This window comes from Seriola dumerili, unplaced genomic scaffold (genome assembly GCF_002260705.1).
Source record: "Seriola dumerili isolate Sdu_G_001 unplaced genomic scaffold, Sdu_1.0 BDQW01000120.1, whole genome shotgun sequence".
NCBI lineage: Eukaryota > Metazoa > Chordata > Actinopteri > Carangiformes > Carangidae > Seriola > Seriola dumerili.
Window position 1 is genome coordinate 552,759 of NW_019174375.1, and position 54,670 is coordinate 607,428.

General features: G+C 41.5%; 3 protein-coding genes across 3 annotated transcripts; 1 reads left to right on the top strand and 2 right to left on the bottom strand.

Annotated features, from left to right (window-relative positions):
- Window positions 1-9,357: 9,357 nt before the first annotated feature.
- LOC111223877 (zinc finger protein 883-like) lies at window positions 9,358-15,589 on the bottom strand. The gene is made up of 3 exons (XM_022748176.1): window positions 15,564-15,589; window positions 12,802-13,429; window positions 9,358-10,300 (listed from the first exon to the last, which is right to left on the bottom strand). The coding sequence occupies exons 2-3, from the start codon at window positions 13,377-13,379 to the stop codon at window positions 9,358-9,360; spliced, it is 1,521 nt and encodes a 506-aa protein (XP_022603897.1). The 5' UTR covers window positions 13,380-13,429; window positions 15,564-15,589.
- A 3,295-nt stretch (window positions 15,590-18,884) lies between these two features.
- Window positions 18,885-38,057, bottom strand: ncoa4 (nuclear receptor coactivator 4). Its single transcript, XM_022748177.1, has 14 exons — window positions 37,837-38,057; window positions 33,096-33,225; window positions 31,403-31,543; window positions 30,949-31,040; window positions 30,089-30,197; window positions 29,922-30,002; window positions 29,707-29,829; window positions 28,840-29,592; window positions 28,113-28,424; window positions 27,896-27,988; window positions 25,332-25,425; window positions 23,387-23,509; window positions 23,146-23,285; window positions 18,885-19,109 (listed from the first exon to the last, which is right to left on the bottom strand). The coding sequence occupies exons 1-14, from the start codon at window positions 37,839-37,841 to the stop codon at window positions 18,885-18,887; spliced, it is 2,421 nt and encodes an 806-aa protein (XP_022603898.1). The 5' UTR covers window positions 37,842-38,057.
- Window positions 38,058-41,118: 3,061 nt separating this feature from the next.
- On the top strand, window positions 41,119-47,326 carry LOC111223896 (high-affinity choline transporter 1-like). The gene is made up of 8 exons (XM_022748193.1): window positions 41,119-41,377; window positions 42,171-42,284; window positions 42,404-42,559; window positions 43,238-43,386; window positions 44,233-44,376; window positions 45,599-45,752; window positions 46,317-46,534; window positions 46,628-47,326. The coding sequence occupies exons 1-8, from the start codon at window positions 41,194-41,196 to the stop codon at window positions 47,174-47,176; spliced, it is 1,668 nt and encodes a 555-aa protein (XP_022603914.1). The 5' UTR covers window positions 41,119-41,193; the 3' UTR covers window positions 47,177-47,326.
- The last annotated feature ends 7,344 nt before the right edge of the window (window positions 47,327-54,670 follow it).

Consider the following 54,670-nt stretch of genomic DNA (forward strand, 5'->3'; position numbering starts at 1 on the left):
TTTTTTATGCCTTACTATACTATGACTTTTTTATGACTTTTTTATGCCTTACTATACTATGATTTTTTTTATGACTTATTTATGCCTGACTATACTATGACTTTTTATGCCTTACTATACTATGACTTTTTTATGCCTTACTATACTATGACTTTTTCTATGACTTTTTTATGCCTTACTATACGATGACTTTTTTTTATGACTTTTTTATGCCTTACTATATGATGACTTTTTAATGACTTTTTATGCCTCACTATACTGACTTTTTTATGCCTTACTATACTATGACTTTTTTATGACTTTTTTATGCCTTACTATACTATGACTTTTTTATGACTTTTTTGTGCCTTACTGCACTATGACTTTTTAAAAAAAACTTTTTTATGCCTTACTATACTATGACTTTTTAAAAAGTTTTTTATGCCTTACTATACTATGACTTTTTTATGACTTTTTATGCCTTACTATACTATGACTTTTTTATGACTTTTTATGCCTTACTATACTATGACTTTTTTATGACTTTTTATGCCTTACTATACTATGACTTTTTTATGACTTTTTATGCCTTACTATACTATGACTTTTTTATGACTTTTTATGCCTTACTATACTATGACTTTTTTATGACTTTTTATGCCTTACTATACTATGACTTTTTTATGACTTTTTATGCCTTACTATACTATGACTTTTTTATGACTTTTTATGCCTTACTATACTATGACTTTTTTATGACTTTTTATGCCTTACTATACTATGACTTTTTTATGACTTTTTATGCCTTACTATACTATGACTTTTTTATGACTTTTTATGCCTTACTATACTATGACTTTTTTATGACTTTTTATGCCTTACTATACTATGACTTTTTTATGACTTTTTATGCCTTACTATACTATGACTTTTTTATGACTTTTTATGCCTTACTATACTATGACTTTTTTATGACTTTTTATGCCTTACTATACTATGACTTTTTTATGACTTTTTATGCCTTACTATACTATGACTTTTTTATGACTTTTTATGCCTTACTATACTATGACTTTTTTATGACTTTTTATGCCTTACTATACTATGACTTTTTTATGACTTTTTATGCCTTACTATACTATGACTTTTTTATGACTTTTTATGCCTTACTATACTATGACTTTTTTATGACTTTTTATGCCTTACTATACTATGACTTTTTTATGACTTTTTATGCCTTACTATACTATGACTTTTTTATGACTTTTTATGCCTTACTATACTATGACTTTTTTATGACTTTTTATGCCTTACTATACTATGACTTTTTTATGACTTTTTATGCCTTACTATACTATGACTTTTTTATGACTTTTTATGCCTTACTATACTATGACTTTTTTATGACTTTTTATGCCTTACTATACTATGACTTTTTTATGACTTTTTATGCCTTACTATACTATGACTTTTTTATGACTTTTTATGCCTTACTATACTATGACTTTTTTATGACTTTTTATGCCTTACTATACTATGACTTTTTTATGACTTTTTATGCCTTACTATACTATGACTTTTTTATGACTTTTTATGCCTTACTATACTATGACTTTTTTATGACTTTTTATGCCTTACTATACTATGACTTTTTTATGACTTTTTATGCCTTACTATACTATGACTTTTTTATGACTTTTTATGCCTTACTATACTATGACTTTTTTATGACTTTTTTGTGCCTTACTACACTATGACTTTTCAAAAAAAACTTTTTTATGCCTTACTATACAATGACTTTTTAAAAAGTTTTTTATGCCTTACTATACTATGACTTTTTTAAGCCTTACTATACTATGACGTTTTTAAAAAGTTTTTTATGCCTTACTATACTATGACTTTTTAAAAAGTTTTTTATGCCTTACTATACTATGACTTTTTTATGCCTTACTATACTATGACTTTGATTCAACTTTTTTATGCCTTACTAAACTATGACTTTTTTATGACTTTTTTATGCCTTATTATACTATGACTTTTTTTATGACTTTTTTATGTCTTACTAAACTATGACTTTTTTATGACTTTTTTATGCCTTACTATACGATGACTTTTTTATGACTTTTTTATGCCTTACTATGACTTTTTTTTTAAACTTTTTTATGCCTCACTATACTATGATGTTTTTACGTGTTGTTACAGTGCCTTATTTTATTATGAGTCTTTTGTCTTATTATAATATGACGATTTCATGCCTTACGTATGTATATGATTTTGTAAATAATTTTTTATGAAATTTAATCATACATGTCTATATTTTATCTGTAAGAATATTATGAACATATACTGACAGGCTTTTGGATCGATATATATTGTATAACATATATCTATAATATAAATGTTTAAAATAGACGTACTAAAATCTATGTTTTTATTAGCAAGACATATGTCAATACGTGCTATTGTTCCAATTTCTAATAGATTTCATATGCAATTTTTACACATATAGGTCATACTATATACACATATATAAATTCATTTCATATGTAAATATATTTCACATATGGAAATTCAACACATGCACATGTAATAAGTTTGCATATGGGCATTTCTGAATTCAAATTCAGATCTACAATGTTAATAATTTGTTTGGTTAATGGCATTCAAAAGTCAATCATTTTTTTTTGGAGGGGTGGCAGGGTTGTTTCCTCTGTACCAATGTTGAGACCAAACCTACACCCTTGCAGAGAAGAAAGGTTCAAGTATGAGTAGATTGGACATGATGTAAAACTCTCCATGAACTGTCGACTTGTGACCACAGAGACCCTGCAGCTGCTCAACGGACCAATCACAGCCTGTTGCTGGGCAGAGTTCAGATTAGATCAGATTATCAGGTCACTGAGACGATCAAGTTAAACCTCTGAGCCAGAGAAAAACAGTGAGTCTGTTAGAGAAACACACTCAGAAACCCAGCTAACACTCCAACAGTCCTTTGATGAATCCTCCTACATCAAGATCCTCATGTTCAGTTTGGGTTTCACAATATTAATGTTTTAATTTATATTAATTAAGTATAGAAAAATAACACAGATCAATCACACTCTATGACATTGTTCACTGTGTTTCTGCAGAAAAAATGTCAGCAGATGAATTTTATCTTAGTTACCTCTAAAACAAAAGAGAAACTCATGCAGGTTAAACCAAAGTCACTGAAGTCTGGAAATTCACCATTTAGTATGATGGTAATTGAATGCATCACCTGCAGCCTGTCACTGTGCTTAAAACAGTGTCAATAAAGTTTTGTGTGTGTGAAAAATTAGATGGAGGCACCTGAGGATCTGGGGTCGGAGGTCAGAAGTGTAAGTGTGTATGTGTGTGTGTGTGGGTGTGTGTGCGTGTGCATGTTTTCTTAGCAGCAGCTGTGATGAGATTAAACTGAACCTGAGGAGCAGATTAACACTGATCCTTTTAACAAAGCACGCAACGCACGCACACACACACGAGCGCGCACACACACACACACACACACACACACACACACACACACACACACACACACACACACACACACACACACACACAAGCGCACACACAAGAAACAAAAAAGTAAAAAAGAAAGAAAGAAAAAAATCTGAGAATAAAAACATAAAACGATGGAAACAGATCAAAAATTTGAAAATAAAATTTGAAAAGACAAAACAAAAACAAAAAATACTAGTGTGGCTCATTTCCTTCAAGTTGTAAACCTTACATACATTCAAAAGGTTCCATTAATTACATTTAAAGCAAAAACATGACCCTGAGTCCTTTGTTACCTTAACCCGACTCAGGGACCAGGAAACTTCAGTTGTACTATAGAGAACTAGTGTCTACTGAGATTGGGATTAGTGGAAAGAGGTTGTCTCATTATTTATGAATTGACAAACTAAAGTAAACATGTTATTCTTTATATGAGGAAAAAGTGGAAATGTTCTTTTTTTCTTTAAGTGAGTTAACTTTGTGTCTGTCAACGCCTGGAGAAGTAGGTGTGTCAGTGCTGCGGTCAAGTGTGCAGGTGACACCATGGTGATAGGATCAGAGCGGCATCTGGGAATCCAAATCTCCAGGACCAGGACCAGGACCAGGACCTCCACCAAGGTCAACACCAGCTCTGCATCCTGAGGCCCACCTGCCCTCCAGACCTGCAGCTGTAATATTTTACATGTAATACTGTTAATTTTTGTTTCATGACAGTGTTGATTAAAAATAAACTTAAAAATAAACAACAGTTTCACTGCATTGATTTTTTCATGTTTCATCATCTAAGAAAATGTTAAGGTTGCTCATCTTGGAAACTCAAATCAACATTAACTTTACAAAAGTTATAAATCAGGACAAAACTATTCACACCATCATTAATGTTACTGCTTCAGAGAGTTTGGTTTTTGCAGCAAAGCTCCACCTACCTGGTTAATTACCCAGACACCTGAGTGATGAGCCGTAACATGCAAGTAAGAGGTTATACCATGACATATGATATTGTTGTGTTGTTATTACTGATTAATTAACATGTGAGCATCATTGTTTTGAGATGATGAGAATCCAGAGCTGGTTGATTTAACAAATATATAACGAATATATAATATAATATATAATATAACAAAGAATCTGAAAAGTAACTCAGGTTATTCATCAAGTGAATGTGGTCGAGTAAAGAGAACAATATTACAAAGCACCATAAAAGGGAAATAGTGAAGTAAATTATCACAAACTTTTAAATACTGTGTCCACCACTGATTAAGAGGAAGATGAAGATGAAGGAGAGGAAGATGAACCTTAACCAGAACTGAGGCTGTTGCTCTAAATCAGGTGAAAGTTTCCTGACAACAGGATCCAAATCAGGCCTGAGATCAGCAAGGCTTTTATCAGATCACTGATCAGACACACACAGACCTACTTTACCACTCACTTACTTCCTGAAACAGGAGCGATTAAACTGCTGTTTAACCCTGAAGACAACATCTGATGTCTGAACTATGGCGTGAAGAGTGACAGTGAAATCCAAAGATATTTTCATGTTTTTTGGCGACACCTTGTGGCCACTGTGTTTATCCAGATCTTGTGTAGGAGAAAAATGCAAAGAAATTCTCTATGTATTCTGATGTTTTCATTGTATTCCGTATTGATTGTAACTATTTAACCTCATTCTCAATGTGTCATATCATGTGCGTTTCTAAATACTAGGCCAGGAAAACTGTAGAAACCCAACAATGCAGGAGGGACAGTAAATCTAAGCTCATAGAACAGGGTTAGACAATGTGCATCCAGTCACTTTCAACACACTCTGACATCCTCAGCTGGCAGGTGGCAGGTGGGAATATGTTATCACTCATAGCTAAGGTATTGTTAACAAAACTGGGAGGTTTGGCTCATCGCTCATCCTGGTTCGCTTCAGGTCTCTCAGGGGAGCCACTTGCTTGCTACATAGCTCAGTTTTAAAGCTCCTCCAGTGTAAAGGTCTCTGTCCATGTGTAGTGTGATTATAGATCAGGTCTAGCTTCTATATTAATACTGTGAAAGTATCAAAGCCTCAGTCCACAGAGAAATGCACACAGCCTGTATTCAGAAACTGAGCCTTAAAACCAGCCGTCAGGACTTCTGGAACTTTGTGATGTCACAACAAAGCAGTCACCGCCCCCTCTCTCACCCTCTTCTGATCTTATGGATCAACACTTCAAATAAAACACAAGAGAAGTGTAAACTATGGAAACTTAGGTTGCAAGGTGCAGATATAATGGGAAATTGTAATTTTTAAACAGGAGTGCTGAAAATCAAATTACATTGAATCCTATTTAAAAATTCAAAATCAACATCCGAATGTTGATTAAACTAAGGACGTTTCTCTGTTGCGTTTCATGTCGCATGTGTCACGTTCAAGATGATGTCACAACTTTGTGCACTGTCGCTGTAGTAACAACGCTGCATTGAAGGGGTCCTAGCTGCAGAGGAAAAAAAGAACCTTGTCGAGTCGAGTCCATGAAACACCTTACGTCTCACTTCAGCCCCTCCTGGTCCAGCGGACTCGCAGACTTGATCCAAGGACTCTGCGGGTGGAGGTCTGGATCTGAACCCGGTTTACGGAGTGAAGACACACAGAGGAAACTACTTTTAAAGGTTTATTACAAAACGCAAGACAAAACATGTCAACTGGGTTTATTCTATTCAAACACGATACAATGACGAACAACCTTCTATCTGCAGGTGAAGCTGAGAAACCACCAACCAAACGAAAACAAGCAACACAACATGGATCTAAATGCAAAACTCTGCTGTGGACAGGAGGAGAACGGCAGCTTCAAGGCCCGAAACGAGGAGAGAGAACCCGGAGCGTGGCGTGGGAGGGAGGGGGTGGAGCGTGGGGCACCGAGTGCTTCTTTTTCGTTTCTATGGGAAGTTGTAGTGCGACTCCGACAACCTGCCGCCTACACACATTTATAAATAGGTCACCGTTAAATTAAGTCCAATCCAATTCACACAGGGAATCGTTATTCACAAACTCAGTGTCTGCCGCCGTCAGACGGCTCCACACGCAGGAAGCAAAAAGTTGGGGGGGGGGGGGGTTCAGGGTCCGCTGACGTCCAAAGATGATGCTTTTATTTTGGTGAAAGCTGGTCCGTCTGTCAGGGAGGAAAAACTCTGAGACTCTGACTCGATGTTCCTTCATGTTTTGGTCCGAGACGTCCGAATCTGTAAAGAACCTCCAACAGTTTAAAGCTGACACCAGCCTTGACAGATGTTCTGTCACGTCCGCTTGAGTCCACATCTGTCATCAAATCACCAAAAACATTAACTTTGTGGAAACTCCTTTGTTAATACTTGTACCTTTGTCTTTTCAATGAACCAATAAAACAAAACAAATTCCCGTTTTGTTCCAATGTTTTTGTCCAAACGTCAGATTCAGACGTCGAAGTGTTTCCCCTGTTTCAGTCACAATTTCACTTTTGACTTTTTAACTCAAGCAATTTGTTTGGTCATTTTTGGTCCAGATGTTGTCTCAGACAGACGTGCAAACACCTGTCACCAAATCTCACATTAACAGCTGGTTCACAGAATTCACTAAACTTGACTTTGTCATTAATAAATGAGCTTTTGAAACATTTTGTCCAGACGTCGTCTCAGATGTGACGTCCACCTCGTTTACACCCGTACCTTCTTCTCTTCAATCAACTAATAAAAGCAACATTTTAATTTTTGTGTTATTTGACTGCTTGAGTCCAGAGGTCGTCTCAGACAGACGTCAACGTTTGATTCCAGATTTTCCCAAATCCCATCTGTACTTCCTGAAAACTAAATGTAATTAATGAAACCAGTGTTTGCTCAGAAAATCTATGATTAAGTCGATGTTTGAAATCGTTTTTGTCTGAATGTCGTCTCAGATTGTCGTCTCTGTTCGAGTCCAAATAAAATCTCACACGTTCTTTATGGAAACGGCTGCTTTTTGTCAGACTGGGTTTAACTGAACTCTCGTTTGAGCTCTTGTTTTGCTGAAGTCCAGATGTTGCCTCAGACAAACATCTGTTACAGTATTTTGTTAATGAACTGATTTGAAAGCTTTAACTTTGAAAAACGAGACGTCTGCTGAGGCTTTTCCTGTCTGCTGCTGATGATGATGATGATGATGATGACGATGCTAAACAATGAAGGTGACGGTGATGTTGCTACGGTAATGAGGGCAGCTAGGCCAGGCCTAGACACTCTCTTGATTTTTTTTTTTTGTTTTTTTTTTTTTAAACTTGTGAATCACATTTAAATACCATTTATATTTATATATTACAACATTGTTCCAAATTCATAAATAAGTAGTGCAGTTTCCCCGTCGACCTCCACCAACACCACCACTCTGCTGCTAAAACGAGAAACCCAAACATCAGACGCTGCGGATCGGTCATCAAACACACCCAGCTGAAAAACTACGAATATGGCCGACTAGCTGCAAGTAATAGTCTTCATGCATACATTAATGTGGAGGAACGCCAGCTCCGACCGATCGGCTCGTCTGCTCGGATTTCACATTTTAACCTTTTATAAAATGTCAAATACCAAAGCTATAACACAGTTAACCAATCAGAACGTTGTGCCAATAAGAACTTCAGCCAATCAAAATCACTCAGGGAGGAACTGGGCGGTGACGTCCTAGAGGGAAAAAAAAAAAAAAAAAAAAAAAAAAAAGAGGAGAAAGAAAACAAACATGGAGACGAGTAAAGGAGCCGCTGCTCTGACGGGAACAAGATCAGACCTGTACGGAGGTTTATCAACGACAAAAATCAGCTGATTGTTGTTACTCTTCAGAAACATGGAGAAAAAAAAAATTCTGGTTCGGTTGGAAAATTATTTTGCGCCGAAACAAAAAGTTGATCAACAGAAAAATGATCAATTAAGAATTAAATTCTAGAAAATCTTCAGATTCTGACTCTAAACTCTTCGTAAGAGATCGAGGGCAAAGGGGACAAAAATAAATAAATAAATAACAATAAAAAAAAAAAAAAAAAAACACAAAAAAAACAAATCCAAATTCTGAGAACCAAAAAAAAAATGTTTGAAAGTCTTTTTTCACGGTCCGCACTGATGAATCACTAAACTTTGAGAAAACCATAAACACAGAAACACAGAACTCTGGATTTCTCTCAAATAATAAAAATACTTTGTCGTTAATAAACTTCCATCAAACCAAACTGGCCTGATGTCGTCTGATCTCAGCTCTTTGATTATTAATCAGAAACATCAAACACAAACTGAATCTACAGGTTTCACTGTTGTTGTAAATCTTTTCTGTAGAAACTCAGTTTCCCGTAATACTCTGCATGATGAACAGAGGTCCTGGGGCTGATGGGAAATGTGGTGGCAGGTGGGCGTGGCCTGAAACAGATGGACAAGCAGCTGACTGTGATTCCCAGCAGCTCTCCTCAGGTGGCTGATGGGAAATGGGGTGTGGACAGGGCAAAACGAAAGTGACCAGCGGTTCCTAACAGACAGGTGGAGTGAGGGGGCGGGGCTGGGGGCGGGGCGGGTGGGGTTACACTTTAAATCTAATCCCATCCTGAAGAGCAATTAGCTAACGGTCAGTTATGACATGCCATACGACCATATATGGATGTCCTGCTGCTATCTACACCAGAGAAGAATCAACGTGTTCCAGTTCCCAAAACCTGGACGACCACGAGCGGCCCAGAATCTGTCCCCAACTGGTCCAGAACTGGTGGAGAGCTGGTCCAGAACTTTTCCAAATTAGAACTTTTCCAGAACTGGTCCCAAACCAGTCCAGAACCAGTCAATGCTGATTCAGAACCAACCCAGAACAGGTCCAGAACCGGTCCAAACCCTGTCCAGAGCCGGGCGACGTCACTCGGAGTCGGACTCCAGCGGGGCGGTCTCGTCTAAGATAGGTCTCTTCCGGCGTTTGGCGGCAGCGGCGCGAGCCCGCTGCTCCTCCTCCATGTGCGCCTTCTTGTGGCGAGAGAAGCTGGATGAGTGCATGAAGGTCTTGTTGCAGGCCGCACAGGTGTAGGTCTTGGTCTTGGCGGCGGGGAGTCCGGTCTTGGCGAGAAGCTGCTTCTGGTGCTGCTGCACCTTTCCCCGCCCGCCACCGTCCCCCACCCTATGGGTCTGCTGGTGCCGCGCCAGGCTGGAGGCGTGGCTAAACCGCTTCCCACACTGGCTGCAGCCGTGGCGACCGGCTCCTACTCCACCTACTCCTCCCACTCCTCCGTCTCCTCCTCCCCCCTCCTCCTCCTCAGAGGTGGCAGGGCCTCGTTTACCGGCCCGGCCCCCCCGGCGGCGACGGTTCTTCTTACAGAGGGTGTAGAAGTTGGGCTTGTCGCGGGAGCAGAGCTTGAGGCGGATCTTGAGGTCGGACGAGGTCTCGCCCAGGTTCTCCTTGCCAGGCGTGTAGTTGTCCAGCAGCTCCTTGACATGGGTCACCTGGTGTTTAGACAGCTGTGTGGACGTCCTGAAGCTCATGTCGCACTGCGGACAGGCGTAGAACTTATCGCCGCCCTGACTCTGAATGATGGCGGCCGCCATATGCTGCTGCTGCTGCTGCTGCTGCTGCTGCTGCTGCCTCTGCTGCTGCCTCTTGGTCTTCTTGTTCTTGCCGCTCGCCTTCAGCGAGTGGCGCAGAGCGGCCACGTTGGGGCCGAGGGCGACGTCCTTGGGGATTCCTTTTCCTTTCTTGTGGATGAGGCGGTGGCGCGACAGGCTGGAGCTGTGGTTGAACTCCTTCCCGCAGATGTTGCAGGGGTGGATCCGCCGCTTCCCGTGCAGCCGCAGGTGACTCCCCAGCATCCTGACAGGTAAAACAAACAAACAGACATTACATCAGTTAGCTGTAACGAATCATTATTGATTAATCTACAGAGTAATCAACGAATCGTTTCATCTATGAACCGTTGGAAAATTGTGAAAAATTGTAGTAGAGTAAAGTTGACTGAAGCACCAAATCACTTTCATTTTTGTTTGAAACTGATTAATTATCAAAATAGTTTCAGATTTATTTTCTGTCGACCGACTGATTAATCATCACAGCTCCACTGATTTAAACCCCAAAGAACCAAGACGCAACGAAGAACATTATTCTGCTTATTAAAACACACCGTGATGCGTCAGAAGCTGCAGTAATAGAGGGAACAGAGTCGAGGCTGCGGTTATCGTTCCAGATGTAAATGTAATGTCAAACAAAAGAGTCAGTAACAACCTGCTAATATTTACAGAGGAACTGTTTTAACTCTAAACTGGTTTTAATAATGTTCAGGTTCTAGTGGAACTAGAAGAATTAGAAGCAGAGCAGGAAATATCTCAGAGTATCTTCAGGAATCATTATGAAATTCATCTGGTTTCAAGAACATATGGGGTGGAGGGAAACAACCCGACAGAAAAAGATGCAACTAAATAGTCAGAAATAATATGACAGTAAATTATAGTGAAGCTGAAGTTTAAAGTAAAATCAGATCAGAAATGGAAAAGAAGCGACAGGAGGAATGGACCTGTGAAACTCAAGAGAAGAAGACGTCATCTACAGGATGAGATATGAGCAACACTCGTCTCAACGTTCATCAACACGTGTGATAACTGGTAACAATACAACATGTAATCATTCTGATCCACACTCAGTTTGTTAGGTGGCGGGAAATAACGACAACAACAATACTAACAAGGACATGTAAGAAACTTTGTTTCTATCATACACACTGTTTAAAGTTTAACCGATGTGTATGATTTTAACCATTAAACTACCTAAAAAATATGTTTTCCCGTCATAGGAAATAAAAAAAAAGGAGAATGACATTTTCAAAGAGCCAAATAAAGGAATAAATAAATAAAGGAACATTTCTTCAGTTGGAGTGACTGAGGAATACAAAGTCATTTACCTCTGAAACTGTTTTCAACTTCACTATGAAGTAATATGAACCTTCAGTCTGACCATGAGGAAGCAAAAGAAAATGCAAATGCACCATCTACTGGTGACCGACAGTCATGTCATACAATCAGTAACGACAGTTACTATTAACATTCAAAAACCAAAAGTAGATGCCATTACAAAGATGCCTGTGTAAATCAGGTACAAGAGCAGAAGTGGGAAAGTTTGCAGTGGCAAAAATATTGGTATATATTGTCATTATGTTATGGAGGCTTTAATTTTGAAATTCAACAGACTGTCCTGAGGTGGTCTGCTATTATTCTGAAGGGAAACTGGTCTAATGTATTATTTATTATTCAGTTTGATTAATTATTCACACAATTTAAATCATTAAGCCTTGATTTTATTTATTTAATATCTATGAATTTTGTTTTATTTTGTTATTTATATATTTTTATTTATCTATTTATTTTTTTATCCACTTCTAACTTCGATTCAATTCAGTTTTATTTATGGCACCAAATCACAACAGATATTTTACATTTTATTCATATAAATCTGAGACGAAAATTATCAATGAAGATTTTAATTAAATTTATATGATAGATTTTCAAAATAAAAGTCAGAAGAAAATAAATGGATAGTAATCATTTCCTGTTCGACCCGACCATCTTTAGACTCGACAGATTGACATGGATGGACATGAACCTACATCCAAACCATCTTTAAAACTTCCTCTTTCTTCAGTCAGCTCATGATCTTCACTGTGACCAGAGCTCACCTGAGCGTCTGCAGCTCGCCTGTAGCAGCAGCCAACCAGGATCCTCCTAAATATAATATGAGCTGGCTGATGTACGTTTTTTTTTTATTCTGTTACGTTTGAAATATTTAAACTATAAGTACTAACTTCATACAGATGTTCTTTCATCACTGTCCAGACTCTGATCTGATCTGATTCTCAGACTGAATGTAAACGTAGATTAAATCTTTAAACAACAGCTGCAGAACCTAAATCTGACACAACTGATTTTACATGATGATTGATCAGTTTAAATGATTGATCTGATATGAATGAAAGTTTAACTGCTCCTGAAACTGACCTGAGATCAGCTGATGGTTTATTAGAGAGGATGTCTCACTCTGTTGAAGTTGTTGAAATACAGAAACACTCTGGTTGTACAGCGGTGTCACAGAGTGGAGCTTCTTCCCTCACAGAAGGTCTTTGGTTGAGTTCAGACAAGTTTCATTCTCCAGTTAAACTTTGATTCATATCAGATCAATAACTTTATAGATTAGAATCTGCAGCTGTTCTGTAACAGGTGCAGATTTAATCTACATCAGATCAGACTGGACCAGCAGATATTAAAGGACTCGGATCTGGATCAGGACTATGTACTCCACCGTGCAGAGGTGGAACAGAGAGTACGGACCTGCTGCCTTTGAAGCTCATCCCGCAGTGGGGGCAGGTGTAACGTGCATCCTGATGCGTCGGCTCCAGTGCCCGTTTGGCGGGCGGCGGCGCCCCGGTGCTCTTCCCGGTGTGCGTCTGCTGGTGGCGGTACAGGCTGGAGGCGTGGCTGTAACACTTCCCGCAGTAGCTGCAGCGGTACTGCCGCTCGTCCGGCTCGAAGTCAGCCTGGTCCGAGTCGGCCTCGCCGTCCAGCTGGCTGCTCCCTGCCTCCACCAGCACCTCGTGCTCCTCCTCGGTGTCTTCCTCATCCTCGTCAGAGTCTGTCTTTATCTCCACGCTCTGCTCCGTCACCTCGCAGGGGTAAACCTCCTCGTACGGAGCGAAGAAGGCCTCGTCCGTCTCGATCTTCAGCTGGTCGGCAGTCAGGTCCGACGGGTCGTCTGAGTCCTTCTTCACACAGGAGATGGTGAACTTGGAGCCGACCTCGGCCCACTTCACCACGTACTCAATGGGCTGCGTGTCCAGCTCCACTGTGATGAAGTCGGCTCCCAGGGCGTCCGACTCCGACACCGTCAGCTCCGTCTCCGTGTCCTCCATCCTGTACCGAGGTGGAGGAGAGGAAGAGCTTCAGAGGAGCAGCCACAGGCCTGAGGAAGAGGAGAGGGGGGTGGGGAGAAAGGAGAAAGAGGAGAGAAGAGGAGGAAAGAAAAGGGGAGAGGTCAGCATGTACTGTCACCGTCCCTCTCTCAGATACAGCAGTTATATCACTGATCAGCTGATCAGTACCCAGAGTAGCGCTGTCAAAATGTTTGATTATTCCCTGTAAAGAAACACACAGGTTCCAACCATCCACTACAACAATTAACATTCACCAGCACATATGATAACACCATTACCTCTGGGTATAACTGTTATTATACAGCTGTTCATGGTCCCTCTCTCTCCTGCCCCTTTCTCGCAGATGGAACGGTTGCTAAGCTAACTGTAGCTTATATTGTTTTCTTTATCTTGAGGTTCTACAGTTTTGTGTCTAATGACCAAAATCCTACAGGTCTTTTTAGATTGTTTTTTTGTGGTTGAGTTTGGGTGTGAGCTCTCTGCCGTCATAACCACACTGTTGTTGTGAAATCATTCGCTTGTTTCAGCTTGAGTTAAATTTCATTTTAAAATAAGGACAGTGGCGTTGTGTGACTCCTGTCCGTCCTGCATTCAGTGCAGCGGACCAATCACAATCGAATGTTTGAATTTTTTTTTTTTTTTTTTTTCCATTCGATTTTATACAGTCATTCTGTTCAGCAAAGATATCCGTGAAGGACTGAAACAAGTTATTCTCCAAGAAAGACATTTTTATATGAGCTTCATTTTCATATTAACAGTGGTGGAAAGTAACTGAGTACAATTATTGAAATACTGTACCTAACTACAGTTTTAAGGTGCTTGTACTTTACTGGAGTATTTCCTTTTTCTGCTACTTGATGTTTGCACTGCAGCACATTTCAGCCTCCTAACACACTGAAGAAGCAACTGGTGTTTTTGATTGATAAATGAATTAAGTTAATTGATCGACTGATCGTTTCAGCTCTGATGCTATGACTGTCCCTCGATGAGTTAATTCACAAGATATTAAATCAATGACGATGTTGGATTCTGCAACGTGAGGCTTTAATTCTTTCTCGGTTTTACCTCAGAGTTATCTGAACATCTGTCAGCCTGAGTCTAATCTAATGAACCCACACGTATGACATCACTGTGACAGTAAAAGATGAAGGAATGTTAAAATAATCGATCAGTATCTGCATCTCTGGTTACTGCAGCAACTACAGTAATCTGTCATAAGGCATCATTAATGATCCAGAGAACAAACACGTCACTGTCATTACCGCGGACTGACACCAACATCCATATAAGGTCACCACTCTGACGTCACTGCACATCATAAACACAGATGACCTGTGACCTCTGTCAGACACAACAGCCGCCAAAAGGAAATGTAACGTTTATATAAATCTTTAATATGAGATTCATCAGAAGCAGCAAAGACGTTTCTGCAGAAAACTGATCAAATAAATAAATAAATCAGATTAATAAAAACAAAACAAAAAAAACCCTCCGGCTCCTCTGCTACACATTCATTCTTTCTTTTAACCAAGACAAACCGTCTCACCGAACTCCGTTCACAAATCAGTAATTTTTAATGTCTCCAAGCCTGCCGGGAGCCCGACATACGTGACAGGCAGACCTTTCCTTTAAACCCGATTGTTCCCCCAATATTGAGTCTTTGGCGCATTAAATAAAACAAGCTGCATTTATTCGACACTGAATATCAACATAGATGAAAGATTTCTTCATTATTCCCGCGATTATTTCCCACTAAATATTCCCGCGGAGGGCGGTTGCTAGCAGGGCATCCATTATTAAAGATGCCCTTTCTTCCACATTTTCCGCTTTTCAGTGTCTTATCTGAGCGCCGAAATTATTACATGAGTCTTTGATTACGCAAAACGTTTTAAATTTTCTTAAAAATTATTTTATCTTTGATTTAAAAAGAGGAGGTTTTAAATGATGAATTTTCTGAGCGGAGTTCCGGGGCTCGGCCGAGCTCAGTCTCAGTGATGAGGAAGCAGAGGAGGGATTTTCTCTTCCTTCAACCTTAACTGTCAAAGTAAAAGATCAAACCGCGTAATTAACGGCGATAAACGGATTTGGCGGTGAAACGTTTCGAGATTCGGTTACTCACCGATCTTTAACGGCGGCACAGCGGAGAAAACGTTAAATTTTTACCGGTGGAGACGGTCACAATAAACAGGAAGCAGGGGACGTGGACACAAAGCATTGTGGGAAAGGATTAAATGGTTGCGAAGAACGGAAGTACGGTAGATTGGCTTTCACAATAAAGTATCGTAAGATAAAATAAAATGAAAAAATATCTATAAAATTAAATAAAGTAATGTTTAACAAGTTAAGCATAAAATAAAAACTAAAACACAAAATTAAATATAAAATACAATAAAAATAAAGTTAAATGAAAAGAATCTTCAATTTCTTTCTCTCATTTGATCTAAAGACTATTAGAATTATTAATGACTTATTGCTGTCACTCCCGGATAAAAATGAAAAAAAAAAATTGTTTATACAAGCTTCAGTGTAATGACAATTTATAGTCTATCTATTTATTAATTTTTAAAATCAGTGAGTAATTATTACTCAGAGGAAATATTGCAGTTAAAACTCAGAAATCTAGTGTTTTTAATGGGATTTTATTTTGAATTTTGCAAACAAAAGAAGCTCTTTACTTATTCTGCTCAGCTTGACAGATTGTCCTCTGTCTAGCTGTCCGTAACTGTCTCTCTATAACTGTCTGTCTCTCTGTAACAGTCTGTAACCATCTGTAACTGTCTGTCTCTCTGTAACTGTTTGTCTCTAACTGTAACTGTCTGTCTCTCTGTAACAGTCTGTAACCATCTGTAACTGTAACTGTCTGTCTCTCTGTAGCTGTTTGTCTCTAACTGTAACTGTCTGTCTCTGTATAACTGTCTGTCTCTCTGTAACTGTCTGTAACCATCTGTAACTGTCTCTCTGTAACTGTCCGTCTCTCCGTAACAGTCTGTCTCTCTATAACCATCTGTAACTGGCTGTAACTGTACCTGTCTGTCTCTAACTGTAAATGTCTGTCTCTCTATAACTGTCTCCCTGTAACCGTCTGCAACTGTCTATCTCTCTATAAGCGTCTGTAACTGTCTGTCTCTCTATAACTGTCTGTCTCTCTATAACCGTCTGTAACTGTCACTCCCTGTAACAGTCTGTAAGGGTCTGTCTCTCTGTAACCGTCTGTAACTGTCTGTAACTGTCTGTCTCTCTATAACTGTCAGTAACTGTCACGCTCTCTGTGACCGTCGGTTACTGTCTGTCTCTCTATAACTGTCTCCCTGTAACCGTCTGTAACTGTCTATCTCTCTATAACAGTCTGTAACTGTTACTCCCTGTAACCGTCTGTAACTGTCTATCTCTCTATAACAGTCTGTAACTGTTACTCCCTGTAACCGTCTGTAACGGTCTGTCTCTCTGTAACCGTCTGTAACTGTCTATCTCTCTATAACAGTCTGTAACTGTCACTCCCTGTAACTGTCTGTAACGGTCTGTAACTATCTATCTCTTTATAACCGTCTGTAACTGTCTGTCTCTCTATAAGTGTCTCTCTGTAACCGTCTGTAACTGTCTATCTCTCTATAACCGTCTGTAACTGTCTGTCTCTCTATAACTGTCGGTTACTGTCTGTCTCTCTATAACTGTCTCTCTGTAACTGTCTGTCTCTCTGTAACCGTTGGTTACTGTCTGTCTCTCTATCACCGTCTGTAACTGTCTGTCTCTCTATCACCGTCTGTAACTGTCCCTCTCTCTGTAGCCGTCGGTTACTGTCTGTTACTGTCACTCTCTCTGCAACCGTCAGTTACTGTCTGTCTCTCTATAACTGTCTCTCTGTAACCGTCTGGAACTGTCTGTCTCTCTGTAACCGTCGGTTACTGTCTGTTTCTCTATAACTGTCTCTCTGTAACCATCTGTTACTGTCTGTCTCTCTATAACCTTCTGTAACTGTCTGTCTCTCTATAACCGTCGGTTACTGTCTGTTACTGTCTGTAACCATCGGTTACTGTCTGTCTCTCAATAACTGTCTCTCTGTAACTGTCACTCTCTCTGTAACTATCTGTCTCTCTATAATTGTCTGTAACTGTCTCTCTATCTGTCTCTCTGTAACCGTCTGTTACTGTCTGTCTCTCTGTAACTGTCTCTCTATAACTGTCTATAACTGTCTCTCTGTAACAGTCTGTAACTGTCAGTCTTATATATATATATATATATATATATATATATATGTATATGTATATATATATATATATATACATATATATGTAGTCTTACAATAACTGTATATAAAGATGGACATCACCCCTGGTGGCTGGCTGCAGTATAGGTCATAAAATAAACCCCGCCCCCTCCATTCAAGCGGATGGGACATGGGCCAAACTAAAAATTCAAAGTACACGTCAAATTCATTTTTCCCAAAGATGAGTTTCTGTCATTTTAGGTACAGTTGGAGGAAACAGGAAGTGAAATGATCTCCATTTATGGCAATAATATGTTTGACTGTTTTACTGTTTTACTGACTGACACAGGATTTGGGAGGTAAATTTGAGAATTGAATATATATATTTGAAGACAATCAAATCTATTCATTTTCCTTATCTGTAACACAACATGTTACATCAGTTTAACTCATCGTTTATCAGCTGACATACACACAGCTGATATTGATCGATATCTATCAGCCCTGTGGATCAATTCTGTATCTGTTTATATCTTTAATCTCATTTTTAGTGACAGTGTTATTAAAATATTACAGATCAGACACTTTACAGCTGGACATGTCTGCATAGCCGGCATCTTCATCATCTTCATCATCTTCATCTAATCATATGGACTCTGTGGGTCAGATTATAATTTATTGTCTCAGTAGATTTGTCTTTATCACATTAAATATGAATATTTGTAGGTGATGGAAGTAGGCTTCAATACAGGAGGAGGAGGAGGAGGAGGAGGAGGAGGAGGAGACGAGAGGATGAAGAGGAGGAGATGAGGATGAAGAGGGTGAAGAGGAGGAGGAGAAGAGGAGGAGAGGATGAAAAGGAGGAGGAAAGAAGGAGGAGAGGAGGAGGATGAAGCGGAGGAAGATGTAGAGGAGGAGGGCGGTAAACCCTCGGGCCTCTGGTGTGTTGTCCGCTGCAGCGTCACCGTTTTTCTCTTAAATCGACATTTTGTGAACGGAGCGTTAACCGGGTTTGTCCCAATATTTCTCCACAGGATAATCATGTACCTCCGCGCGCGCGCGCCCCACACACACACACACACACACACACACACACACACACACACACACACACACACACACACACACATACACACCGCCGCTTTACCAGACACGCGCTGCGTTTCAGCCTTTCACCGCTTAAACCACCGAGATAATGTCCAACATAAGCACTTACGATTCAACCCGGAACGGTCCCCCTTCTCCCGGTTCGTCCTGGATGAGGTCTGGGTCTGGATAGTCTACCGCACCTCTGTCACATCCCAACCGGAGAGCAGCGGCAGCCTGTCGACTAGCAACCGCTGCTGCGGCACGGAGCGGCAGGTCGCTGGGCAGAGTGGATCAGTCGCTGCGGGAGAGAGGCGGCGGGCGGCAGACCGCGCGGATCCTCTCTGATCTGTGATTGGCTGTGCTCCTGCGCAGCCTGCTCGGTGCATCCAATCTGATTGGACGGCCGCAAACTCTGCCTGCAAATGTCGCGAGGTGTCGTGAAGTTTCAGAACCGAAACCGGACGATTTCAAACTTAGAAAAGTTCATTTTTCCGGGTTAATTTCTTTTTAAAGTTGAACCTTTCACATCAGGGTTTTTATTTCTGCATTTCTGCCTCTCAGATTATATTGTGTCTTCTCATTTAAGAATAACTGGAATAAACACCCTTGTCTCATAGGCGGAGCCAGGGGGGCGGTTTGTGGGGCTCCAGCCCCGGATGTTTTCCCAAAAGCGTTTAAAATAACATTATTTATATTTACATAGTTATTTTAATGCAGCTCTATTAGAACTGTACTGGGGAAATAGCCATTTATTTTATTATTTATTTTTGGCGAGCTGGGTGAGTCATGAGGGAAAATGAGTAAGAGAGCGAAGGGACAGGACAGGACAACCTGTGGACCAGGAGAGGAAGCAGGAATAGAAAGGTGTGGAAAGCTGAAGTAAGGAGAAGAAGAGAGGAGAAAAATATGTGGTGGAGAACTGGTGGTAAGAACACGGAACAGGAAGTCTGGATGTGAAGAGTGAAGAAGAGAGTAGAAAGGGAGGAGTGAGAAAGGAAGGAAGGACAAGAATGAAGGAGAGAAGGGAAAATGAGATGTGAAAACGAGTGCAGGTGAAGAGAAAGAGGGATGGGTATGGACGTAGATTTTGTCTCAGTATTATTTATGTGAGTAAATGTGTGATCTGTAAATATAAAACACCTTCCACAAATACAAAACATACATTTGTAAACTCACAAAAAATATCTTGCAAATATAGAACCGATCTCCAAACAAATTAAACAAATAAAAATGTTTGAAAGTTGTAAATATTAGGAAGATATTTACTAATGCTTTTAATTTCATTTATTATAAACATTTTTGAATGATTTTTTTACCATTGAGTTTATTATAAAAATTCAGTCCATTTGCTGTTCACAGCATAATTGGTATTTTCATGATTTCTGGCAAAGACTCGGCCGGGTCTGGGCCCAGAGATCCAGCTGATGTGATATCCATCTGGTTTTCAGAGTCCAACAACCCACAACCTGGCCTGAAGCACGCCACCCGTGCTGGACGGCCATTACTGTTCTGGCGGTGAGCCTGAACGCTGTTTATTAATTTCCTGCTATTTTCCTCACGCCAGCCCTTCACTTAGATGCAGGATGGAATCAGATTATATAAAATGCTGTTTTATTAAGATACATTTACACAACACAAGTACTCACATTCTCATGGTCACGGAGTAAACCAGCATGAAGTCCACAAGCAGCAGCAACAATCAATAAACTGTAGCTGTAAGTCCACCAGCAGCTGTGCACAAAGTTCAAGTTACTAATAAATAATGATCACAACTTTCATAAACGTACAGTTCATTAATTAGAAAGTCATTTTGACTAAATAAAAGGCTTAAATGTCGCATGTGTTACTCCAGTGCTGAAGGACAGTTAAATCTGAGTTATCTGTCCTAAAGATAGAAATCACAGAGAATCCATAGATTAACACGAGGGGCTCTGACTTTGTGAAGAATCAACACATGTGATTTCCAGTAAAATATTGATTAAATGTCAGAAGTGACAAATGAAAATGTGGAATGCAGGAATTGCATAACTCTTTTTAATTGAGTCAGGCTACTGAAGTTATAAAGCTGAAATGACTTTAGGCCACTAAGTTCCCTCACTAACCCCATAATATACAGAAGCTGTGTCCTTACAGCTCTCATCCAGAAGTTTAAAACGTGAAACACTAATTTTAATGTAAGAAATTACACAAATATTTTATGGCCTCGCAGCATCAGAGCCCCATTCATTGTTCTAGAGCAAACTGGGATGACATTGCGCATTTTAAGGTTCTCCCTTTGGTTTCTTACAAATACTCACCAGTTTGTTCTGGGGCACAGGCTTAACAAAGTGAATTCTTAAAAAGGGGTGGATTCTCCTTTAAATGCACAATCCATGATTATGATTTTGTGTTTCATCCTCAAAGCATCTGGAAAAATAAAATTATAAATATTAAAGTCATTATAGAAGCCTATTGGGGACTATTAAGATAATCATGTAAACTCGAAAATGAAAATGTAATTCCATGATAGCAATGTAATTTTTCACACGTGTTGTAAGATTACACTGGACTTGACTGGATGACTATGAGCAGAGCAGCAGTAGCAGTCAGCAGGACATTTCCAGGGACGGATGAGTGGAGCTGAGAGAGTGAAAGAAGAAGAAAAGAGGAGGGAATGTGAACACAGTGATCCGCAGTGGATCAAATAAAATACTGTCTGATTATATTACAGTACATGTCCATGTTGTTTATCCTATGATGATATTCTTTAAAGAAATGTAATATCATTAGAGTAAATGTTCTTCTGTGGGCCTAATAATCAGTTCAGAGTTATGAAGACATTTACTGTGTCAACTAAAATGTCAACTTTCTATACTTGAGTTACTGCACTACTGGACGTTCCCGCCCTCCGCTGCGTCACTTATGGCTGAGGAAAATTGTCCGTTTGAACATGGAAGATTGTTCTCGACCCTGAGATCAGAAAGTGTGACACTATAATAATGAGCTACTTGTACTTAACTAGAGTATTTCCATTTTATGCTACTTTATATCATACTTCACCACATTTCTCTAACTTTAGTCACTGTGCAGATTCAGATCAATAAATCAAAATATAATACATCAACAAATTATGATGTATTAAAGGTTAAAATAAGGTGATACTCATTTATTTAGTCATTTAAATCAGCTCCATCTTCATCAGCTGCAACATTAAACTGATGAACACGCTGTCAGGGAGGGGGGGTCAAAGGGTACAAGGCCCAGGGGTGGCCCATGCAAAGATCTATGGTTAATACTAAAATGGGATCAAGTACAAAAACTTACTAAGTTATTTCATTAACAATACAATTTATATGCATTTACATATAAATGTGTTGTATATGTGTTGAACACACATTTGAACTTGTCATGCCCCCCCCCCCCCCAGTTATTTTGAAAATGGTACAGTCGAAACACTTGGCCAATGAGATGTGCAGAACTCACATGTGCCGCGAACAGAGTAGCTGAGTCACCAACAATTAGTGTCATAAAAGAAAAGATGCAGTAAAGAGAGAACAAGAAAATTAAAGCAGAGGAAATTAAAGGCAAAATTTAAATTAAATCTATCAATCATAAATCCATCAATAATCAATCCATCAGCACTTTGCTTTAAGTGACTCAGGTGTTCACAGTATCCTGGTTTTGTCTGAAGTACTCCAGAAACCAGATCCAGATAATAAGCAGGACACCAGTGTGAATGTAAACATACTCAGTAGTGTGAATGTGTGTGGTCAGCCAGGTCCAGGTCCAGGTCCAGGTCCAGGTCCAGGTCCAGGTCCAGGTCCAGGTCCAGGTCCAGGTATCAGTAACACCTGAACACAGTTGGGTGTCAGTCAGAGCTGATCAGTTGTAGTGAGTCTGAGTGAGCAGCAGGTGGAGCTCTGTCTTCACAACTGTTTGTTTCCACAGTGACGACAGCTTGCAATGAATGCTGGGAAATGCAGTCTGAATGAAACTTAGCAAAGTCTCAGTTTGTTTGACTGGAAGAACTGAGCTGCTCAGATTAAAAACCCAACACTCACACACACACACACACACACACACACACACACACACACACACACACACACACACACACACACACACTGGTGTTACAGGTGAAAATGAGAACATAAAAATAATCAAATGAATAAAAAAAATACATAAATAAAAAACAAATGTAATTTTTGACCTAGTTCTGGTCATAAACATGAAACAAACAGCTGATCAAAGGTTCAAAATGATATAAGAAACAAATCCATAAAACTTTAAACATCAATAAACTCAGACTGGAAATAAAAAACAGGATAGAAACAAGAGTTCAAATCCAAAATAAAAGTCCACGTGTCAGGTCTCCTCCTCTCTGTTCAAACACAGCTGTGTCCACTGATCCTCAGCGCTGTGTTGTCCCGATGACACTGAAGGACACGCACAAACACAGCTGTGTTAACTCACCTGAGTGTGGGCCGGTTGGAGGTCAAAGGTCACAATAGAGCTGAGCTGAACTTCACCTGAAGGAATATTTCCATAAAACTGACTGGGGTGATCAAATGTACTCAGCAGGTGAACAGGTGAACAGGTGATGTCTTCAGGTACTGTGACAATAAACAGAGAAACAGAGAATCTGACAGCAGAGGATGAAGCTGTTTCTGATTAATAAAATATTGATCAGCTCATCAATCGATCTTCAGAGTACCTGAGACCTGAGCAGAGCTGCGGACCTGAGACTTGACTTGTAACTGGTCTCGGCTGACGAGAGACGTGTCTTCATTGACTTGACCCTTGACCCGTCTTAGCAAAAACTGAGACTTGTAGTCATCTGGACCCAGGACTAAATTTAAATTTCTCATCTGACTAGATTAAGACTTGGACTCTCGACCAAACAGAGATTTGACTTGAGTCTTGAGACCTGATCTGGACTCGTCTTGACTGACTTAAAACTTAACTTATGACTTGTCTTTATTGACATGGACTTAACTAACCAGAGACTTGGACTCTTGACCAAACAGAGACTTGACTTGACACTTGACACTTGAGACATGACCTTGACTGACTTATGACTTTACTTGTAACTTGTCTTTATTGACGGGGACTTGACTAAACTAACCTGAGACTTGAACTCTCGACCAACTAGAGATTTGACTTGAGACTCGACTTTGACTGACTCAAGACTTTACTTGTAACCTGTCTTTATTGAAGTGAACTAAACTAACCTGAGACCTTGACTAACCTGAGACTTGGACTTGAGAATTGAGACTTGACCATGACTCACCTCGACTGACTCAAGACTTTAATTGTGACTTGTCTTCGTTGATGAGGACAAACCTGAGACTTCAGACTCGATGGAGACTTGGTTGTTATAGAAACACCATTGTGACTCCTGTGGATAATAAACTGATATGTGGACAGAGTTCAGTTCTTTCACCTTCAGCTCAGTGTGTATGATCTCGGTGTAAACTGTCCTGAGGTCAGTTAATGATTCTCAGTAACTGGCTGTTGGCCACGTGTGGATCATTGCTCTGTGTTGAAGATCTTTGACCTTCAGACTTACCCAGACCTGTTTGATTGACAGCTATAGGTAAACAGTCAGTCACAGTCTCATCAGGTCAAAACAACAGGTTGTTTTAACAGGAAGACAAACTGGACCCTGATCCCAGGTCTGTGTTTTCTTCAGAACTCAGTTGAACCTCAGTTGTTTATCTTTCATTACTGTGATGATAAAAACATGGAAGATGAGCAGCTCCACTTTCATTTCCTTTGGTCATTTCCTGTCTGTCTGTGGTGGTTTGTGTCTTTGTGGTGGTTTTGAGTCTCTTCCCTGTGGTTTTGTGTCTTTGAGGTGGTTTCTGTGCAACTGAAATATGAAGAAACACTTCAAAATAAACATTAATTGAATTCGGTTGCAGATGATCTATATGAACTTGCTGATCCAGATCAGGACCTTCATACAGGTCCCCTGACCCCTCAGGGTCCTGGTCCTGATCATGGTGGACCCCTTCACATCTAAACAGACTCACTTTGTGTATAGACTCTTAATGTGAAAAGTAGCTGCAGCTGTTTGATGGTTAGTGTAAAGTAAATGTTCTCAGTTACTGTGGTAAATGGTCTCTGGGGCTGGGGGTGTGGTGAGCGAGGTCACAGTGATGTCATAACTCTGTCTATCAGTGTCCTCCTGGTGGTGGGTGTGACCTCGTCAGCTGCAGTAAACAGGAAGTTTATCAGCGTGTTATCAGTGTGTGTGTGTGTGTGTGTGTGTGTGTGTGTGTTCAGTCCATTTTAACTTGTTAATTAATTCAATGTATCTGAAAGTAAAAACAAATGAAGCAGAAAAGAAGAAACTGAAACAGTCAGTAAGAATGTGAAGGTGTCAGTGTTACTGGCATTAGTGGTTTCACTTGTGGTTAAACTGGTTTGTGTCTGGAACCGGGACTGAAGGAAGGATGATCATATTTTATAATAATGTGAAGAGTTCTGATCTGTCCCGTCATCAACAACATATATGAAGACTAGCGTCTCTGGTCCTGGTCCTGGTTTATCCATGATATGGTTCATGTCTCTGTATCATTCTAACATGATCCAGGTTTTACCGAGCTGCAGGTTTTTCTCAGAGCTTGACTTCTGGTTGACTTAAACACATTTACGCTCCAATATTAAGTGTCTGTGCGTCACAGTGGATCTGTTGTTAGTGAGACTCTCCTCAGCCTCAGGTAGCAGCAGGTTACAGGTGTGGCTCACCTGGAAAATTTCACAGAAACAGAAACAAAAGAAAATCTGCAGCTGGTTTTTGTTACTGTCATGTTACAATGGACGCCTGACTTCAGAGACAATGAACTTCCTGCTCCTCCTCTGGTCTGGAAACTTCAGAATAAATTCCCCTTCAGTTTAATGGAAACTTGTTTATTTCCTTCACCAGAAACCAGAATCTAATTCCTGTTTGATTCCAGTAAACATCAGCTGACGAGAACCAGCTGTACGATGACTGTGTTCAGGTAAGGGCTCACCTGACAGGAAGCAGCTGATTTACAGTCTAATGTCTTTGCCACAGTTTAACACTCAAGAGACAAAGTTATCTTAAGCCAATTACTTGCATTAAGTTTATTATCGACCTTCACACGACTCCACCCTCTGGACTAAATGTAGTTTAAAAATAAAATTTTGACACTGAATTTATTATCATTATCATCAATATAATATTAATTTCTACTGTTCTACTAAATAATGTTGAAATATGGTCATTAAGAAGAAAAACGTCCGTTAACCGGGAGGCTTTTTCAACTGGAAAACACCAAACTCTTTATTCCTGGTTCAGACTGTGAGGTTACAATAATTTAATCAATAATCAAATGTCTTCTATGTTTGATCTGTTTCTTCATCTGCTGCAGCACAACTCTGTCCCGTCAGGTCACAGCTGAATAAACATTTAAACATTTCGAGATCAAATTGCTAAGTGCTGTGGTCTAGTGGAGTGAGACGAGGGCTCTTCTCATTATTTACCCGTTGCCGTGGTGACTCGTTACCCAGGAGCTCCACTGACGACGACTGTCTTTTCTTTTCATTCAAAGCACGAACCTCAGTCAGACTGAACCGACTCTGATCAGCTGATCTCAGGGAGAGTTCAGGGTTCAGGATTAGCGTTGTGTTAGCTTAGCATTGATCCCGCTGTAATTTACCAAATTATATGATTCTTTCCAGGAAACTTCCAAAGAGGTTTTCTGAAATAAACTGGAATTTTCAGACCTGTCAAAGTGTTGCTGTCAACACTGCGGCAGGTAGAGGGGGTGGAGTCAACAACCTGTTTCTTCCTGTGTCATTAAAGAGTAAAAAGAGCAGTTTCCAGCTGCTCTTACGTTACAGATTCTGATCAATGGTAGTCAATATAATCAATAAATAATGATGAGCTCCTCCTAAAATGATGAACACACGAATGGACGCAGAGTATTTCTACTTTACTGCAGTGAAAGATCAGAGTGATGTCACAAACACTGCCATGATGTCATTATGTTTTATTACTGTAGAGAATCACAGACCACAGCAGAGAACTGATGACATCACAGAAGCCCCCCCCCCCCCCAAAAGACCACAGCAGAGCTTCAATAAAAAGCACCAATCACTGCTGACGACAGAGTCATGACACCCGTCTGCTCAGACTGCAGGCTGCCTCCACACAAGGCATTCTGGGAAATGAAGTTCTTTCTCTTTGATCCTGTAGATTTTCTGATTCAGGCTGTTAACGACGCTGCGTCACATCGAGAGACCAGGCATCGTCGTGGAGACTAAAATCACATTTAAACTGAAGCTCGGCCGGCAGTCTGAGCAGACAGGAAGTGGAACTCTGAGGTTCCAGCAGGTTCACAGGAGAACAAAAGAAAAGGAATAAAAGTCTCTTAAAAACAGCTGTTAAAATAAGATCCATTAAAATAAAGGCTACTATATATATATATGTATATTTAGCTTTAATCCCACCCACCCCTGAGTAACCCCGCCCATTCTAGCATTAACCCCGCCCCTCTCCTCCTGTCAGGATCAGCTGATGACAAATTCAAAACAAACCTCAGCTGTCACATAGATGTTTGTGACTTGATTAACTAACTAATAACTGATTTATGACTAATCACTTCAGTCAATGATAATAATCAGTTAAAGGGCTTTAAGCAGGACAGCAGATAATTATTTTCAATAACGATTAATCAGCTCATGATTTTCTGGATGAAGTGAACGAGGCTCAGTCCGTTACTCAAATTCTTATTCTAAAAGCTTTTCCTGAGCTTTCAACCACATCAGTTCTGTTTTCCTTCCAGATGAAGACTGTGAGACGTGGTTGAAAGCTCCGACAGAGGTGAGGTTATTTAATCTCCACAGTTTGTATCTTAGTGTCCTGATCAGTCTGATCCTAATCCTGATCGGAGGAGAGCAGCGGCTCGGCGTTGTGATGTCACAGGAAGAAGGCGATGGTTAGATTGTTATTGTCGTGTGCGCTGATCAGCGATAAAGTGAGAAGAAGAAACATCGTCGTCGTCGCCATCACATCTGGAGGGAAAGCAGAGACACGAAGGATGAGAAAAACCTGTTCTCACCTGTCGAGTTTCAGCTGCTCAGACACCTGTGCACTATGACCAGACTGCATTATACTGAGAGCTGTGCCTGTACAGGTGTGTGCAGGTGGGATCATGTGTGTCTGATACACCGCTCTGTATTTTTAACTCACCTGTACAGGAGCTTTGTGCAGCCATTTTTCTTTGTCCCCGCCCACCTTCATACAGGAGAACAGGTCACAGACTGTAGGTAACGCCAGACGCTCCTGAGAACAAAGAACAGTCAGAACAGTCTGAACTGTGGAGCCTGAAGCTCAGACCCAACAGATCCAAATCCAAATCCCTCAGTGAATTTTTCTGTTGCCATGACAACTAGTCTGGTCCTGTTACCTGAGCCTGACTCCTCTTCTTCAGCAGCCACTTGTCTTCCTCTTCTGCAGGGCGGGGCTGACCTCCTGACCCCGGAGCAGGAGTCTGAGTCTTTCCTGGGAGGACCCAGAGCTCTGGATCCAGAGGGCACTGGAACAGGGAGGAGGAGGGCTTGAAGTCAGAGCTGTGGTCCTCCCTGCTGGCCTTCTCCGTCTCAGGAGCCACCCAGCCGGAGAGAGAGGAGGTGAGAGCCTTCAGAGGAGTCCTGCAGGAGGAGGAGGAGGAGGAGGAGGTGTTGGTGGGGTGGAGCCAGGCCTCCAGGATAGCTTGAACCTGAGGAGAGAAGAGTCCACAGTCACTCGACAGTCATGTGGATCTGTTCAGTCTGAACCTGGGGATCCCCGTGTCCTCTAGTCCCGCCCCCTCAGCTGCCATGACAACACAGTCACATGACTCTGAATCAGCTGCTGGGACACCTGTTCCTGAGGTTTTACAGAAACATTAATGTCATCAATCGAACTTTACAGGCAGGAAGAGCTTTCTGATGTTGAGGTTGTTTTCTACACCAGTGTGTCACATGTGGGATGGGTATCGGTAAGACTTTAACGATACTCTATCAATACTACTTATCGATCGCGTGTTGTAACGGTTCTCTTATCAGTGAGAAAAAAAACAAACAAATGAAGAACAGAATTAACATTGCTTATTTTTCTCATATGTTCTCAATTAACATTAATACCGTTGTTACCTTCTGCTCCTGCTCTCTGTGGTGCAGGGTGGGTGGGGCTGTTTTCAAGGGTGTGGGGGTGTTTTTTTCAGTTGCGGGGGCGTTCTTGACCACAGGGACTCCGTTCTTGTCTCGTCCGTCCTGCTGCAGCAGCCAGACGTTCAGAGCTTCTTTCCCACAGTTCTCCTCGCAGACGCACTCCGAGTAGGCGGAGCAAAGCTCGTTGGCCCTGCAGGTCTGCTGCACCGGAACTGCCTGCTGCAGCCATGCCTCCAGGGCCGTCACCGGGGCGATTGCAGGGGGCGCCGGGGTGGTGGGGCTTGAGGCGGGGCTGGTGGCAGGCGGGGTCTTCAGGCACTTGAGCTGGCCCAGGTTCTCAATCTCCAAGGCTTTGGTGGTCTGACAGCAGGAGGAGCAGTCGCCGGCCGGGGGGCTCGACCCCGCCAGCCAATCAGTGCACGCCCAGCCGTCCTCGAAGGGCTTCAACACCTGCCGCCACCGCTCGGCATCTGAAATGGCCTCCATGGCAACAGTGGGTGGGGTGATGAGCCAGTCGTTCAGCTCCTCCCCCCCTTCCTCCTCCTCCTCCTCGGGAGTGACGGTAAACTCTGATTCGTCGATCTTCTCGATGGAGAAGGAGGAGGAGGAGCTGCAGCTGCTGCTGGTCCTCTCCCTGCTGACGGGGGCCTGGTCCCGGAGCAGCCACGCCTCCAGGTCCCTGAGCTGACCCCAGGCCTGCAGGAAGTCCACCGAGGCCAGGACGGGACAGGAATTCTGCATAGACGCACAGGAAGTAATTAAGCAATCAATTACCATTCTCTGCCTCAAACTGATTATTAGTAACTCTTTATTTCATGGGTTCAAACCTTCTGACGACGTCTCTCTCACCTTGCTCTCCTTGTGTGACATCAACCAATCCTGAGGGTTCTTGCTGGACTGGTAACTAATAGGAGCGCTGCTGGTTGGACGGGTTCCCAGCAGCCAGTCGCCCAGAGCTGCGACCTCGGTCTTCTGCAGAGACACAGATCCACAACATCAGATCAGACTGATCCAGATCACACACAGCCACACCTTTACTTCATCTACCTGCAGGGTGGAGTTACCTGTTTCTTGGCTGCGATTGGACAAGTCTGCACCTGACCTCTCTGGTGGGCGGAGCTCTGAGAGGACATACCCTCAACAAGCTGCAAACAGGAAGTAGAGAAAATACTTAGTCAGGATCACTCTGACAGAACATCTCTGTGTGTGTGTGTGTGTGTGTGTGTCTCACCTGTGCAGTGATACTGCCGAACGAGGTGATGGCCTGTCTCAGAGAGCGAGTGTCGGCTTGGAAACTCATCTCAGGTGTTTCCTCTGGTGTCAGACTCAGTGAAGACAACCTGCACACACAGGAAGAGAAAACAAACACATCCATCAGTTACACACACACACACACACACCTTCATCATCATCATCCTCTACACTAGCCCTACCCCTCCATTGCATCAAGATAGAAACACCTGGTTTTCTCACCTGCACTGAACAGTCTCATGTTTAGTCTGTATCTGTGCACACTCAGTCAAACTGTCCCTTTAAGAGCAGCCGAATCAGCTGGGATCACTTCCTGTTTGCAATGCATCATGGATGTTCAGACAACCATCACTGAATTACTGTGGAAAGGAAACAGCTTCTGTTCTCTGGTGTCTAATTAGATTTCTGGAGCTTTATTCTGAAGGGACGTCAGAGATAATGATAATGACATCATCAGAAAGTGGAATCTGCAGCTATTTTGAGCTGATTTTGTAAATAATGAATATTTGGTGTTATTATTAATATAATATATATAACATTATGTTCTATGATAACCAGGTCTAGGTCTGTATCCTGCAGCTTTCACCCACACAGGTTACAACTCTTGTTTTGGCGTCTGGACGTGTCTGAACAGAGTCTCTGCAGACGACAGACTTTAACTCCAGACTGATGAAAACAACAAGATGAACATTTACAGATGAGTGTGTGAGGACTGTTATTAAGAACAGAGAAACAGTCATTCAGTGAATCCTCCCTCATCCTCGGTGTTTGGTGTTGCTGTCTGAGGGAGGTGTGTGTGTGCGTGTGTGTGTGTGTGTGTGTGTGTGTGTGTATATTTACTTCTCCATGCAGCTGGTCAGCTGGTTGTTCAGGTCGTTACTGCTGTTGGAGTTCTGCAGCTGATGAGCGATGATGTCAAACTGACCCCGGAGCTGAAACAGAGCAGAGAGTCAGGACCAGAGACATGAACAGGAACCAGAACTCAGGACTTCTTCTGACAGACTGAAATGTGTCCGTATCACTGAGGATCAAAGACGTATTTCAGTCATGATTTCTCCAGTTTTACAGTGTTTTATTTAGACCATGTTCTTGCTCCACTCTTTGTGCTCCTGTTACCACATGTTCTAAATGTTTCACGTTCTTGTGCTGGCTCTTGTTCTGATGAGCTAAAGCCAGTTTTCTCTGGGATCTTTGCCTAAACTTGTCGTGTTAAGTTTCTTTGGATATCTTGAAGACATTCAAATAAAATGTGTGATAATTAATATTATTGTAATGATTATGATTGTTCAATTACCCAGTGCAGTTGGTGCAGCTGCTGCTGCAGAGTTTCAGCCTTGAGTTGTTCCAGCAGCTCGATCTGACCCAGCAGCCAAACCTCTCTGCAGCGCAACGCCTCCTGCTGACGACTCACACAGCTCTGCAGCTCCGAACGCACCTGAGACACACAGGTGAGAGACACAGGTGAGACAGGTAATAATAAGGCTGAGCTGAGGAATTCCTAGAAAAGTTCTATAAGAAAACAATGACTTGAGAAAATAATAAAGAACAAAAACAGGAACAAAAACAGACACGGGATCATTAGAGGAACTTCACTGCTGATCGTAGCTCTTCAGTTGCTGACCAAAGTCTCTTAACTGCTAACCTCTGTGTTCTTCTATCACGCACTCAGCAGATTAATCAGTGAAGAAAACAAGTGTTAGCTGCAGCTGCAGCCACATGACACAGTGCTGACCAATCAGCTCACACCGCGACATCACAGACAACAAGGTCTTTGTTTTTAAAAATGACAGTGTGAGGTTTCATTTACCTGTGAGCTCAACAACACCGCACTGAACCAGATCACAGCAGAGTCCACAACACCGCCCTGAACCAGATCACAGCAGAGTCCACAACACCGCCCTGAACCAGATCACAGCAGAGTCCACAACACCGCCCTGAACCAGATCACAGCAGAGTCCACAACACCGCACCGAACCAGTTCAAAGCAGAGTCCAGAGTCCAGTAACTGAAGCAGTTCTCAGTCCATCAGTGATATGAGCTGGTCTCTCTCCTCCACTCTTTTATATACTGACTCCACCACACCCTGCTGTCTCTCTCTCTACACAGTCTTTTATGTGCTGACTCTACCAGCTCCACCTCCGGTCACGTTTCTTTACACACACACACACACACCATGATCCGACCTGTCAATGGGTAATGGAGCCTGGATTACCATGGCAACCGCAGGTGGAGGACAGAACAATGTGAGGGCTTATGTAGGTGTTTCTGTGACCACACACACAAACACACACACACACACACACACACACACACACACACACACACACACACACACAGCGTGAGTCAGCAGTGATGAGGGGAGGCTGATGAATGTCTGACTGATGGAGGATCAGACTGAACCAGAACCAGCAGAAGCTTCAGATATTGACGTCACCCAGTTCTAACGCTGCGGCCCGGTTTCAATGAGCTAGCAGATTAGCTACAGGTTGTCAGCATTAATTAGCTTCATTAACGGTAATGGTGAGTCATGAAAGCTGGAGGATGTCAGCTGATCACAGACCTGAACTGAAGCTTTATTTAAAACTTTATTCGCTGATAAATGATGAAAGTTGAACTTGATGAGAGTCAGTTCAGATTTACCGACACGTGACGTGAACAGAGAGTCAGCTGGTTCAGCTCCTGAACCTGAGACCATCACCTGTGTTTACAGGCTCTTATCAGCAGCTGATTCAGCAGCACAGGAAGGTACAGAGGCAGAGACAGTTTCCTATTGGCCGCTCACTCTCATTAATTTCTCTTTTTACTGCAGGTTTTTCCATTTTCATTTTCTTCTCCAACAAGTAAAATGACATGTGACGACAGCAGCAGCTGGAGTTTAAAACACAGCATCTCCGCACGCTTCATCCAACTCTGATCAGCAGGTTTACACATTTGATTACAGACAGTGAGACATTGATGAGGATGATGAGGATGATTAAAGTGCTCACCTCTCGGGCGTTTTCTCTCAGCTGCTGCTCGGCCTTCGTCACACCATTGATGGCATCCTCCAGCTGACCCTGGGCCTGCCGGCACTGCTTCAGCCCGCTCGCTGCTGCTGCCGCCTCCACCGACGGCATCCTGGACAGGAAACAGGAAACAGAGAGGACACAGTGTCAAAATAAAAGAGGTCAAACTGGATCTGGACTCAAACTGAGACACAGACCTACAGGAGACTCACAGACCAGATTCCTCCTGAAGGTCATGTGACATTTTTCTGCTAAATTTACCAATTACTGTTTTAGTGCAAGTTTGTTTTAATTTAGTAAAATTGATCCTGTGATCGGATCAGTGAAACAGCTGAACAGCAGCATGAAGCAGAAACTCAGTGCTTCTGTAAATAAATATGGTGTTTGAGGGGATTTTACCAAAACTTCAGCTCAACACAAAACAACCTCTGTGTCCAAATCCCCTCCGGAGTTTAGAGTTAAAAGCTTCCTCTCAGTCTCAGTTCTCTCGCCTGAATGCTTCATGTTGTAATTTCTGTTTTCAACACTGATGGTGAAACAAAAGGGGGAAACACGAGGAGAAAGTTTCTACTTTCTCTTCTGTTTTCTTGGCTAACACTGCACTCTATCCTCCTCCTTCACTTCTGCTCTTCACTTTCTTTTCGTCAACATAAACATTATTTACAGCATCACCTGATTTGTGTCCCGTCACTGGCTCTCACGTTACTTTCTGCATTAAGAGTCTATTTATTTTTTTATTATGCCTCTACTACCCAGTTAAATGGCAGGAAACATGGTCACAATATCTCCACCCTGAGCTACAGTGTCGAATGATGGCCGGAAAGTGTTTTTGGAGAACATTGTGATGTCACAGCGATGTTGACATTTGACCTTTTGAATATAAAATGTCACTTCATTGTTTTATCCTGTTGAACATAAATTGTGTCATAATTATCAAATTAATTCTTAAGTTATGGCCAAAAAACATGTTTAGTGAGGTCACAGCGACCTTCATCTTTGACCTCCAAATTTTAATCAGTTCACCCTTGACTCAAGGTGAATGTTTGTACCAAATTTGAAGGAATTCCCCCTAAGGCATTCACGAGGAAATGCGTTCAGGAGAACAGGACTGACGACCTGAGAACAGACGTCGCATGATGTTTTTAGGGCGATTGAAAACTGATGATGTCACTGTGAGGTCACGTGATCACAGGCTGAATCCTGCGGGACTGAAACTTCGGCGCCTGTTGTGTTCAGGTTTTTCTGTCCTCACACTGCGACTGATCCAGCTGACCACAGATCAGTCTCAGCTGACACTCATGATGTTTGTAAACACAGCTGCTTTGTGCTCTGTGACTGGTCGGAGGACGGGGTGGTCACCAGGATCCACTGGGATTAAACCAGTTAAACCACTAAACTATTTTCAGACACGGTTGGTCAACGGTCCTCACTAATACAGAAACATCTGACAACGTCCAGAGACACTGGTTCAGTACTGCACAATGTACTGTCAGACATGATGAAGCACAATAGAAACACACTGGAGTACTACACAGACACTGGAAAGTACTTACAAACACGGTGGGGTACTTCCAGAGAGACATGGTGGAGTACCTCCAGGTGTGGTGGAGTACTTGGTGACAAAGTACTTCAAAGACAGTGATGTGTTTTCAGACATGATGAGGAAGTACTCCAAGTGTCTGTAAAGACACAGTGAAGGACTTCCAGATACTGTGTACCTCCAACACAGTGAAGTACTTTCTGATATCATGGAGTACTTCCACACAAGTGAAGTACTTCCAGGTACCATGGAGTACTTCCAACACGGTGAAGTACTTTCTGATACCATGGAGTACTTCCAACACAGTGAAGTACTTTCTGATACCATGGAGTACTTCCACACAAGTGAAGTACTTTCTGATTCTGTGGAGTACTTCCAGACATGTGAAGTACTTCCAGATACCGTAGAGTACTTCCAGACAAGTGAAGTACTTCCAGATACCATGGAGTACTTCCAGACAAGTGAAGTACTTCCAGATACCATAGAGTACTTCCACAGACAGTGAAGTACTTCCAGGTACCATGGAGTACTTCCAGAAAAGTGAAGTACTTCCAGATACCATGGAATACTTCCTGACAAGTTAAGTACTTCCAGATACCGTGGAGTACTTCCTGAAGTGAAGTACTTCCAGATAGCGTGGAGTACTTCCACAGACAGTGAAGTACTTCCAGATACCATGGAGTACTTCCTGAAGTGAAGTACTTCCAGACACCTTGGAGTATTTCCACAAACAGTGAAGTACTTCCAGATACCATGGAGTACTTCCTGAAGTGAAGTACTTCCAGACACCTTGAAGTACTTCCACAGACAGTGAAGTACTTCCAGATGCCGTGGAGAACTTCCTGAAGTGAAGTACTTCCAGATACCTTGGAGTATTTCCACAGACAGTGAAGTACTTCCAGATACCGTGGAGTACTTCCTGAAGTGAAGTACTTCCAGATACCTTGGAGTATTTCCACAGACAGTGAAGTACTTCCAGATACCGTGGAGTACTTCCTGAAGTGAAGTACTTCCAGATACCTTGGAGTATTTCCACAGACAGTGAAGTACTTCCAGATACCGTGGAGTACTTCCTGAAGTGAAGTACTTCCAGATACCTTGGAGTATTTCCACAGACAGTGAAGTACTTCCAGATACCGTGGAGTACTTCCTGAAGTGAAATACTTCCAGATACCGTGGAGTACTTCCACACACAGTGAAGTACTTCCAGATACGATGGAGTACTTCCAGACAAGTGAAGTACTTTCTGATACCGTGGAGTACTTCTGGACACAATGAAGTACTTTCTGATACCATGGAGTACTTCCACACACAGTGAAGTACTTCCAGATAACATGGAGTACTTCGACACACAGTGAAGTACTTCCAGATACCGTGGAGTACTTCCACACACAGTGAAGTACTTCCAGATACCATGAAGTACTTCCAGACAAGTGAAGTACTTCCAGAGACTGTAGAGTACTTCCTGACAAGTGAAGTACTCCCAGATACTGTAGAGTACTTCCTGACAGAGTGAAGTACTTTAAGATACCATGGGGTACTTCCAACACAGTTAAGTACTTCCAGACAGAAGCAGTGAGGTACTTCTAGACTACTACTACGTCTAGTACTCCACTGTGGTTGTACTGTCTAGGGAGTATGGAGCAATTATTTTCAGATGTTTTGAAGTACTTTTATATATCTTATTTCCTTCTTATTTATCATCATCCAGCTGTTGTCATTAACATACATTTGTCGATCTGTTGCTATGGAAACTACACTGATATGAAACTGATCAAACATATTGAATAATGTGTCTTGGCGGTGGTTGGTCAGTGGGGAGGGGGGCTGAGGGTGCGGTGGTGTTTCAGTATCAGCTGGGAACAGAGTCGGTCGGCAGCTAAACGAGCCGCTGATAAGAACCAAGCTTCACTTTCTCTGAGGGAAAACAACAGGCTGACCTTTGACCTCCACGCTGTGTTTACAACAGTGAGAAGATTAGACTGAAGGCTTGTCAAGCAGAGAACGAACTTAATGAACTTTTTCCACTGTCACACCGTGAATAACAGAAACTCAGCAGGGACAATAACATCTAAAATTATTTATCAAGTACATTATTTTATTTGCAAAAACATCACATCTATGTCCGTACTTTCCAGCTGTGTATCATAATTATTCCTAGTAATGTCATTTATCAATTCATGTGAGCTTGAAATGTTCGAGCCCTTTGTAAAAGTTATTTAAGAATTTTTAATTCCTTGAAGAAACAGAGCTCAATGTTTTAAAGACATGAAAACCTGCAGACGCCTCGTTAAAGCCAAAACACAAGAACAACGACACAGACGCCTGGAAAAATAAAAATCGCTTAGAATACTTTTACAGATTAAACCTGTGACTAACGACGAGTTTTGATTCTGATAAATCTTCAGATTATTTTCTCTATTCTTCATGCAAAGGTAAAAACACCCAAAGCAAATTCCCAGAATCAACAGTGACGTCATCAACTGAAAAAATGACTAAATAGCATCACCTCCAAACCACAACAACTCGCCTGCAGATCTACACACACTACTGCAAAGTTAACAGCAGTTTTTTAACTGAGTATTAACAGTGACAAAGTAGCCGAGTACATTTACTCCAGTGCTGTACCCAAGTACACTTTACTTTTAGTACTTCTATTTTCTGCTACTTTATACACTTGTACTTTATCTGACAGCTGAAGTTACCAAAACTGTAATTATTTCATAAACATGAAGTAGTGTCATAGATTAAACTACTTAACAGTAAATATAGCAGTTAAAATCACCTCCACCAGCTTCATCAGTACAGTATTACTTACACAGTACTGCATCCGTAATGATAATAACACATGATAACATACTGTACACTGTCACAGCACAGTTTGCTGATAACACCGGATTTTTACTTGTATCAGAGTATTTTAAGTTCAGTGTTTCTACTATAACCTAAGTAAACATTAGCTCAGATAATTATAAGCTTTATTTAATTTTAAACTTCAGTTTGAAGGACGAAAATCACATTATTTTCTGTCTCACCGCAGTTTCCCAATAACATCACTGCAGCAGGTTCATTTCAATCCTATCTGCATCTTACACAATCAATAACTCCAACAACAGAGCCATGTGGAAGCTAACCCGGCAGCTAACCCGGCGAATAAAGTCGGTAAATCCTCCAGTACCGTACCTCATGTTGCTGGTAAAAATCACCTCGCACAGACCGTGAAAACAGACGCTTGTGTCGGATCAGGTTTATGCGGCGGACACTGATATATAACCGGTCTTTGTTTGGTTTTCTTCTGTCGTGGTCAGAGTTCAGAGGAATGAGGAAACCCTGCTCCGCCTGTCCGCCATCACTGCCTGTCGGCCCGCACGTACTCTCACCGGTGGGAGGGCCCCGCTGGGGGCGGGTGAGGGGGGTGGATAACAACGTCAACTCTTCAAGTATATTCAAGCCTAACATTAACACCCATATTACATATGTTAGCGATTAGCTAAGATATGACAGAGCCCGGTGTATATAGCTGATAACTCTGCTGCACATTAACCCAGAGTGAACGTGACATGCAGCTGTCTCAGTTCAGCTCGCCAAACTCCATACAAAAACTATACACGTTTATTTTTGTCAGGTTTTTCCGACAGGGTGCACCGCTGGAAGAACAACTGCACACTTTCCCTAAGTCTGAAAGGTTCCCCCAGTAAATTCGGCATACACATTATCCACCAGGAACAACTTTATTTATTAAACTTTTACAGCCAAAGTGCATGTCCCTTACGAGGTCTCTGACTCGGGGTCACCTATCAGCTGTGAGTTGTGGTGGAAGGCGACAGAGATGAGGAATCAGACAGTAAAGGTGACATCTTGTTACAGAGTGCCGAAATACAGAGTGGATCCAAGTTATTAATAAAATAATTAAAAACTGCTGTTACACCAAGCAAAACCTCCCCGGTGAGCAGGGTATGCAAATGTGAAGATTTTATTAGAGGGAGTTTGGTTTCGGACTCCCACGTAACGAGAATGTGTGTATCGTGTTAAACCTGAGACAAAAACTGAACAAGTACCGGAACAGGAAGATTAAAACCGTTTTGATGACCGAAAATCTAGTTTATCATGAAATGTTTTGTCACCAGCTGGAGGTCACGCCGTGTGTTTAGCTCGGTTAGCTCAGCGATGCTACACCATGGACTTTAGCAGTCGACAGGGACGTTATTAAAACTTAACAACAACTAAACACGGTGACATCTTGACTCTATGAAGTCAAATGAAACAGCACGGCTTCCTAAAGCTGGGGGGGGTTCTGGTTCTGTAGCGGTCAGAGTTAGCGGCTAACTAACTAGCTAACTAAACTAGCTCCGACATTAGCGGCGTCCCCGGAGCCGTTTTTTCTGAGCCGCAGCTGATTAAACTCACCTCGTGCCTCTGCTGTGGACTCTCGACTTCGATGTCATTAATAATCCAGGTGAGATCCGTGACACCTTGAACTGAGAAAAACCTCCGTTTTGTGCCGGTTCTGTTCCCACCGGCCGGAACCCAATGTCACGATCACGTCAAGGAAAAAAAAAAAACATGGAAAGAACCACACAAACGAGGCGGGGAAGTATCGCGAGAACTGAAGCAACGTCTCGTTATTCAGTGCAAGCCTGCCCCCTGCTGGTCACCGGCTGGAGGAACAAACTATTGAAAATAACCCAATACGTTTTATACAAAATATGAATGATATATTTAATATATCATATATATATATATATATATATATATATAATTTTGAACGTTCCTTTACTCGCAGCTGAAGTTTTTGGATTTTGTGTATTTGCAGATCCGTTTTATATTGGCAAGATATTTTTGTGAGTTTATATATACATTTTTTGTATTTGTGGATACAGATTACACATTTACACACTGATTGTCAATTTGTTCACACAAATAATATTGAGACAAATCTACCACCATAACAGTTTAAATGAACTCTACAAAAACACTAAAGCAGATGATCAATCTTAGGTGTTTCCTTACTGTAGGAACTAACGTTTACCACTGTAACTGCAGGCTCATCCCACACAGCATTAAAAAAAAAATGTCGCTTTACAGGATTTGCAGGATTTGTATAGCTTCAGCTGGACTAGGCAGATAAACTGAAAACAAAACTGAACTGTCACTGATGTTTATAACTCATATCTGCCTGGAACATGCAAACTGTATCTGGATATCTGGATTAGGGAATGCATGTCGATACAGTAGTAAATGCACACGTCCGACATCAGATCAGACACATCTGGAGGTGGTATCATGGAATTGTTTTACTTACAGTTACAACATTGCTCCAACAAAGAAAACAACTGTCAAACATGCAGCTAAAAGTGTGTCACCAAACAGGCCTGCAGTAACAACAATAACCTAAAAAAAAGGGCAAAACAAAAAAATAAAAGCGTTGCTTTTTTTCCAGACAGATGTTATTTTAAGGGTAATATTGAAAAGACAAGTAAATTCTTCATTGATATTTCATATTCTACAAGCAAAGTATTGTTGAGATATTGTATTTAACCCTCTGAGGTCGATGGATGTTTCTATTAAAATGCCTTTGCGATAACACAGCCTAGAAATATGGTTTAAATGTTGTTAGAGTCTGTAGACTCTCCACTTTCCTTTACATATTCTTGAAAAATCATACGTGACTCATAGCCCTTTAAAATTTGCTTAAAATACAACACTATGACTCAGTGATATTACAAAATGTCATTTTAGGCATTTATTATCCATTTACCTACTATTTCACCAATATATTGCACTGTTTTTATGAACCTACAGACTTTGGTGAACACATTTCAAACACCAAAATAATTCATAAAGGCATGTTTTCACAAAATATTTTAAGAATTAAAAAAACAGGCTTCAATTTTTCAACATTTGGGGCAAATTATCTCTTTGCTCTGACAAAAACGGGCCTCACTATAGAAAGAGCTGAGATCGTTCTGAAAATTGTGACAAAAATACTTGGGTATAGAGTTATGTGCGAGAACCTTTAAAGGTGAGTTTAAGAAATAATGTAGAAATCGAGAAAATGCCCTCAGACCTTCACTCATTTCTTAATTTGCTAGATATTAAATTTCACTTTATACGTAAGTATAAATATTGTTGGTTGATATTATTAACATCTGTATTTTCAACATTTAATCCATTCAATGTGGAAAACAGTTTATTTATACCTCATTTATTTATTAGTTATTGAAATAAAAGAAAAATGAAAACACACACAGACACACACACACACACACACTCTCTCACACACACAGTCCAGCCACACGAGGTTTGCCTGGTCATGTTCTCCTTTGTTTGTCCAGACTCCTGAGAAACGACATGAAGTGGGGGCTCAGCTTGACAATAATTCTTCCGCCCGGGGCTCTTTCGCAGCCACACCCGCCCCCGCTCACCACAAAGACTCTTGGCCAGCCAGTTTTTTCAGGTTGAGTGAGCTCCATAGACGGGCTGCATGCTGCCTGGCTGTTGTCTGCACTGTGTGCTCTGCGCTGCTCCTGGACGGTCAGCATGGCTCTCAACGTCCCGGGACTGATAGCCACCATCATATTCTACCTGCTGGTGCTGGGGATCGGTATCTGGGCTTCCATCAAATCCAAAAGGGATGAAAACAGGACGCAGGCAGACCATGCAGACATGGCCCTGCTGGGGAACAGAAAAATCAGCCTGGTAGTGGGCATCTTCACTACGACCGGTGAGTGTGTGTCTGTGCTGCACCGCAGCAGCTGCTACCTGCAGGTTCGGAGGCATTTTAAATGAGGAACACAGGATGGGTTTGATAAAGTAGTTATTTTTAAATTATTTGTATGAGGTCGATGTATCATGCTGATGTCTGGAGCTGATTTTTGTGACTGAATAATCGAGCGATCGACCGTGTGGATGACTAGACATGAAACATTCATTCATTCATTCATTCATTCATTCATTCATTGATGCCGACCATATTGTAAACAATATAATCAACAAAAAATCTTTAAGACAGCTTTTAAATTTCCTAAATAATCTCTTTACAAACACAAACACGCCTTGATATACAGTAACTGCAGGGAAGGACGGGGAAGCTGGAAGCAATACTTTTGACAGTTTAAATGAATTACACCAAAGATTAACAAGTTGAAACTTGCAACTTCTTGCGAAAGTATTGGGTCTGCACCATTAAAACCCGCCAGTGGCTAGGTGTACTTTCAGACACATTTAACAATTTTTTTTTTTGAAGCATCCAGCGATAAATCTCTCACTTTTTGAACAAACCTTAGCTGCTTTTGCTGTTTTGTCAGGAGACGTTATGGTTATAAAATCAGGATCAATGCAGCATGAACATAACATGAATTTGGCCATTGAACAGCAACTTGTGACGGAAGGAACAAACTGTGGCTGTGATCACACCCTGAAACCACAACACAAGAACAACCCGACTTCCTTTTTCTCCTGTTTTTGTGACTTTGACAACTTTTCTAACAAGTTTTTCAAAAATGTGCACCGTGCAGCTACCTGGGTTGGCGGGACCTTCATCATCGGCACAGCGGAGACCGTGTACAACCCAAACCTGGGCCTGATTTGGGCCGTGATGCCGGTAGCTGCAACGGTGGCCTTCACTGCCGGTAAGACTCTTGACACCTCAGCGGTGGTTGGAGGAGGAAGTGTTCAGGGTCTAAGTGAAGTCCAGCTGTGAAAACCACGGTGTCACATTTGACCCGTTCTGACCTTTTTCCCTCCCCAGGCGGGCTCTTCTTCGCCGAGCCGATGAGAGACAGGAAGTATGTGACCATGATGGATCCTTTCCAGATCAAGTACGGAAACGGACTGAGTGGACTCCTGTCCGTCGCCCCGCTGATGTCAGAAATCATTTGGGTGACTTCAACTCTCATAAGTCTGGGTGAGAATTTAACAAACTGCGTCTCGAGCTGTCTGAACACGTGTCTGTGTGCATGCTGTTGTGTGAATGTGCTTATGTGTCATTGTGTATTTATTTTTTATTTATTATTTCTTTTAACTTGTTGGCCGTGTTTGCCTGTGAAATGCAGGATTGCTGTGTTTGTTGGTCTTATTCCAGATTCCCACGTGTTTCTGGAAAATGTTAAATTGTCTTACTGTCATTATTTTTGAACCACTAGTAACTTTACCCAATTATGTCTTTTAGATCGATGCATAAACGCATCAATCACAAATTCAAATTCAATCCTGATCAATGACGTATTTACCACTCCCTCTTGTGTGCTATTGTTTTTATACAACAGTTCTATGACGCCATATTAGTTAAATAAGCAACAACAGATGATGGTTTGTTTGTTTATTTCATCATTTATTTGGCAAGGCTTTTCAAACTTGATTAACGGTTAATTGAACACCTGTGAAGTGGACATGAAGTTAAAAGTCCCAGTGCTGTTGTAACTCTATATCAGCATTCATGGGATGACTCTCGTCCAATCAGATCACTTGGTCGGAGCTAACTGTTGTATAATATTCCGTGTTCCCTGAATGGGAATCCACATGCATGTGTATGTGTTGGTGTGTTTTCGGCTGCGCACGGTAACTGCATGTGTATGTGCCACAGGTGTAACCATGAGTGTGATCCTGGACTTGTCCTACGCTGTGTGTATCTGGATCTCTGCTGCTGTGGCCATCACCTACACTCTGCTGGGAGGCCTCTACTCTGTGGCCTACACAGACATCATACAGCTCTCTCTCATTTTTATCACCTCGGTGAGTTAGTTTGGATTATCCCTCTGGAGTCCATTTTTATTATTATTATTAAATTCTGTCTTTGTGTTGCACCTTTTGTTTCCTTTTTTCAGCACAAACTCCAAAAACCGCTAGGAACCCAAGATACATAAAATATAGCACCGGTACCTGTGAAAATGTTCATATCTTTAGTCATAATCAATTAAAATATCATTATAGAAAAGCTTAAAGTTGTAAAAACTATTGTTTTACTATTTTACACACTAATATAGAAGAAATATGTAAGAAATGAAACTAAAATACAGTTTATTTACATTTATTTTTGTTCCTGTTTCACTGAAATGATAAATTAATTGTGAATCATGGAAAATATCAACAATTCAGACTCTGTGTGATCATGTGTAAAAGTCCCACATCAGCACTTTGAACGGATTTCCTCAGTGTGTCTCTACATGACATATACAGTTACATAACTGTAAATAAAACAGTGGCCACAGACGGACTCCAGAGGTTCAATGTGAAATTTACATTTACATTCGATATTATCATTATTTAAAACATACATTTGTTTTCAATGCCTAAACATTTGGAGAAATATAGATTTGTTGGATATATATTGTGTAGTTATTTATCCAGGCAGAGGTAACCCCCCTGATGACATCACTATGACATCATCAGGGGGTTATTTCTCAGACTTTAGAAATCTGCTTCTGGAGCCACAGCTGACTCTATGTGAGTAAAATCATTTCTATTGTTTCTATTTCCCAGCTCTATGGGACAGTAGAGGTGGGCAATAGAAACACATTAACCTTCTATGTGTGTGTGTGTGTGTGTGTGTGTGTGTTAAATATCCCTCTCTCTCCTCAGTGGCTGTGCGTCCCTTTCGTCCTCATGAACCCGGCGTCCGTCGACATCACCACCACGTCCTTCAACCACACCTTCCAGGCTCCGTGGGTCGGCTCTCTGACCGCAGACAGAGCCTGGAGGTGGATCGACATCTTTTTACTCCTGGTAAAGTCACAAAAAGCTTCAAGATTAAATCAAGACTGATGCACATGCTCAAAAAATGTTTGATTTCAACTGAGATGTGCAGCCAGTGACAATGTTAATCTGATGTTTTAGGGGAAAATCGTGACGTTCAGTTTTATTCTTCTCTTCAAAAGACTCAGTAACTACATTGATTAGATGAGAGGAAGAGTTTCACTTCGCCTCTGGTTCCGTCTTACCAACCTCAAACTCTGGTCTCGATCAATACAGGAATTTTATGTCTGAATTATTATTTATGTCCGATTACTGGAATTTAAAATTATAATATTCTGCCAGTATTACAAAATAAAACTAAATTCACCTCCTCGTGGTTGTCTGCCTCCGCTACTCAGACTAGTTTCAGGTTACATCCAGAGTCATTTAAAAGATTAACCATTAGTGTGAAATTTTGTCATCATTTCTGTGTGAAGTCTTGAGCTATGGCTTTGACCTTTGACCTTTGGCCACCAAAGTCTAATCAGTTCGTCCTTGAGTCCAAGTGAAGGTTTGTGCCTAATTTGGAGGGATTCCCTTGACGAGATATTGCGTTCACAAGGCCATAATCATGTTTTGTGAGATCCGTGACCTTTGACCTTTGGCCACCAAATTCTAAGCAGTTCATCCTTGGGTCCTGGTGAATGTGCTTATCAAATTTAAAGAAATTCCCTCTAGGCTTACAGAGATATTGCGTTCACAAGGCCAAGACCACGATTTGTGAGGTCACCGTGGCCCTGACCTTTGACCTTTGATCCCGAATATCTACTCAGTTCATCCTTGAGTCCTAATCAATATTTGTGCCAAATTTCAAAAAATTCATCGAGGTGTTTCTGAGTTATCGTGTCCATGAGAATGGGACGGACGGACGGACAACCTGAAAACAATATGGCCGCCGGCCCTGGCCATTGTTCAGTGGTTAAAGTGAATCTTTAGACATTTATTGTGGTTTAATAATCTTGGTTTGAGTTTGTGTCTGTTTCTAGAGTGTATGTCTTTTTAACAAACCTTATTTTTTAATTATATAAATGACCCAGTTGGTCATTAATGGAGTAACTTTTCAGATTTGAAAACTTTAACATAAAATTTGTTATGGATGAATAACTGGAGGAAAGAGTCACTCTCCGTTTGAATATAAGGTAACGGAGGTTTTTCTATACTGCGTACAGGATCATCGAAACCCTCACACATCTCTGTTTCCTGCCTCTCCCAGAGTATAGGAGACCTCGGCTTTCAGGACTTCCACCAGAGGACGCTGTCGGCCTCCTCCTCAGCCACGGCCAAGCTGCGATGTTACGCTGCCGCAGTTCTCATCCCCACGTTCGGAATTCCTCCCGTGCTCATCGGGGCAGCGGCGGCATCGACAGGTAAACAGGTGAAATGCTTTTAATTTGAAATTTAAACTTAATTTTTATTGCATCAGTTAGTGATTAAAGGAAAGTAAGTGTTACTGAAAGAACTAGTGGACCTATATTTGGTTTACTGTACAGTAGGTCGCTGTAGTGAAGTCAGTGAAGTCATTTGTTTTGATTTGTTTTTTTTATTCCTCGGCGGCCATATTGTTTTTTTTAGGTTGTGTGTCCGTCGCATTCTCGTGGACACGATATCTCAGTAACACCTTGAGGGAACTTCTTCGAATTCGGCACAAACATTCACTTGGACTCAAGGATGAACTGATTAGATTTTAGTGGCTAAAGGTCAAAGGTGAAGGTTGTGGTGACCTCACAAAACACTTTTTAGCCATTACTCAAGACTTCACACAGCAGTTATGTAGTTAATATTTTATATGACTGTGGATAAACAGGGATGAAACCTGGAACTAGTCTGAGTGGCGGAGGGATACGACCAGGAGGAGGTGATTCTATTTTTTATTTAGAGATGATACATCTGACATTTCATTGACATAAATCCCGTCCTTTTCTTTTTCTCAGACTGGAACGTGACCTCGTACGGATCTCCGCCTCCGTTTGAACGAGGTCAGACAGGTCTGATTTTACCCCTCTCCCTGCAACACCTGACCCCACCCTACATCTCCATCGTCGGCATCGGAGCTGTGGCCGCCGCCGTGATGTCATCAACTGACTCTGCCCTGCTGTCTGCGGCCTCCATCTTCTCCTCGAATATCTACAAGAAGAACCTGAGGACCCAGGTGAGGGTGCAACAAGACAATAACACAAGCAAGGGAGGGAATTACAGATTTCTTTGCTGCTGCTTTCATTGTGACGGTTCGTTCGGTTTGCAGGCGTCAGAGAACGAGATCCGGTGGGTGATCCGAATCGCTGTGGTTGCGTTCGGCCTGGCGGGTACGTCGCTCACCTTCCTGCACACCGGTGTTATGGCGTTCTGGGTCCTGGGTGGAGAAATCGCCTACATTATGATGTTCCCGCAGCTGGTCTGTGTGCTCTTCTTCAACGTCTCCAATGGTTACGGTGCCACTGTGGGATTCCTGGCCGGGTTTCTCTTAAGACTTCTGTGCGGCGAGCCGTTGCTAGGGCTACCGCCTGTCATCCACTTCCCAGGATGCACCCTTGAAGACGGTGTTTACGTTCAGTATTCCCCCATCAGGACCATCTGTATGCTGGCGGCGTTTGCCACCATTTTGCTGGTCTCCTACCTGGCTTCTCTGCTCTTCAACAAAGGACTGATACCCGAGCAGTGGGATGCGTTTAAAGTCATTGCCCGACCACAGACTCAGGTACCAACAGGTGGCGCCAGCAGCAATGAAAACAACTTACAACCTCTGTGTGAGAACGGAGCCGCCTCAGAACCGATGGTGGAATCAACGTGTTGAAAAACACTAACTTAACACTAACAACATGCACCTCAATAAAACTATATCATGAACAGATTATAAAATATGATGGATTGCGATTGGATAAATCACACTATGAACAAAGTTGGTTTTCTTTGGGATCAAACAGTCCAGATCTCCTCATGTTTACTATAGAAAAAAATGAAGAGGTATGCGAACACTAACTCACAATATTAACTAAATACTGTTGCTTCATTAATCAATTTGTGCAGTGGAAAACAACAGCTGTATGGCACTGTCAGCTGTCACGTCACTCAGCTGTTGGTGGCTGCTGGAGTTCACACCAACATGTCCAGTCACATCATCAGTTGCAAAAAAATAAACACCTTTTCTTACCTGAAGCCTTTCGTTAACGTCTTGCGGGTCGCACACACGTTTAACTTCGCTTCATGTGTTTAGCAGCTTATACTTTCTGTGGCGCCAGAGATGTGAGGAGACAAGACAAAGTGTGTCCCTTTGAATGGTTCATTAATGATTTAAAATGTAGGTTTTTCATCTCTTAGATTAGTGCACTGTGGCAAAGCAAGGAAAATGTGTAAGGATATATCTCACTTCTTGTTGTTGTGATATATATTTCTCCCCCTTCGTAGGTCAAAAGTACAAGGATGGAGGGAATTGATTGTAAACTCTTTTGCAGTTACTAGCTTTGCCGCTAAATGTCGCCAGCTGTTTGCTCCTTCGTTCCTTTTTGTTCTTATTTTAGCCTCAGCTCTTGTTCCTTTCTAGTGTTTTCCTGGTAAGTGGTAATTATATACCCCCACCTAGTTCCTCGGTTTTTATGTTTGTGACATTTGCATTGCCTTGTTTGCATGTATAATCTCTGCGAGTGTTTTTGTGTGTATCTTCAACATGTTTTTATGTGCGGTCCATCTGTGGGTGGGTGTACCACTCTCAGCGGTCCAACTATAATGTTGTGAGCCACATTAGTTCCAGCTTTCGCGTCAGCGCCATATCGTCGCAGATAATCAATTATGGGCAGGCTCAGAGTTACAGGGGCACTGGCGCCTGTTGGACCCCCGTAGAACCGCCACTATCTAGCTTTATATTATAAAGCTAGATAGTTCCTTTAACTTACGTTGTCACGCTTAAATACGGTACTCCCTGTAATGTATGGTGTATTCCCTGCCATCCGTTCGCCTGCCGCCATACAATACTTGCAAAACATAGCTTTTTTCATTTTCTGATCATAAATAAACCAGGTGAAGTCTTTCAACCACTGTGGGGTTTTGTATCAGAGGAGACAGCCCGGTCCGATGAAGAAAGGATGAGACATGATACCAGCACAACTCCATCGCGCTTGTGCTACTGGATACATATTTCTCGTCGCACAGAATGATTTTTAGTAGCAAATGCGACGAAAATCGTCGCACTGTACAGCCCTATAAAGTTTATATCTACCCATCCATCCATCCACTAACTGCCGAATCGGAAGCTCCTTCAGCACCATTAAGCGAACTGATGGTGAGGGTGAGACAGTGAGGGTGATGTCATCAAGTTTGTGAGGCTGGTGTGTCCAGCTGTTTAGAGCAACAACAGGAGTAAGAGACAGGGCTGTTTGAGCCACAAGAACATACATCCAGGTTAGTAGAGTTTTTTTTTTTTATTCTTATGTTTTTAAATGTGATTAAAGATCTAAAAACCGCTGGTTCATAATATTTATTACATTAATATAGTAACATAGTAACTGACAGTTGTCTGTGCAGCCAATGGTGCAAAGCAGGAAGGAGAGCTAATGCTAATGTACTGCACTGTTCATCCACCCAGCAGCTTCAGGTTGTTTCCATGTTGTAGGTCTGAGCTGAATCCATTTGAATTGTCTTTAGATTATTAAGTATTGTGTCTTTATTTTATTTTTTTCCTGTCATCTGATGCCAAAATTGTTATAATTTAAAGCACAGGGTACAATATCCACTGGATCTCACAAGATAATTTATGCAGCAGAGTCGGAGCTCTTAACTTTGAAATATTGTTTGGACATTTTCACACCGAGTTTTTGCCTCCTCTTCATCTTGCTCATCCATAATTCCACATTAAAGCCCAGTTTGAACAGGAGGCTCCAAAAACAGTGTCTGTTCCTCTGTGTGTGATGTCTTACATGGTGTGTGTACTTTATTTATGGGAACTTGTTTCACAGGAAACCAGCCGTAAGATGGCGTTTGAATACCCCACTAATTTCTATGGGGTGTTGTTCTGGATAAACCTCGGCGCTGGCATTTCTTTGACTTTACTGGCCATCTGTTCTCTGTGTTGCCAGGTATGTAAACAATGACTTACATTTATGTGTCTGTCTCTGTGTGAATGATTACAATAATTCAAATTAAGGGAAATGCCTTAATCAGTGTCCTTTGCTGTGCTGAAAATACAAAGACGTTACAAGCACCAAGTGCTTCCTGAGACAGGACAATAATAAAATAATTACATGGAAGGAGTTAAAGTTAGAATGTGTTAGAAACTTATCTTTTTCATGAATGTTTCCTGCAGCCTCGAAAGGATCGACTCCCCATCACCTATGTCGCAAACCTCCTCATCTCCAATCTGATTCAAATCTGCTCCACCATCCTCTGGAAGATACACCTCACTGGAATGGCTGGGTTTTTTGTTTCACTGATGGTCTCTCTATTAATTTTGTGCTATGGTGTCCTGACCAGTCTCTGCTTCAGGATGTGTGTCGCGCTGGAAAGGTAGCTGTCTGTATTTCCAGTATCATATTGTGAATCATCCTGAATATATAATACTGTTCTGTGATAATCCAGAATATCTGTCTCATCTTTTCTTGCAGGTACATGGTCATCGCCTTTCCAAAACAGAACTGCATCAGACGAGCTGGGACTTCTGTGTTTGTCTGTGTCGCGATCTGGATCCTTGTATTTTTCATAATTTTTCTTGCCATGTCCTCCTCACAATATTTGATCCTCCCCTACCTCACCCTCCTACCTTTCCCCCTGTTCATCGTCTGTCTGGCTTTGACCCTCAGAGCGCTGCCTGCTGCCACCTCTGTGCCCGCTGAGGAAAAACGAAGAACTGTTGGAGCTTTGGTTCTGTTGCTGGTTAATTACACTCTGCTGATCCTTCCTTCAATCATTATGATTATTTTAATATTGAAGGATCACTCTCATATTCCAAAGTTCTCTCTGCCCCTGATTCAACTCAGTGTTTATCTGGATTTGATTCTGGTTGTTCTCATGCGGGAAGGGCCCGTCAACAAGTTGCTGTCGCGCCTGTTCTGCTGCAGGATGGACGACGTTGCAGACTGTTCTAGTCTGAGGTTCCCTGATGGTGGAACAAATCACCAAACACTGTCACCGCAGGAGCGATCCTCTGCATCATCAACCGTCTCTGGAAGACTCATCTCTTCAGAGAGCAGCTCCACTCCTAACAGCTCTAACATTCCTAACTAGTTCTGACTTTCACTGCACTTCTTTACTTGATGTCCTTGCACTTATTGAATAGATGTAGTACTCAGTACTTACGCCAAGGTTTCCTACTGCACTGAGGCTTTAGTGACGTCCCTCACTTGTAAGTCGCTTTGGATAAAAGCATCTGACAAAGTATTTGTAATGTGCATGTCAGTTCATATTCATATTGTTTTGTTTTCAATGTGCAAATAACAAATAATTAATTACATTCAATTTGTTTATTATTTTTCATTTTAGTGGTTTTGCTTTTTCGTGTTTGCTAGCATGAGCTGTGTGTCATTTTTGTGGATGCTGGACCCCAGAACACATAAAGAAGGGGCTGGATTGAATTGTGTCGGCACTGTATTTGCTGCTCTGCAGTTTGAATCATAATTGTGATATTTGTTATTATTCAGTGAATGTAAAGTAAATGAACAAAAATAAAAGCATGTGGAACTTCAATAAATAGCAGTGTGTGCGATAGATAGATAGATAGATAGATAGATAGATAGATAGACTTAGGCTGAGAGGGGAGGAAGTAGATGTGAACTCATGAACTCATTGAAGCTGGAAAAAACGCACTTAAAATGAATTATATAGCCTGTATCTATAATAGTGAGGGGGAGTCAACTGTAGTGGTAGTAATGAGACACTTTGGATGCCAAGTAAAACGCGTTAGAAGCAGCAGAAGAAGAAAGCAGCAGCAGGAGGGCGGGGTGTGAGCCTGGTGTGTACACAACTCCGGGATTCACAGAGTTGTGTAGTTTCAGTTACGGAGACAGACGCTCAGGTTCGTAGAGGTTTTTATGTTATTTTATTTTTTAATTTTTTAATACTAATGTTTTAAATGTCTTGAATGTGTAAAACTCAGTGTTTACAGCTTTCAGTTTGGAGAAGCTTGAAAAAACAACAAGAACAAGTAGAAATTAAAACGTAACTGTATTAAAAACAGCTGGAAATGCGTCTAAAATAATGTGTGTTGATTATGAGATTCAAGTAATTAGGAGGAAAAGATGAAATAATTACGCTGCTGAACTTGCCTGAGAATCATCAGTGTTTAAGATTTATTAAGTTTCATAGTAATTCACTGACGGAGCATTAAAAGTATTAAAAGTAATGTCTTTATATATTTCCTCTCATTTAATGTCAGTAATGTTATAATAAAAGCGCAGGATACAATATCCACTTGATCTTGAATAGGGTTGTAGCTCGTTGTCTGCGTTAACACGGGAGAAAGAGGCGTCGTCTCTGTTACTACACTGTTATTACACCAATCGTTCACCGTTATTACTTATTGAGCCGGGAAGTTCATATCCCAGAATTTATTTTACAACTTTACCGAAGTTTTTCTCCAGGTAGTTCTCGTTATCTCGAGGATTAAGAGCTCTGTTATCTTCACATAACGGGATGAAATAAGTATGTTAGTATGGCCTTTCGGTTTTCCTTCATTAACAGGATTTTTCTCACAGCTTTTCCCTCCCACACAGAAAACCAGCGATAAGATGCAGCTCGACAGCCACGATGTTGCCACTCAGGTGCTGTTCTGATAGACGTGGGCGCTGGCCTTCACTTTACTCTACTGGTCCTCTGTTGGCTGTTCTGCCTGGTACGTGAAAATAATACTCATATTTATTGTGTCTGTCTGTCTGTGACTGAGTTGAAGATTAAAACACGAAGTCATTAATTGATGCCCGCGCACAAATCAGTAATTCTAATTTTAGACCTTTCAGATACATCTGAGCTTTTTTTTGTAAAAGTATTAAAGGAATAGTTTGACAGTTTCTGAGAATGTAGATGTGAAGACCGATACACTGTTATGTTGTTCTGTTAAATATTGAAGCTGGAGGTGATCAAGTCCAGTCAGTGTCCTTTAAACTAATATAATATGCTGCTTATTGTATCTCCACAACATTTGATGTAAAGATTTTTATTGTTTTCAGCCAAATGACTTTCGGACAATGTCGCATGTTTACTTGCTCTGTTAATGTAATATTCTTATGTAATAATGAATTTCATTAGTCTTGAACGGCACCTTTTATTCAAGAAATGCAGCTCGAGTCCTGAAAATACAAAGACATTACAAGCATCAAGTGCTTCCTGAGATGGGACAGTAATAAAAAATAATTACACAGAAAACAAAGAGAGTAAAGTTAGATGTGTTAGAAACTTATTCTTTTCATGAATGTTTCCTGCAGCCTCGAAAGGATCGACTCCCCATCACCTATGTCGCAAACCTCCTCATCTCCAATCTGATTCAAATCTGTCTCTTGTGATCTGGATCCTCTCTTTTCCTGGAAATAGCAAAATCCCGATAATCCAATAATCTCTACATTTGGTTTCTTCTGCGGTATGACGACCAGTCTCTGCTTCAGGGTGTGTGTCGCGCTGGAAAGGTAGCTGTCTGATTTTCCAGTATCATTTGTGAATCATCCTGAAATATAATACTTCTGTGATAATCCAGAATATCTGTCTCATCTTTTCTTGCAGGTACATGGTCATCGCCTCCCCCTCCCAAACAGAACTGCATCAGCGAGCTGTGGATTTCTGTGTTTGTGTTTCTTGATCTGGGTCTCTTGTTTTATCATTATTTTTTTGCCTATACTTTGGTGCGTTTTTTTATTTCCTCCCCTACCTCACCTTCGTACCTTTCCCCCTGTTCATCGTCCTGTCTGGCTTGACCCTTCAGAGCGCTGTCCTGCTGCCACTCACAGTCTGTGCCCGCTGAGGGAAAAACGAAGAACCATGCGAGCTTTGTTCTGTTGCTGGTTAATTACACTCTGCTGATCCTTCCTTCAACTCATTATATGATTGTAATGTTTCCAAACCCCTTTGATTTCCCAGGGGTTGTTCTGCCCCTATTAGTTCAGTGCTCTTCCGGATTTGATTCTGGTTGTTCTCATGCGCGGAAGGGCCCGTTGACAGGTTGCTGGCGCGCCTGTGCTGCTGCAGAAGATGGACGACGTTGCAGCAGATGATAGTGGAGGAATCACAAGTGTGACTGATGTAGGATGTTAGACAGGTGGCGTGCTGTAGGCACAGAGAAAAGTTTAAAAGCAAGGCCAGCATCATTTAACAGAATGAAATCTTGCATGATTGGACACCTGCCAGATAAAAAAAGGAAGCGTTATGATGTTGACTGTTGGACACTGAAATGAATTACAATAGAAAAATAATAATTACAGAAAGACTCCAGATATTATTTACATGTTTAAACCAGAGAGAATCTTAACTAGTCTCAGCACTCCACCCACTTAGTGCCCAGGCCATGCGTTCCTCTCTCACCCTCACCTCCTTCATTCACAGTGAACCCGAATAGATAAACAGTCCGTCTGGTCTTCGAATCAGCCGGGAAAGTGTAACAAGTCACTCACTCTGCCGTCAACATCCACTGGCTACCCATGGCCGCCTGAATCAGATTCCACGTCTCTAATGCTGCCTTCGAGAGACTTCTGACTCTGCCTCCATCCACTTTTGAACTCAATCAGCTTAATGCCCCTCCTCAAACCACCTGCGTTCCTCCAGTGGGAACGTCGTCCTGTCATCACCATCCTGCACACAAGACGGTCCAGTCCAGACTGTTCTGCTCTGAGGTTCCCTGATGGTGGAACAAACTACCAACACACTGTCAGAGCAGGAGCGATCTCTGCATCATGAACAGTCTCTTGAAAGACTCATCTCTTCAGAGAGCAGCTCCTCTCCTAACAGCCTCTAACATTACCTAACTAGCTCTGACTTTCGCACTTTACACTGCACTTATTTACTTGATGTCTTTGCACTTTTTAAATAGACTGTAGTAGTTACACCCTCACTTGTAAGTCAACTTTGGATAAAAAGCGTTCTGACAAATATCTTAAAATGTAAGAATTTGTTAATGTGCATGTCAGTTTATATTCATATCTTTTGTTTCAATGTGCAAAATAATAAATTCAATTCAATTTGTTTATTTATTTGTCATTAAAGATGGTTTTTGCGGTGCTTTTCATTTTGTCTAGCTGGATGAGACTCCCTACATGAGTACAGAGTCATGCTATTTGTTGTCATAAACGCACATCTTTAGTGCTCACAGGTGAGGTCGGCT

Coding starts and splice junctions, on each gene's coding strand:
- LOC111223896 (XM_022748193.1), top strand. CDS start 41,194: ATGGCTCTCAACGTCCCGGGACTGATAGCCACCATCATATTCTACCTG. Junction 41,378..42,170: donor GGGCATCTTCACTACGACCG/GTGAGTGTGTGT, acceptor TGCACCGTGCAG/CTACCTGGGTTGGCGGGACC. Junction 44,377..45,598: donor TCGACATCTTTTTACTCCTG/GTAAAGTCACAA, acceptor TGCCTCTCCCAG/AGTATAGGAGACCTCGGCTT.
- ncoa4 (XM_022748177.1), bottom strand. Junction 30,198..30,948: donor CTGACCAGCTGCATGGAGAA/GTAAATATACAC, acceptor CTGTGTGTGCAG/GTTGTCTTCACTGAGTCTGA. Junction 29,593..29,706: donor TGTCACACAAGGAGAGCAAG/GTGAGAGAGACG, acceptor GCGTCTATGCAG/AATTCCTGTCCCGTCCTGGC.
- LOC111223877 (XM_022748176.1), bottom strand. CDS start 13,379: ATGGAGGACACGGAGACGGAGCTGACGGTGTCGGAGTCGGACGCCCTG. Junction 10,301..12,801: donor ATGAGCTTCAAAGGCAGCAG/GTCCGTACTCTC, acceptor TTTACCTGTCAG/GATGCTGGGGAGTCACCTGC.